Below are 72,089 nucleotides of genomic sequence, written 5' to 3' on the forward strand. Positions count from 1 at the left end.
CCCGCACCTCCGCTTATTTTATGTGAAAGTATATGAAAGGCCAAACTCGTAAAGCAGCAGAAATAACCCTGGACGCTGGAATCAGCAAACTCGCGGTCAGTCGTGTTGTGCGTCTCACAGTGCTAACTAGTGACATTAAACATGGTTCTGGACACAGAAGACTGGGTAGGTGAAATTTAAGATATTCCAAAAAAAAAAATATTTTTGGGAATAACTTAAAACATTTTTGGGATATACATTAATGGAACTCCATTTACATTCCACCTAAACATATTAGGTGTCTCAACGTTTTACACCAACTGCCTTTTACTGGTTTACTTTGTATAAGATATGTCATTATGAATGACCATTTTTAAAACATCAACAATTTTCAGTATGTATATATTTCGAATAAAAAGTAATTAAAATATCATCTAAAAAATATATTAGTTCATTTTAATTACCTTACTGCATCAGTTAGAAATGTAAATTATTTTTTTCAATATTTTATTAACATCAATCTTGAATAGAATTTAATTAATTTTTTTGGGGAAAGTTATTTAATATTATTTATAATAATATTATAAAAAATAATAAACTATAATATACAATTTTATTTTATTACTTTTAATACAAAAGGCATTGACTGACTTACTATCGAAGCTCAACTTGACCTACACAAAACCTTATAATTTAGAGTAGATATATATTACCATAGGTCAACTTTCATTTCTTAGTTCTATCTAGACAGGAACTTAAAAATGAAATACTTTTATTCATTCATCCAGTCATTCCTTTCATTCAACTTTATTCAATCGCACCATTCAAAGTTTTATTCATTTAAGAATAATTTAGTACAAACGAATGCTCATACGTTTTTGGGATTATCGTCTGATCGCAATAACATATTTTATAGTTTACGATCAGCGAAGTCACAAAGAGTGATTGTTATTAAATTTACTCTTTCAAATATACTTTTGTTGTATTTTGAAAACATACACTGCTGTAATAAAGTAATGAAACAGATAAAATCAACGTTTTATTGCTTCAAAAAAGATTTTATATACAACTTTTCTATTCGCTCCGAAACTTTTACAATTTTTTTTATTGGCGAATATATGGTAATAAATTTAATTCTAAATGCGTAATATTGTTATAGAACAGTCCGAGTTTAGCTAATCAAATTCAAATAAATCTAAATTTTATTAAATTCTTAACATTCCCTGATAATCATTATTATTAACGCTGATCAAATATTATTAGTAACCTTATATCTTATCTAAAACATGTGAATATGCTTATAGAAGTGGCCGACGCAAGACCAATGATTCTATTTTAGTTTCAATTGCACGTAAAATAAATTTATTACGCCCCACTTACGTTAGCGTCCACGAAAACTTGCCTTTATGACCTACATATTTGATACGAAAACATTAAAAAAAACATATTTAAAAATAATTTATATATATTTTGTAATACGATTAAGAAAACTAGATATTTTATGTATCATTTTTTTTTTAATAATTTCAGTCTTGGCATTCATAAAAACCATTCAAAATAGTTTATTGTCTCTGTTTTAAATTATTTAAGTAGATATGTAAAAGTGTGCTCTGTATCTCAATCAAACTCAATTACCTTTTATTTTTTCAACCGCCATTGCGATTATCATTTTTATCAAGTATTAAGCTAAATTCTTAAACATAGTGTCTTAGTTTATTTATAATAAAAAATATTCTTGGCAACAAAAACTTAAAATTAAATACAACGTGGAATGTACAATAACGCAAAAATTGAAAATCTAGAAACACTTTCTAAGAAAAAATCTAAATGACGATCTTGGCAGTATCGCAGCCGTTATCTTGCAAACTACACAGATATTGTCTTAATTACTACTTTATCCTTCGTTGAATTCGTACTAAAATATAAATTGCAACAAAAATAAACGACTGCTGACTTTATAAATTCTTTCATTTGTTTCAGGCTGATGAGCTCCCGCCGGAACAAATTGCCGGTAAGTTATTGACTAATAATAATAAAACTAAATCATCATAATAAAAAAGATAGTATAAAAATATTACATATCATAATGTTTACTTTGAAGAATAAAAAAAAACTAACTCAATATTGGCGATAAGCCAAAAACACAATAGAGGCCTGACTACATAAATTTAACGGACATGGGCTCTATCTTATATATTTATTCTTAAAAATGATGTGTGGGTTTTAATTAATGTTACAGAAATAACATTTGAAACAACTACAATGGGGCGTGACTCGTAAAAAGTTAAATTATTATGACTACTGACATGGATTATTATTTATCAAACACTTTACTTGGTGCATAATTATGCATTGATTCGTTTTGCGTTAACTTATTACCTACTTTTTTTTGACTATCGAGTATTCTTTTAAATAAATTATATTGTGTTTATTATTGTTTTATATTTGTTTATTAACATCAAATGATATTATTAAAATTAAATATACAAGGAATAAGTAAGACAGTCGGGTGACTTAATAGGTATGAAGAATTTAAAACAACTTGTCTAAAAGGTTTATCTGCATAAAATCAATAAGCATAAGAATGTGTTTATATATATATATATATTTGTCAGACAATTTAATAGATCACTTATACTAATATTACAATGTGGAAAGATAAGGATGTTTGTAATCGATAGACTCTGAAATCTACTGAACCGATTTTAATATTAGCTGAACTACTGCTTCGCCTTTGGTTTATAGTATGATGTATCAAACCCTGAAATAATATTTCATAAATGAGTTATCTTGAAAAAATATTATTTCAAATTGAACTGTTAGATCTTAACAATAGCGCGATCCAAAAAATCTTTACTTTTATATGGTATTTTAATGGTACAGAATATATAAAACATGGAAAGGTACAGAAATAGGTACTCAAGTATTGATCTGTTAAGATAATTATTTTAGTATTGGTTAGCTTATATGAGTTTGTATCCTCCGACAAACCAAAAACAGTTTGTTTATATCTTTCGAATAATTCTCATTCGCAGGCAAAAGTTCGGAAGCCCAATATAAAATTCAGTATCCTGTATGCATTTCCGCTTGATCTTTCACGTCACTTTTTGGAAACGTATCGTAGAATACACCTTGGAGATTATTATCAATAACCAAAAACAGTTAATGACTTTTATTTGGTCCTTAATAACCTTTAGCAGTTACGGGTATAAAAAATGTACTAAACCCCATCTAGGCATTCTAGGCCAGTAAAACGAGATTTTTAAGTGAACTGCTTAGTATTGACATGAAGATTTTATTGAATTAGAAGGAACTGTGCTGTGCTCTATGATGTTTATTTATAATTGTAATAACAGTATTACAGTACAGTACAGTACCTTTATTTATTTTTTAGAAATTCAATAGTTATATCTAGTTTACGTTGACAAAATTATTTAAGTATCCTTAATTTAGACAACTTATTTCTATTCGTTTTTCTAAACGTACTCGAAAGTGTATACTATACGAAAAACCGTAAGGGTAGCTACTTTCAGTATAGTAAAAAATCTAACAATAGTATTACAATTTTTTTATCATCACTAACGTCTTGTCAGCGTGATACGTAAAAACAGTGAAACTTAATTCCTTCGTTGAAAGCCGACTGTTCGTTGGAACAGCAATACCTACAGCTGTCCAATTGTTGAGTGACGGTTACCGTAGGAGATCTACTCTTAAAGAAAAATAGTAACTAATCTCATATAATATATAAAACATAATAATTATAATCGTATTTAAATGTAAATACAATATAATATAAATAAATGAATGATTACTTTGTATCTTAAGTGAAATCATTTAATACAAAATGTACAAGTTATTTTCTGCACTCAGCGATTTTGTTTAAATAAATAGCTACAAGGAAAATGTTATTATAACATTAATTTACATTAATAGTTACGCGCATTAGCTAATGTTTGTTATTATAAAAAGGGGCAAGTTCGGGCGGGCGGCAACCGTAGCGTGGTAACACGCTTGGAACGATGCCAATGGACCGTGGATCAGATAAAGCGTTCTATACTCAAACTTTGAAGAAATTCGATTACAACATTTAGGTAAATTTTATTAGCACCCTGTATTTATAAACTAGATTAAAAAAATTGTCAAATTTGTTAAAATGTAGAATAATATAGAAAGGATAGAATTTGTCTAAATTAGTTAGATATGTATGTACATATACATTGTTTAATGAAGAACTCTTTTTTGTGACTAATCCGATCATTTAAAAGACTGAGCAATATTTTTTGTAGTTAAATATGTGGGTGTAATACCAGCATTCATTAGTAAGTAAAGTTGGGGAAAGATCAGAAATGGGGTGAAAAGATCATACCGATTGAATTTCCGACTGATTTAAGTACCTTTTTATTGACCTTGTTCTCCAGGAGAAACGAGCTAATAAAACTAAAATAGACTAGCGACTGGAAAATATACAAAAAGTGGTCAAATTAACCGGAAGTAACCGGAATCCCAACTTGCTTTAAAGTATATTTATCATATATACATTCCTGATTCAATGCCGATGTAATTCGAATCTATTTCTCACAAAAATAAACCTCAGCTTAATCGTAACTGAGGATTAAATCTACTTATTTTCAACGGTTATGATACGAGTCTATTTTTATTCCGATTCAACTTCGACCGAACTGCAACTGGATCGTTGTGTTAGGAGAATAGAAAAACGGCTGAATGGCAACGACAACGATTCGATGGCGATAAAGTGACAATTAGTTAGATAAATTGGCGCCCAGTGCGGGCATTTATTATCTCCTCTCGTTTTGGTATTAAACACGTGGTAGAAGATAAATAAATTAAATTTTCGAATACTTAGTAGTATTTTCCTAGATTTCAACTCGCAGATCTTTGGTTGTGACCTACATGTTCTATGTACTAGGCCATCTCGGCTCATAAGTAAATATTTTTATAACAATTCCTTATCCCATTTATTTGGGGCCACGGCACTGTTTTCCTCAATATTGTATTTTATTTGTTATTCATGAAAACAATATTCCTTGCGGTTGAAATAACCATGATAAAAATATATTTAATGAGACATGAAATTATTTTTAAAATACAAAATTGTTTAGTCTGAGATCATGACTTTTGATTTTTGACAACAACTATAGCAGAATGTCCTCATTTTGAACGACCCTGGGAGGACAGTGGGTAGATAATAATTAATAAACTTGTAAAACCTAAAAAAAAAGCAATAAAGCGCATGGGGCTTTGAGACAACTGCCAAGATATCTTGATGATCAAAATTAACTACTCGTAGCTGGCGAAAATAAAAAATATGTTTTTAAAACTATATAGTTGCCAAATTACCAAAATATCATAGAACAGCTGCGTAATCGTAGCTTAATCTGGACCTTAGATTATCGTGCGTGTTAAATCATTTAATAGTAACGCGTTTTTATTTACGTTTTGATTAATTCTTGTCATATATTCTAATTAATAATGATTTAAGAACAACACTAAGATACAAGAATACCTAACAAAAGTCGTGATGGTCTAGTGAACATGGATGGATCATGGATCTTAAACGAGAGATTGCGTGTTTAGATCTGGTTAAGCACCAATGAGTTTTCGTGTGCTTAATGTGTTTCAAATTCACTTCGTATTCAACGGTTAAGGAAAACGTCGTGATGAAACCTACATGATGCGTATAAAAATCTACAACATAATATCTGAAGGCCTAGACCCTGCAGTATACTTTAAAAAAAATTGGAGTTGTAACAATGTTTGTAAGCTATTCTTAACATTCAAAACAGCTACATAGAAATAGCAGAACTATTTAAGCTTTGATAATAACCTGTGTTATGTAGTTCACAACTACTATTTCTGTTGCTTCTTGGTTCACATTAAAACAATGTTAAACATACTCCTAAGTTTGTATGATTTAATGTCCGTGCGTTAAACTTTTTACGTCATTATTTCAATGAGTCAAATGTTTAAAATTTGAAAAATGATCGAATCGATTTATCTTTCAACTCTGACGATAAAAATTTGAAACAGTTTATTTCTGAAAAAAAAAAAATAACATTTTGATATTATTCTATATCTTCATAAAATAATGACGCACGTTCCGAAATATACCGCAAGCAAGCAAATTATTATGAAATTTTATTACTGCCGTCAGTCGCCAGCGTATAGAAGTTGTCATGTAGCATTCATGGGTTAAACGATAACTCATTTTTCATACACAGTTTATGTTCCCTTCATATTATGAACTCGAATCCCACGAGTTTGTTAGATCTTTTTATATAAAAATACAACTTAACATCTGCAGACAGTATATCTTTGACAATTGACATATATCTTGATAATTTATTATAGCAGGTACGAGTGAATTTAATTCAAACAAAATATCAAATGCAATCTAATTTTTATTTAGTGCTATTAAGATAATTATTTGACAAATAAATAAATTCAAATATTTGAGGCTCTCTTTTCATGCCAAATATTTTAGACACATTTTACGTCTTTGTCTTTTTAAATGTACCTCTGCTGGGTTAAGGTCACCTCTCCCTTTTAAAAAGAAAGGTTTATTCCAAGACGCTGCTCAAATCAAATTGGTGAATACCCATGTGGCAGAATTTCATTGAAATTAGATACGTTATGCAGGTTTGCTAATGTTTTCCTTCATCGCCGAACACGAGAAGAATTACAAACACAAATTAAGCATATACAAATTCAGTAGTGCTTGCCTGAGTTGGAGCCTGCAGTCATCGGTTAAGATGCATGCGTTATATACCAATGAGCCATGGGTTTTCTCGCCATCTGTTTGGTTGTTTGAGTTTAATTTAAATTTGATGTCTCAATTTAAAACGTATTATTCAAATTATTTTAATTTGTTTATTTTAAAAATAGAAGTTACAATTTGTATTTATAACTATTTACCAGATTTTAAATAAATTTTATAGTATGAAATAAATCCATTTAACTTAGATTCATTTTCGATATATATATTTTTAATCGATTACATAAAATTCTTTCATATTTTGCTCTACTTAATCCAGAAACAGAACCGGTAGTTTCTTGCACTATTGTTATAAAAACATTTACAAAATATTCTTTAATACTCACTACATCGATTACATCAATGAAATAACAATAATCTTGATGTATTTGGTTTATCTTTTAAATTACTAACTGGCCTAAATACGCGTTGCCTCTCCACGCAACGCGCATCGACGATGCACCACACTGCTGCACCAAAATAACCGTATTGCACAACTTATTCGCACTACATCTAAGAGCATTGAACCGACATCCTAATCTTACCACAGCCGGTCTAACGTTCAGTGCGACTGTTTTAATTACCGGCGAAACACTGGGACACTAGAACTTTAGAACCAGGCATTTTTCAGTAATCAAGCATTTATTATTTATTGGTCGGAATTGTGCCATGAGTGCACTCAACGTTGAGGGTATGTTAGGTCATAATTAGTATATTAACCCTCTATTATATAACATGTAATCAGGTTTGATTGAATACGTGACTTGTTGCAGTCCTTCGCAAAGCGTTTGATGGCTTCGACCACAACCGCTCGGGCAGTATTCCATGTGACTTCGTAGCTGACATTCTTCGAATGATGGGACAGCCCTTCAATAAGAAGATCCTCGAAGAGCTCATCGAGGAGGTTGACGCTGACAGTGAGTATCTATTTCTGTAAGCTAACAAGTTCAGTTTAGGTGATTGTGAAATATAAAAGAAGACATTGAATAATTTTGTTAAAAACGATTTAATAACGGAAATCAAAAAAGTATTCTTATTGTTTTTACAAGGATATGTTTTATAGTACTTAGTATGTAATGCAATATTTCAGAGTCTGGTCGTTTAGAATTCCCTGAATTCGTAACCCTCGCTGCCAAGTTCATCGTTGAGGAAGACGCTGAGGCTATGCAAAAGGAACTTAGGGAAGCTTTCAGATTATATGACAAGGAAGGTAAGATGGCGATCCTTCTATTAATATATTGCTTACGTATGCGTTCAGGAGATACAAATTAACTAATTATGTGATCAGTTATTATTAGCACAATGTTCGATCGATAACGTTTATAATGAGCAACTTTGAAATTAACTTGTTTGATCTATTAAGTTAACTTTCTAGAATTACAACATATTTTTAATGTAATTTTAGATCGTATATTTTGTACGTCATGCTTAGTATTACTTATATTAGGAAAGTAAATATACTTTAATTACAGGCAACGGTTACATTCCCACATCGAGCTTGCGTGAAATCCTCCGTGAATTGGACGAGCAGCTGACGGACGATGAACTCGACGGCCTCATCCAAGAAATCGACACGGACGGCAGCGGCACTGTTGACTTCGATGGTATAACTATACAATTATACAATATGTACAATTTTACATTTATAGTAGTTATATAATGAAATACAATGATAATATCTATCAAATTATACATTTTTTTCTCTATTTAAAAAAAAATAATTATAGCAATTTATTTTCATGTTTAATTTTCGTTGTTTCAGAGTTTATGGAGATGATGACTGGGGAATAAACTAATTTATCTAAATGCTTTTATACTTTAATATGATTTAATTTTAAGTTAAATATATTTCATACATTTTGGTACTACAACCTTCGAGTCTTGGAATTATTGAACTAAACATACACTGTCATTGTAAGAAAACTAAAGAATAACGTATGTATGTATTGTAAAAAATGATCCCTTGTTCTCGTTCAACTGATGCGTGTGGCTGAGAAATGATTATATATACTTTATTAATAAATCTTTTACAACACTATTCTTATCTTTGATTGTTGAATATGAAAGTTTTTGGCACAAAGAAACGCGAGGGAAACGAGAGAAACTTCAAATGAAATGTTCGTCCAGAAATATCATTGTAGAAATGTTGCGTGATAAAAATAATAAAGTCACTGTTTTTATACCGGACGCCAAATTGTCCTAGATAATTTTGATGGCATAAAATGCAGAAGTTTGGCTCGTCGCCAGTCGAAAGTAATGGATCTATTTAAAATGCTATTCCGCTGATAATAAACTCTGGAGAATATTTCTATCTCCGTATTATATGATATTAAATAAAAACACCTATGAATATTACTTCTTTATTATTAGATAATTCTTTGATATTTGAATAATTTTCATGTTGACACATTAAATGTTCTAAATTACATTGGTGATATAAAAGATATTTTACAACTGGTCATATCCAAAAATACAGGTAGGTAGTCATATTAATGTAAACTATAAATTATAATATTCATATATTATATCGAAATGTGCTTTTAAGAGGCTATTTAATGAAACAAATATTACGTATTGAAATAATATAATCATAATGTCCAACTTATTTTATTAAGCATGTCTATTAGCATTCAAGGAAAAATTAAAGTTATCGTTTTCTGGTTGGAGTCTTTGCATAATGAGGATTAATAGATAGTATCATTATTCCACGAAACTTATTATTATATATCCTGTTTAAATTGAAAAATATCAGAGAGCAACTGATGCAGTATTTGTTTAAATGAATACTAAACGAAAAAATAATTAACCTTGCGTGGTAAATATAATAATAATATCCATGCAATAAAATATAAATGATATCATTAATATGGCGACAAAATATACATTATCAAATAATAAAACAATATTCAATCTCAAATAACTTACTTAGAAGCCTACATAAAACGTAGACCATTATTAAATAATGATAAGAAATAAAAATAATGGGAATGCAAATAAAAATGGTATTACGAATAGGAATTTAATAAAATCATTTAAAGTTTGTATGCAATAGGAAGTCTTGACTTAAAAGGAAATTCTAAGCCGCTTTTCATAATTCCATAGCCCAATTAAAATTTAAAAAATAAAATGAAACATTTCATCCAAATATTCAATGTTCACTTCAAGTCAAATTTCGCATAACCTCATCGAAAATTCTAGTATCCTTTTCTATTCTAGTATTTTATTATGTCATGTTTATAAACAATATATATATAGGTACCATTATAAAAGTACGTTTACATTTGAAATAAATATTATAAAAAAAGATAGCAAATTTGGGTACATATAGATAAATATATAAGTACATAATTATTATGTGCTTTTTGCCAAGTGATGCCTACAGGCATACATTTATCACAATCGTGGCGGCATGTGTCTACAACTATCGGATCCATCGAAGTGATTTTGAATACATGTGTCTAATAAGCATTTATTTCGGTTCAAATTAACCAAAAATAAATAGAGTTATAACAATTTTGTTGATTTTTATTTTTTTTCATTCATTCTTTAGTTCGTTCCGACAGTGTAGCTTCAGTCACCTTACACTACTGAAGATCCAATGGCACTAAGTACATTCACTTCTGTGAACTAACACATAATGACATACAAATGCGATAAGCATACAACGTGAAGCAAATCAACAGATCACGTTATATTTAACGTTAAAAATCAATGTCAATAATAAAATTCATTGGTAACGCATTTAAAAACTAAATTTTTAATAGTCTTAATTTAATATACTAAAGCTAATTATGTAATAATAGTTACATATTATGTTTAGTGGAATAGATCAAAATATGTACAATTATAACGTTTATAAATTATTTGTTCGTTAACACAAGGGTAACAGAGCCGCTCGTCTTAGCGTATACATTTCGACAGTAAATTGAACGAGCTCGTTTATATGAGACAACATTGAATTAGACTTCATTCAAAGTATATACACAAGATCCGTACAATCTCGTTAGCTTCTTGGCTTCGGCTAGATCTAAGATTTCGTAAACTAACTACAGATGAGATCTCATTTTGAACTATGTTAACCAAACGTCTCCTGTCTGAAGTCATATTCAAAGCTAATTATCACATATTGTTGATAGGTTTAGAATTATATTGTAATAAATTATAAAACATTTACCACATCTAGCTGAACAACGATCTAGGCGTCCACCAATACATAAAACCAGCACATTTTTATCTAATACAAACATTAACATCGACACAAATAATTTGTAAGTAAATCAATTATACTTATCGCTCTTTGTTATAAAAAAAAAGTATAAAAAGAGGAGCTTCAACCATAACCTCATTCATTAACCATTATACAGGAATGATTATACATTTATATAACTATGTTGATGCTGGTTGATTTGGCGAGGTACTAGTAAGCTACAGGTGGTCTACAAATCGTATAATATTATAACAGAGCTTGTTCACTTAACTATAAGTAGATTACGAATACTGTTTATGTAAATAGATCTTCGTTCCTAATATTGTCGCACCTTACTGACACAACTCAAATTCAATTCAACTCGACACTTTCTGTTTACATACTGAAAAGAAAATTAATATTAAATTACATTTATGTTATTATTGAGCTTATATTTAAACCAACGGAAAGATATGTTGGACTTACTAGAATTGAATTTCTTAAACCATTCGTATTCCATATAATAATTATAATTGGATGGATTTTTTTTTAAATCAACTGCTATCAGCGAATCAATACTTTGAAAATCAATTTTGATTGTATCTGCTATTGATTCGTCGGCTTTTTATTTATGTTTAATTTCCCAATCAAAGCTTGAACTAATTAAGTAATTTAATAAGAAAGCAATAATTACCTCATAATTGCCATAATGGCAGCTGGTTTGACTAGTAATTGTGTTGCCGATGCTAGTATATTAATGTAGAATTGGAGGTGGAGGCCGGGAACGGCTGTTATTTCGCTTAGGTATTGCACCCAAAGCTAATAAGTCGGTCTTTCTATGTTTGACTGAGCGACCGACACCCATACGACCGCGACTTAGCCATGGTGGGGGTGGGCCATCACACCAAGCGGCACGCAACCAATCTTGAGGCTCTGCACCAACACGTGTACATTCTCTTGCATATGCTCTATATGCTGCACAATGACATCGAAAACCTGAACAGCTACATGCATCCAGAACACATGCTTCTGCATAATTATGAGGGTTAACTTTACCCACACATTTTGAAAATGCCTCATTAGCTTCAAATGCACGGCACAGTCGTTGTACTTTCGTGTGCTTCGACTTACGACATCGTGAGATCCCATTAGGTCGCTCCGGACGTCTTGTGCAAGCACGATGCCCGCCTACACGCCACGAAGTTCCAAACCTCCAAGTATCATTTAAAAGTCTTCCGTCACGCGCTCTCATGTCGTCTCTAGCGACTGAATTAAAGTTCCCACACAACCCGCATAACTTTCCTTTATATGAACTCGAAACAGTCACTTCTAAGAATCCGTCACCGTCCCATAACATTTGTACCCCTATTTCAGATTTCAAAAGAACAGATCCATTACTTCGACTTATTTCAGCAACTCCTTTAATTATGTAAGGAAGGGCTATTCTCTGCCCGTTTACTTTGATGCGCATTTTCTTTCCCATATTGACCTTGGTGGATCCAATACGCAATGTTGCAGTACGAGTCCAAGATGAATGTGAAGTATTTCTGGCATCATTTGATATTCTTATAGAAAAAGTGTGATTTTTACAGTCAGAAACTAATTGGTACTTGCAAGAACCTTGAAAGCTGTAAAATTTTCCGTCAAATGTTTTGTAATGAGGATCACCGAAGACAGTACATATTCCATCGATATCTACACACTTAGGGCAACATTGCCCAGGCAACTGTCGGAGTGTCTGATCGGGCGCACAACTTGAGGTCGGGCATCGTTCCATAGCACATCGTGGTTCTCCTCCGTGGCACTCACAAGACTTGCAAGCATCTAACTGCCATATCTCTCCATCCTGAAATAAGTACAAATGACTATTTAGAATATTACTTTAAAACTCATATTAATAACAAGCTAAAATTTTAAACGCACCTGATAAGTTTTTCCAGCGATAACACAGGCTGTCTGTGCTTCTTCTATCTCTGGGCACTCTGGACAGCATTTACCAGGAAGAGGTGGTAGTGCACGAGCTCCACAAGTCAGCACTGGACACGTCTGTCGCGTGCATACTGCTGTGCCATTCATACAAGTACAATGTGTGCATGGATCCACTCGAAAAGGAATCAAATGATCATGATATTCCTTGCCAATTATGCATGGTTTCGGTAGAGAAAATCCTGAAACTGATAGAAAGTCTATTCAACTTTTGTATAATTTCTTATCATATATAATAAATATGCTTTAATGTATTAAATGTTTTTAACAAGATTAATACAAAATTTATTTGGGTTAAATGCCGAAATGAGCCAGTAAAAACAAATAATTAAATCTTTAACGAATATTATAAATTCAAAGCCGAGCAAGCACGACTGAGTTTTTGTTATTAAGAATTGGACCCTTATTTGAATGTGATTGAAAAAAACACAAACATCGGAAAACTGTATGACTGATGAAATTCTACCACATTTGTATCTACTATCCCGCATTGAAAAAGCTTATAGCATAAGCAGTAACTTGTAGCTTTCTACTCAAAAATAGGTACCTTTGTCCAGCAGTAACAATTATTAGCTTTTACTATATTTGTATTTCTTATTGAAAAAACATGAATGTTCTGTTTTGTAAGCATCGATAGTGATTAAATGTATATTCATCCTTAATAAAAACATACTTGGAAGAATTTTATCCGCAGTGGGATGGGTGCATTTGGGGCAGCATTCTCCAGGTGGTGTGTACTGCTGAGAGATGATACAGGGTAGAACAGGGCAGGCTCGCTTAATGCAGGACAATGTCCCCCGCATACATCGACACGACAAACAGGGTTCTTCTGGTATACGCACATCTCGACCTTCCCACACACGTTGTCCATTTATGACACATTCTGTAAAAATAGATAGATTCATAACATTAGTGTTGTATTAAGGACAAAATGTACGACCCATTCTTTGCTACTCTTCAAAGCCAAAGATCCTTAAGGTGGAATGTCAACGTTTCTTTTTTAAAAAAATCTTAATTGTTTTAAAATAAAAGTGCAAAACATTTTCGCCATTGTCTCAAAGGATCAGAAAGACAAAGCGACAAAGGGCACGCTCCATAAATTAATACAATCGGGCGATGAATCAATCAGGATTTAATGAATGGGAAAACTAGCCGCACACGAAGTACCCATCCTCAGAACACGACTCTCAGATCACGCGTCGAATCTCCACAATGACTATAAATACTTTTGCGTATTAGATTCATTTTATAAATGTTCAAGGACAACATATAAATGTTCTTCGTTCCGAACACAATACTTACACAAAGATAAGTGTTATTAATATACTCGAATCTTTATAAAAAGCTTTTATGGTAGGTTGTTTTGAAGTACTGTAAAGAGGTTTGAATATAATGGAATACGCTGGTCATAACCCTTTATATGTGTGTTTAAGTAGAATAGTCATACTCGTACACTTTATATTATGTGTGCTGTTCACAGAGCGCTCGATGCATAATGTAATTGTCACAATAAAGGCACTCAAGACTCCTAAGTAAAATAAAACCGATAAAACGAATAACATCGTCCTTTTTTAGACATGCAATTCAATATATATATCGTTTAACCAGCTCAATGTTTGAGCATTCAACACTTAATGTAAAAACCAGAATTATTTATCTCACGTACATACTGCTTGTTAATGGAGAAACAGAAATCATGAATGAAGCGAAAACTCAATATTTTTTGTCTGACATCGTACGCGACTGCAATTTAAAAGGCGCAGTAGTTAATTGAACACAATATGCAACCATAAATGAAATGACAATTGGTCGGTTATATAACGTACTGTAATGGAAAAATGTCGACAATAAAATTACGACGTCGAAACATATAGCGACGTTTTTAGTATAGTTATGTAACATCTATAAAATATTCATTACACGCAGAATGCGTATATCACAAGCTAATTATTTTAATTTCTCGGGCCGTCGCAGACATGGCCAATAATAACGATAGCACTCGAAACGTTAAAAGAATTTAGATGAGTAAGCTTTTGTTTATGTTTAAAAAGGTTTGTGGAGCTTTAGAATTTCCAACAAAGACATGAAACATACAATTCTGCTCGGAATTTTTATGTCTATCGATGACTAAGAACCTTAGTATTTTAAAATTAATGCAATCAAAAAGCAGACATATGTACATATAGTGTAAATGCACCAGCAAAAAGATGAAGAGGAACTTTGCAAAAACTTCAAGTATCAGTTTAATAAAACATACACAAACTGATTCGGACTGCCAGAAATAATGCCCGCAGACATTCTACATGTAGTTTTATTATTACAAATAATTAAATGTCTTGAGAGGTTTTGCATTTACGAGAAGAAATTGACTTCTTATAAATTGAAAAATCTTTCGAAACCACATGTGCGTTATTTTTTATTCTTTGCCAGAAAATACAATCATCTCAAGATTTCGCTTTGTCCCTAAACAAAAAGAAACACTTTAAGTCTGATAAGGTCGTAATCATAAAGGAATAAGACGTAAAAGAAGCAAAAAGCCTAATGCACCGTTGGGATCGTAAAACAAACAAACACAGGGCACACCTCGGCGTTCCCGCAGCCACGCAGACGTCGGCCGCTTTGAGCAACAGACAAAAACCCACCCGCCTCTACCTTTTAAGTAGGTTGTTAACTTTTTGATTTATGGTCAATAATAGAGACGCAAACGCCGTGGGAGACTTCCCGACCATTACAAATATATGTAATTTTAACGAACCCCCGTGAACATAATAAGATCTCATTTTGTTAAGACATAGGTAGAAATCATTCCCTTTGTCTTAAGTATTTACCATGCCAAATGACCGAATATTTTTTGGGTGGTCCACTTAGTAGTTAAATTCAAAATTCCTTCGCTAAAATACGCATAAAACGTAAGCAACATGTGAACCCTGTACCCTGTGAAAACGATTTCAAAATACCAGAATTATATTAATATAAATAATAACAACTTAGGTCACAATAAAGCAAGGCGAACATAATGGGAACAAATGGTCTTGACTTTTTATTGATAACATACAGATCAATAAGTCACTTTGTTGTCCGATAATAGTCATCGAAGCGTTATGTATGGAGCTGAGAGGAACGAGTTATTATGGCTGAGTAGTCCATTGTCTGAAGATACTCTGAGCTACTGCGCAACGTCTTGTGTGTTATGCCATTGTCAACCTCGGCGTGTGGGCGAATCGCGGCCACCTCAGAACAAAGCTATTATGGTGAGCGTAAACACAAGACAAAATGACAACTTGAAAATCGTAATTAAAAACCATCTTATGTATAACAATAACAGGTTTTAAGAACGTTCTTCGGAGTATATTGACCAATTGGCCATGTTTTATTTAGAAGAAAAAGACGCAAAATAATTTAATAATTCAAGAGAGCTAAGGTCCGAGAATCCTTCGTTATTCTTGACCAGCCAGCGGGTAATGAATAAAATATACAGGCAATAAAACGATAGGTCGGAATGTGTCGGCCATTTTCAAAAGCGATTCTGTGCCGTCATCTCGAAAATTACTATTATTTGATTTTGAATTAATAAACTTGTTAAAGTTTAGGAAGGGACGTAAACTGCCTGAGTTTTTGGTTTTATTAAGTTCGCATGTCGGTTTATATTTGTTTTTCAATGGGATTATAGTTTTTTTGTTGAGCGTGCGTCTGGGTGGGCGCACTTCGAGACAAGACTGCGCCAGCGTCGCTCGGCAATTATATTCGTTGAACATAACGTACCTCCGTACTCGTGGTGGGAAAACACAGCGTGAAATAGGGAGTGCATTCTTTTAAGTCATTATGTTTGTTTATTTCTTATTCATAAGGAATGTTATTGGTTGCCGTGAAACGACTCATAACAATAACATTTTCATATAGAAGAGTAATTAAGATTATTTTATTGACAGAATGAAAATAATTAAGTTTTGCAAAAAAATATAATGTAAGTCATTTATTAATACGAAAAATATTTCTTCTCTTTTATATGGATACGTAAATAAAGATATATAAGTATCTTCTTCTATAAGTAACGTATTTATCATTATCCTTATATTTGCAATATATGCAAAGAAATATTTGCTAGTCCAATAATTTACCTTCACAAACTGGACAATTATAATGCGTATGCCTCTGATGCTTAGGATTGTCACAAGGAGCGTAGCACTCGGGTCGTGACATAGTCACCACGCCAGCTTCGCAGCGGAACAGCCTCCCGTCTTCATTCCACTCGGTGTGAGAGGCATATTCCGTACCATTATACCAACATCCTTTGCATCGTGCACAACAGCCTTCTCGTGGCATTTCGACAGCGCAGTCTTTCATTATCCCGCACTCCTTTGCACCATTCCAACACTCCACAAAGCCGTTCTATAACAAAGAAAATAAAAAGAATAAGTCACATTATATATATGTATCATATAAAATAATAATAACCCAAGGCTCTGGTCATATTTTCTTGGAGGAATTTCTAACTTAAAGACTAAAGACTCTTTAAAGTGAATAAGAAACGAAAGTATTCGTTGTTAATCCAATGATGACGTCATTATGTCTAAATATTTAAAATTATATGTCTGATAATAATATGAACTAAAATACACCATGTCTAATTAAAATTTTATAGTCAATAAAATAGGTTATATTAATTACATTGATTATATATATCATTCCAATAATAACATTAAGTAGAGTGATATATTATATATTGATATTAAAAAAATGGATACATTAGAATCGAAACAGTTACTAAATAACTGCCTTAACATAGGACGATAGACCTAGATAATAACATTTGAATTAAACAAAAGATCGGACGAACACTATTGAAATTCGATAATTATTTTTTTCCGAAGTAAGGAAATTTTTGAATCAATGCAAATTGTGACGTCCCACAAAAAAAGTCTTCCTACATTTCTAATATCTATCAAATCGTTGCTAAAATGAAAGCCACGTATAGAGAAAATTTAACAAACAAATGAAGTTTTATGCTACTTTTTATTAATTTCATACGTTATCTTTGTAAAAAGTTTTAATCAGAACACTCTTCACAACTCTTTTCGTCAAAACAACTGCAAAGATAAACATGGTTAATTTTCAAATAACTCCAATGTTTATGACATTACTATAAAGAAATGATAAAAGACAGCCGTTCACGTATTCCAATTATGGACCGACCGTTCATGCGTTTTTATAAAAGAAATAACTCAACCTGCTTTAATGAACAATATCTTAAAACGCTTACATTGCCTTGATACATTGAATGCTTATCGAAATATTGTTTAATAATAAAATAGAATTCCGATTAAGAAGCCATTCACGTTGTAAGCTTTATAATTATTTAAGAGATTTCATATTTTGTAGAATACATAAGGTAAAATTACACTATCAATATTCAAAGATACACACAAAAAACGATCGCCCTAAACGGTCTAAAACTCTTAGTAGGCAATCAACAATTATCATAATACAACTGAATTCAAGGAGTTCTAAGCTGTTTTTATTATAAATATATCAAATGATTCACAGCTAACATTTTAGAAATATTTTGATAATGTAACACGTGTTATAAAAATTCCGAATAAAATTAAATAATATTTCGTCGATTACATTATTCTCACGGAAACGATTATTTAACTATATATATATGCGACGGAATTTAGTTATTAACATGTTGTTTGCCAGGCATGATCAATATTAACGTCTAATATTTACACAAATCTGTACACTATCAAACGTTTTAACACCAAACATTGTGTCCTAATTCGTATGTATCCGTGGCCCCGCGTCGGCGGAGCCACGACTGCGGCTAGTAACTATGTATGTACGTGACTATACGACCGTCTTCCTAAAACGTACCATAAACGGATAGTTTTGTCTGACCTCTATAAGTTCGCGTGTCTGGCCTTTCAAACGAGAGCTAGCATCGGGGTTAATAATTTTATTAGCTCATAGACACCAGTAATATGCATATATGTATTAATAGTAGCTAATAAAATTAGAGGATTCCGTGTCTGCTTTGGAACTAGAGATAAGAAATTAGTCGAATAAGGAGATTGTTAATAGTGTAATATGCAGATTATTGCGTTCCAAGTTTATTTTATTTATATTAATTTTTTATACAGTGCAATTAAATTAATCTTTGATGTATTTTTTTTTAAAAAAAAACAAGAAATAATTAATCGTATTATAATAATAATCTTTACAATCGTGGGACTCGATATTAAATAAGTGTACACTAATCATTATTTATACGATACGATTATTTGATAAGAAGGAAAGATACCAACACAACTTATGCAAATATTTGACAGTTACATTATAAAATAATTGCAATAAGATATTATGAACTCATAACGAAAATATAACCCAAATTGACTCTCACAGTTGGATAAATAAATAAAAAAAAATCCACTTTAAATAAAAGTCGACATAAGTCGCGATCATTAATTAAACTTTATATTATTAAGAGAATGATATTCTTTAAATGTTCGGTGTTTTCAAAAGCCGATTTTTCAACGTTCTTGATGAATTTGCAAATACATTATATATTAATTATATTAATTTTGTTAAAATCAATACACTTTAGGCTAATGTATATCATATGAATATTGTATATTAAGCATTCATAGACACACCTCTGCTTCTATTTTAATAAATGAGTGCAGGTTATCTGCTCTGTTTTATGTGCGGTACATTATAATAAATAATGACCAGTCGACAGATTTAAGTACATTTATTTTTAACCAACGTAAATATTCCTCTATTACAGGCTCACTTCAAAGAGCCGCTTCAGAAATTCGGTTAAAGCACTGAAATACAATAAACATAAAAGTGTAGTAAGTGACCTCGTGTACGTAATGTGTAGACAAATATATATCCAAGACGAAAACCTAAAGTTCAAACGAATTTAATTTCTTATTTCAAAATAAGTTGCTTGAAGGTTTTATTTTACAATACGCTGTTGTACCTCTTTGCGAAGATATGTAAGCATGTTACATTCAAAATATTTAACAGACAAAATTACTTTTGACTGGCAACACGGTCGAAATGATTTTGAATGACATCGTTTTAGTTACTTTTATATCTTTAAGAGCATCATCCGGGAAATGGGTATTATATGACTCTTGTATTTGGATACACTAAAATTACAATCAGATGGCATAAAATTAAATGAACTTCGTTTTTTATCTCGCTGGAAAAACGCATTACGCGTTTCCCCCACGTGGAAGTGGGGTTTACGTGGGAGTCGCCGGAGCCGGTACAGCTGGATACCTACTAAAAAACGAGTGATATCCTCTTCGTCTCTTCGGCGGTATCGCTTTCGCATGCTACCGTAATGAAAACAAACATAACCCAACTTACGACAAAAGCGGGTACTAATTTTGTCGGAAAAAGTTGTTTTGACCGGAATACGAATCTGACTGTAACATATATAAATCTACACATTGGTTAGGTTTCATATAGGTATGTATGTTACGTTCCGGTATATATTGCAATGGTTATTTCCAAAGATTGAACAATAATTTCACACATCTAAACGAAATCTATACTTTTCCTCAATATAAATATCTTAGGGAATGACAAATCAGCAAAATTTCTACCAGTAATAAGCAAACCGCGATGTGGTTTTATAGGTAATACGATTCCTTCAATTTATGTTATTATTTATTAATATTTTATCAGTTATTAATAGAATACGTCATTCTATTTATCGAATGAAATCTACGTTTGCATGTGAATCGATTATTATCTAAAAAAGACCAGCTGTAATATTGACAAACATTTGAAATGTTATCACTGTCTACGGAATTTTAGTTATCAACCGATACCACATCCAACTTGAGTCGTATTGATTTGTCATACGAATGCCTTTTGATAACATCAACTAGGCACAAAGGTGATCGAAGCCAATTGAAATTAATTAAATAATGTCATTATAAAGACAAAACAACGTTATTAATTAAAGTCATTATGACCTAATTAATTTAACATCTGCATAACATTGCAAAGTTATCGCAAAATAAGTCATTACACTGTTTCGATATTTTATTTCTAAAAACAATTTGTATTTACATTCAACGTAATCTTCTTATTCATAAAAGTCACTCAATGTTATTTTTGCAATTTAAATGACATAGGAATATTACATAAAACATTTAATTACCTTACGTATTAAGAATATCTAATTAATTATTGAAATAATTATTATTATTATCAAAGTTATATATTTTATTGAATAATACTAACCAATAATGTCTCGTGTATATAAATTCTGTTCCATGTTTGTTGATAAATAATTTTAATATATTGTATAATTATTTAAAAGATTAATAACATTTTAGGTTAGTTACAACGTCTGTAAACCGTATGTCTCTTCATAAATATTTTGTGTTAATACTAACAAAATATCACAAGAAAACAAAGTCCAGAGACATTATATAGATAAGCAAATTTAGATAATGAAAATATTTTGCAATTATCCGCATCGTAACTATGTTTTATCGCAAATTAACTTAACAAATTGACTCTGTAATTCTAGAAACGTTATATATTTTCGTTATTAAAAAATAATGAGTAATTATATATTTTTTTTCTTTTTATCAGGAGGTTAGACTAATTTTAAATCCTTTATTTATAAACATTACAAATGCCAGATCACATGGATAAGTTTTATTCGTATGTATCCAGTAATTTACTTCTGATAGGTGCTGATAGATAGATACCTGATAGGTTACTTCTGATAAGTAGGATACTTACTTAGAGCACATGAAAAACTGTACTTTTCATTTTGGACCACAGAACTAGTTTAACACTAATTTATATTTTCATAAATCAAATCTTAAAAAAACACAGAGTTGCTTGTTACCGCTTTATGTTATGATGTATTTATGTATAGGATGTTAATATTATAATGTAAATGTTATTCTATTATTCAATTGGTTTTGTGACCGTCACACCACATCCCGTAGTGCTGATAGTAGACCCGAAATTCCTCACTTCCTGGCTTTGCGCAATCTGCCATTTTGTAACATCTTCATTGCGCACTTATAACCTTTTATTGCGAAATTTATTGAATTAATAATTTTGTGCTATAATTTAAAATAACTTACTGACATACATCGCACAGGCCAAGCCGGAGGTTTAAACAGTATGACATTTTGAAAAAGAGTTTTGGAACGTACGTGAGAATTAAAAGAGAGTCTTTTCCAATTTCATCTCCTAAGAAGATTAAATGGGAAACGAAGGTTTGTATGAAAAATCCTCATTTTTGATATTGGAAACATAATAAAAGAATATAAAAAGAAATAAAACATGATTTCATGCAAATTAATCACCTAAGAGTGTGAAACTTGGGATAAAATTTCGTCATTCTTGAAGGATAGAAATATAGAAAATTTTATATATGCTTCTGTTTATGAAAATTCATCACTTTCATCACATCATGAAATTGAGGATGAAAGTTTATAGATTGCATTATTTGAGTGTTTGAAATATGGGAATCGGTCTTTCGGCTTCTATTTATAAGAAAGAGACCAATTTTACAGTGACTGCCGGAGGGATATCTCATTGGCTAGAAGGCTAGTTTAACAATATATTTAATTTGAAAAATGCTAATAAGTCAGTTCACATGGCTTTAAAAAAATACCAGCAGTATTTATTGTATATTAAGAAACATTACATTCCTTTTTTTCCTATATATCATATTATTCTAATGACAAATAATATAACCGATTAACATAGTCAAATTATATTTATTAGCAAAACAAACAATTAAGCAACCGTTTCACAATATATTTTTTCTAAAATATTCATATAAATTTAAAGCTATAAATAAATTTTCCAAATTTTTTATATGAAAACTAAAACATAAATACTTCTTATGCATATAAAAAACGTAATAAAAAAAAAATCTGTCGAACCTTAAATATTTAAATATTTGAGGCAGCGTTATAATTATTGTTATTTACGCGTCACCTGCGAAAAATATTCGATGCGTCGAATAAATTGTGAACGTTAACATAAAATTCGTTTTAAAACTTACTTTATCTCCCAATTAACATATTAGATTCGAGCGAGTCAGACTGCTGGGGGACGAGACGATACCGCGGACCGCCCGCCATATCTACGAGGATACCACTTAAATTATACTAACGCGTACCACTCTGCTGTTATCACGTTGACACTCGATTTTATTTTCTATTTTTCCATACAATAAAATTTTATATACTGTCATAGAATTTTATTATTAGGAATGCTTTTTCGCTTATTTGTCTTAGTTTCTTAAATTATTATTTAAAAAAATAAAAACATTTTAAACATATTTCTTGTGTTCTACTTTCTAGTTATATACATTTAACTAAATAATGCGCAAAGCATACAACGGGTGTGTCCACTGTCCATACTAAATCAGCTTCCCCTTAGAGGATATAAACTATTTGCAGAATAGCGACCATTGGCAAATTGTTAATTTTAGTTATTTTAGGAGATTTAAAAAAAAAAACAAAGCTATTTGATTAATGTTCTAATGCTTAATAGACAATATTCATATGATATACATTAGCTAAAGTGTATTGGTTTTAACAAAATTAATATACATATTATGGATTTGCAAATTCATCGAGAACGTTAACAAATCAGCTTTTGAAAACACCGAACATTTAAAGAATATCATTCTCTTAATAATATAAAGTTTAATTAATGATCGCGACTTATGTCGACTCTTATAGAATTCCCTGAGATATTTCCTTAAAAATTAAAAATATAAATAACAAGAAATGAAACGTATTGAGGGAAAATCGATATATGGCGCTTATATTATAACGACGCTCTTCAGAAATAAACAACTTCGGATAGAAAAATCGTTAAATAAAACATTCGAATTTATTTTCTCAATTCCAAACTTAACAAAAACAGAGGGTAGTCGTTATATTTACAAGTCATAGTTTAACAAAATGCCACTGTTCTATTCAACAAACAAGCATTATTGATAACTTTACGATATATAGTTATGGAATGCTACTCATGTTATTATAGATAATATAATATATATATAAACGATAAATAGAATCAATACGAACTTCGATTCTATTAACGTCGTAGGTGACTAGAGGTATAATTTTAGTGTAAATCTATCAGGTTACAAATGAAAACGCTTTGCTAATTATATACGATTGAACAGAAGTATGTACTAGTAATTGTATCTATTCGAGTAAATGATCCCGGAGTGGCGACAGCGCAAGGCCGAGTGTGGGCTGCGCGCGCAGGCTCCCGCACCGTAATGCTGCCGAGCGGCATGGCGCCTTCAAGCTTACTATTTTTTGCGCGGGACACGCGCTACATTCTATGTAATCCGCTTCATTTACTGAACGATGTAATTAGCAACAAGAATTTATCGTTAGGATGAACTGTTGCTACATGGAAGTTATAAAAATATTTTTTACTGAGCGTTAAAGTTTTTTCAATACTTGCGCATTTCTTAGTTCGTTCGAATAAGGCTGAGGACAGAATGTACAAACATCAGACAATTTGTAGAGCAATGTAATAGTAATATTAATTTATTTCTTATTTAATTAATTCTTTAAAAATATAATACATATATATAAAAAACGAAGGTATTATTTACCGGCTTTCAATTTTTATTAAATAAAAATGAAATCAATTTGATTTGATTTTTATTTTTATTTTTATTTATAGCATCATGTCTTTAAAAAAAAAAAAATTAAAATAAATTCGTAAAAGAGACATTTGTTATGAAAAGTCAGATTTTTCATCCAATGAGGTGCCAATATATTATTGGTGTGTGTACAAATTCTGGTGTTAGACCCCATTTTGAATATAAAGCTTTATAATATATGAGAAAAGTTTTTTAAACTGTGCAAAATTTTAATACGATAGTAACAGTAATGACTAGAAAAAAGGGTTGAATTAATAATTCCACTTCTTTAATTTAAAACTAACTTTCCGAATCTTTTCCTGAACAAAAAAAGGATTCCTAAAAATTGAAGTCCACTTAACTCTTTTTTTATTCACCAGTTGATAAAAAAAAATATTAATTAATTAATTATTTTTTGCGAAACATACACATAACTTCTTATAGCAACATTTTATAGCGTCATTTTATTTTAATTGTATTTATTACTTTCAATAAATATTCCCTATTTTTCTAGACTAGTACTAAAACTATTGATTATTATACTTCGGAATGAGAAATTGCTCTTGTCGAATATCCAATCAATAACAATTTCAATTGAAATTAATGAGATAGGGTCGAATTGTAACAAAGAAACGACAGATATAGACCGCAATGTTTTATAACATATATTGATTCTAAAGGTATAGAATCAAACCAAATAAGTTTAGACATAAATAAAATTAAGACGGTCTATGAGAAAAGGAATAAAACAATGTCAAGAGCACATCCGTGTTGAGATTATATTTGATTATTGCTATGCGGATATGAAAATAGTTTTTATGCATATTCTCTGCTTTGATTTCAATACTTGTTGACTTCCAGACAGGATATAGTACATAAATATATAATTGTATTTAACTGACATGACTGTATTTTTAAATGATGAAAAAGAGTAACTACTGAGTTTCTTGCTGGTTCTTCTCGATAGAAACTACATTTCGAACAGGTGGTAGCTTCACTTGTTATAGTTTGTTAAATGATTCAAAAGTGCTTGTAAAAGCCTACTAGAATAAACTATATTTTGATTTTTGATATTGACAAAGGTGTAAAATTGGGAAATGTCCTCATTGAAACTAAGTCAATCGTAATCTTTCAGAGATATTTAAAATTACTTATATCGGAATCAAACTTGATTTTTTGCATCATAGCAAAACATAACAACAATATCTTTGATGTGTGGTGTGTAAAAAAATACACGTTGCTAGAAGAACCGGTGCGACCGCATACCGCGCGCGCGCTCGCGGCAAGGCCTTGCTGGCACCTGCGCCCGCGCCGCTCGCGCGCTCTCCACTCACCCACTTTCACGTTTCGACTGACACCGACATCGCACATCGACACCACACTCACTGTTATCGTACTCGGTGACATCCCCTAGATGTGATAAAGATGTGTATGTTTAAAAAATAAAACAGTCGTTTCGTGATATATGTCGGACAATAGAATACAGAATACTGGTTTATTTTGAGCAATTATTCGGTTTACAAATAGCTCGAAGTATATCAGTTTGGTAAAATATCTGTATTTAATACGGTATGATAAATAGTCTTACATCCCTCAGTTGCTAGTCAAGAGAGTACGACCATTACTTGACCAAGCAATTTACTTGTGACTATAAAGTACAATTTATGGCATATTAATAGACCTAACATTGGAGATAAAAATAGCGTTTTTATCTCCAATGTTACTTTATTACAGTAAATTACACTTATTACACTTAATTCTTCTTTTAAGAATTTTATATGTAAATTTAGAAAAAAAAATTTTTTTTAATAAAGTTAAGACAATGTTAACAAAATTGCGGTGAATGAAAAAAGAATAACATGTAATGTTAACTGTTAATAGTACCTGCATAGCTATACCACAAACATGAAACATTTACAAGATATACACATTTTTTAAGAACTTAAATAAGAAACTTTAATCCGCGCTTCGATAATAATTGACATGACTCATTAAAGTAAGAGGTGCGCGGGAGCTACGAGATGCTATCAGCAGCTACTGGGCTACATAAAAAGGCTAATGGTACCCTCGGGTCAAAGCGTCGCCACCAATCTCCGCTGCGAGCTTCTGATATCTAATGACAGCCTCAATAAATAAAACTCGCAAATAAAACTACCATTGAGACACGCGATGTTACTTTGACATTGCTCTTGCGTTTTCTATCGAAACACGAGATGGATAAATCATAAAAATTCCATCAACGGGATAGCATCCCGTCGACGTTATGTGGCACGCGACAAAAAAGCCCATTAGGTAAGCAAATGTATATTTTAATACAGAATAAGCGATAAATCTCGCGATGGGCTTTCGAATTCCGCGCAAGTCATCCGACGAGGTGAGATCGGCTGGGAAATACCACACACATATGCGTACCAAGGTGTACAACCTTACTTACATACATACTGATGTCGTGTCTGTGCCAACTATGTAAAGATAACGTATTCATTATATATTTTTACGACTTACATTTTGTATGTCAATCGAATATCGATACTAAATTTGAGATATACCACGTATGCGCAATAATAATCATCTTTATATTAAAGATCTATGTCGCTAAGATAACGAATACTAATATAATGGGTAGGAGATAAATATAAATGGACTTTCTGTTAGAAACAGACGCTGTGAATTCCGACGCTTAAGATAATACCGAAGTGGTTCCGCGTCGAATGATTTCGCTCATAACAGCCGCCCTTTTCAGTGGTGGACCTGATCGTTTCGCACGTGCTTAGCACACTTCATTATTTACTATAAACTTAAGTACACTGTACACCTGCACCTGTTTATAATGCCGTTCATAATCGCTCACAGCTAAACAATCACTATCACGGGTATAGCTATCATTTCGTCATGTTTATGTCTTGCGGGCCATACTTTCACATCCGCACCCAGGTGCCGTTATTGCTGTCCGCAGGATTTATTTTAATCTTAATGCAATTATGTAATTGTGATATCACTCACTTTATAAACATACTTGAATTGAAGTAGATATTTAATAATGAGGATTGAATTAATATAAACCTATAATATTTTGCTATTAAATAAATTACTGGTTTCGGTGAATCTCGTTTTTTTTAAATTGTGATACATTTTTTTAACTATAGATTGGATATGTCGTATCATCATTATAAACTTATCAAACCCCTGTCAAATTAAAAAAAAAAAACAAAGTGTGAAATACTCATAAATACGATGTGTGAAAGAAGTTATATATTTATGTAACGGGAAATTCGACACAAGTATTTATAAGTTAATCGAATCGTGATCAAAGTATATTTTTATAACAAAACATTTATGGAATTAATGTTATTATTAACTAGACGACGTGGGACCTTTTAATATTAAGTGAATTCAGAACTGGTAAAAATATATTTGAAAATTGAATAATACAGTCATTTTCAAAGGTAAATCGTCTCGCATACACCGAGTTAAACGAGCAAGATACTCAACTATATACGTATATAAAATTGTAAGACGTTTTAAAGTTGTATACATATATACTTCTATGGAACTTAGAAGGTCACTAATCAAATTACTACTTATTGTCTAAGCGTTAGCATGTAGCACGTGTGAGTTAGAATTATTATTCTATACTAGGAGTGTAATAAATTTATTTAGTGACAGCAAACGTTGTGCAGGCATACTAACGGCCCTTAAACAAAACTTGAAAGACAATTATGAGCGAAGAGTATTCACAATAACACTTTTTAAACGCTGCTCAAACAACCTAAGCAATGTCGTTAAACTAAAAATATTTATTATAAAACAAGATATTTGTATTATTATTACAATGTCTGTGCCCTTTCTTAATTATACAACTAAAATGGAGCAGACTGTTTCGTACATACTTATAAAGTCTTACTATCCTTTTTTTACTCCTAACGTTAGATTGAGATAGCAATAATGACGTTGTCAAATAAGTTTAATTTTGAGATTGCTTGCAAGAGTATCTGTTTCGAATAAAATAACATGTTTTTATTATGCAAGTCAACTGTTACTTCCATCAATACATGTATACATACCCATTGTCGGCCTTGGTCGGAGAGTAAAAGAATCCAATGGCCACAATATTAATGACTATAATTTTACAATATAACAAATTTATTTCTAGATAAGTTTACAAAGGTAATTGATAAAGGTGATTGATAGGATCATGGCCTTAATACTGCGTGGAAACAATGACTGCAAAGCGAAGGACAATTTCGCTTTACACTTATAAACGCTAGAGCCGGCGTTATCTATACGATACTTAAATGCTATATTCGTTACGTGTATGTTATACTTTATGTATTAGTTTGAAGGATAACTGAGTCATTGTTAGTCCAGTGCTATATTAATACACTATATGCAGTGCATCGACAATGTCAGGGACTTCAGGAATGTGCCTCGAATTGTCAACTACCAACACGGACAACGAACATTTAATTTTTTTTCTACAACAGTATACAAATCGTTCGTATCATAGTATTTTAACGGAAATATGCTTAGATAATATATTTGATAAAATTACTAGGTTCTTCGCGCAGTTTTACACGCTTCAATCGTTGCTGTTCCGCCCCCTAAGCGGGTTATCCAAAGAAAAAATATTTTTGCGTTAGGACATTTTGCTCGTTTAAACAAACATACAATTCTTCAGCTTTATACAGACAAATTTACATTACTATGAAAATATAAAATCTCAATTTTTAATAATTTAAATAAATCACACATAACCAATTGATTTATTCTTCTGGTATTCATGTATGGAATTTTTAAAGCCAAGAAATATGTTATTATGTTGTGAAACAAAATATGTATGTATCTATAATCTATATCTCAATCCTAAGCAAACAAAGACGCGACACAGCTAGTGTTAAATATAAACTAAACAGCAAAATCACAACATTATACAATATTGCAAATATTATTTAAGTTCGCTAGATAGTATAAAGCAAAGTCGCTTCCCGCCGTCTGTAGGCTTAGATCTTTTAAACTATGCAACGGATTTTAATGAGGTTTTTATCAATAAATAGAGCGATTCAAGATTAATGTTTATATAATAGTATAGAAATGCCGAGAATTTCAAATATCCTAGCCGGAAAAAAACAAGATTTTTTTCTTTTTATGATTGTTGTTAAATTTTAAAGATGTACCCACTACTTATATAAAGCCGGGACGTGTAGCTAGTTAACAATCATTCAAAACAGAATCTAATATACTTGTTGGTTGCGTTAGTTATCGATAAAATTTAATACTATATACATTTCTCCGACGGTGTTTTTTCAATAAGACCTCGTTTAAGAGTATGGGTACTTTTGAATAAGCTATTGAGGTTTAATTTCATAATTTTTCACATATTTATGTAACAATGAATAGTAAAGTAAGATTCTGTTAATATCCTACCCGTGAGCAAAGAACTCACTCTCTTGAGGAAATGGATTGAGAACATATATCTACTACCACGTTACTTCGACACGGGCACCTTTCTTTGAGACAAATTATAAAAAAAATAAGCACATAAAAACTCAGTAGCATCGCCCGGCCAATCCGCGATTTTAAATACCATAGTTTACCTTCTAAGTCTTCTTATAAATAATAACGAACATTTGTAATAAGACGTCGTCACAAAAGCATAACTAATTTACTTTAATTTTTAATTACTTATTCACTTTGTTTTAATATGATTATACGATCTGTTTGTTTAAGGAGGTGACTTGGTCAATCCGGCGACTAAGCTCGTAGGTGAACTAAAGAGAATAAAAAAGGGCACATACTTTGCACATACAACGGAAGCAGCTGCTCCAGTCCTGCTCGAGTCTCTCATCCTGGAGACGAACGGTCTCGCCTTCATTTGAACACGGTGCTCGATGGCCTTCTGAAAAAATAAAACATTACGTTATTACTGGAAAAATATCGTTACTTTTTGCTACAATGCAGTAATAATTATAGTATTTGTGTCATTAATTGTATTTTTTTTTTATCTTTAGAATTGTAATGATAAGAAATTTTGCAGATCTAATAAAACTTACTATATTATAAAAAACACTTAAGATGGTCATAATATTTCTTCATTGTCATCCTATTAAGCCTTAAAGATATTTTAATAAATGTAATAAATAAGTATTATTGTATTTTTATATGAATCAGGAAATACGTATACAGGTTTTTAACGTATTTATATAAAACTGGTTACACGTTAAATAGTCTATCAAGTGATTTAGTCATTACTTCCAATACGTTTCGCGCGATATTCGGTCGGAGATGATACCGGCATGATGGTTGCTGTCGTAGCCGGTTGATTTACCTTGATTAAAGTCACGGATCCGCATTCTTACTACGTACCGAAAATTCGGCGCCACCGGTTACTAAGATATACGTAAATATTTTGGTAATTAATGTGTGCTCGACTCAAACACTACGAAATTATTCACCAGACGATAAATATGCGAAATATTTGCCAAGTATTATTAATGGTTTGGCTTTTAATGCAAAAGATATACAACGATTTTAAACGGATATCTTCTTATTATGCAATGACATCGTTGATTAAAATAAATACAAATTATTAATTGTGTAATGTACTTCATTGATCATAAGATATATTTTTATTTCGTTAAAGTATTTTCGTTTCGTGATCAAGTTTTATTTACTTTTAGAGTTGCGGCTCATAGCAACAGGTGACTGTCAAGGTTAACGAATATTTTAACGAAATTGCTAAATTTCAGTATATCAAGGAAATAGAAGCTCGTCTGTTCTAAAATATCACAAATTAAATAGAGGTTTTTTAAGCGGAAATCCTTAATAATTGCTTAATGTCATTAGGAAAACTTTTATGTAGATTGCCTCTGAAGGCTCTAAGAAAATAAGATTTTATATTTTACTTGTACTTAATATGTACAATTAGAAAACTTCTCTTCCATTGTAATTTTATTATTAATTCAATTATCTACTACTTCCTGGAATATAAAATTAAGTAAATCAATTTTTCTACAAAAATTATGTCCCATTTGCAACAGCATATTTTTAATATTCTGATATTAAAAAATAAACTGTTGCATATTATTATAGTATTATTATTGTTGTTGTATCAATTATTGTATATTTATTAAATAACCTGCCTTTGTTAAACAACCTAACTTTAGTAATTATTTCGCTGTAGTTTATTGATGGAGCTTTTAATTTACTGTTAAATAAAATTAAATATAAATATACTTTTACCAAAAATACTAAAATATTTATATTTTGTCTAAAACAAGTTGGTCTAATTTGGCAAGGAATAAAAAGGACATATTTTATGAACAGAGAAAACAGACTATGTAAATTAAAAAAAAAAAAACTCGTTATATCAATCTTGTCTTATCTGTGTGTATTATATATTTAATCACTGGCAAGTGATTGTATAACTTTCGAACGACTTGACTGATTGTTATTTTAGGATCTAATAGTTGGTATAGTGAAGTTAATATCAAATTAAAAATATACATTACTTTTGTGGCAAAGGTGAAATTTGTATGGATATAAGTTGCGCCATTGGTCGACGTACTATTAATTTTGATATTAATTATTGGCGTTAAATTTCGTCATATGTTTAACAGATACAAATTAAGCTAAACAAGCATTGAGTTTGCTGTCAAAATTCAATCAATTCTGACCTCCTTACATGATTTACTATATCTATTATCATATGTGTAAGTTTACAGCTACATCATTAAAGCCTAACAACACTTACATTCATAAAAATATGCAGATTTGACGTTACACGTTACCTTTAAAAAATACTTCAATGTTACACCAATAAACTACACAATCAGCCTATTTTGTTTTATTTATAACTAAGAATTTTGATTTTGTAGAAATAATATATTTAATATAAAAAATATACAAAATAATATGTCTCAGTAAAAGTACCTACACATCTATGAAAAAGTACGAACGTTGATATTAAATATTATATTAATTTAAATTAAAAACGGTGGCACAAAAAAAAACATTAATTATTTTTATTATTTGTTAATAATATAAATTATTATTAAATGTAGTCAAGTTTTTTTTTCTATAAATTGTTGGTTCGTTGTGCCATAAATTAGACATTACGCAACACTAGGATTGTCACAGAATCCACCTTGCTCTCAAACAACCGGTATACGAGTATTGCAGAGACCGCCTGGACCAAGCCAAGCGTTTCTATCTTTAAATTGTTAATACGCATCAAATTATTATCACACATTTATAAAGTAGATGACACCATATAAAACAGGTAACATATTTGTTTTTTTTTTATATTTATAGAATTTAATAAATTTATAGGAAGTTAAGGTTTTACTAAAAGTATCATACTATTGAAATGAAGGTTAATAAAAATCATTTTTTTGTGAGAAGACATTTATTAGCACTTTTGAATTGCCAATTGACAAGATTCAATTAAACGTAGAGCTCGACATGTTCGGAGTTTAGATTTTAACCAGAATAAAAGAAATTTTATTTAAATTCTTTTATTACCCATCCAACTTACATATATACGAATGATATTCTCGTACAATTAAATAAATAAATCCTGCATAATAAAACGAATACTAACTTCACGCTTTTTATCATCTACCTTTATCTCGTATAGAAAAATATGACTTGACTATTGATGCTTTTTTAATTCTATATTATTGGAAATGTATCTTTTCATCGTGGTTTAATGAAAATATGAACAAATATTTCCTCTCGATTGTGAGTTCGTGACCTAACCATTAAGTCATTCGCGAGTCATTGCACTATCTGAATAGTCGCTATAAGACCTAAGTTTAATATATTATTTCTGCACAACAAACATTTATATATACTGTAGCTGATTATACAACTATATATTAAAATATCGTTGTGATATGTTAATGTAGATTAATTGTAAAAATAATATATTGTTTTATTAATTAATTATTGGAAGGCAAATTACCAAACTACCTATGTTATGGTAAGTCACATTTACCTACAGACACTGAAACTGCTAGAAGTTAAAACTAAGCTTGACACTGGTAATACTCCACAAACCATGTTCAGAATTAAATTAAATATAAGAACGATGTCCTTTTTGTCTAGCTGTTGTAACTGCGGTAGTATGAACTCCTAAAACTTGGACGTTTTGCTAGGATTCAAACATTATTTACCCGTTGATAATTGCAATTCCGTAAAATTGAGCAAATAAATAACAGCCCTTGTTATCTTGTAAGTAGTAGACGTGTAGCGTCTACTATATAAAATATATGGACTGGCTGTTATCTGCCTTCGTCAAGGGGTGATGGTCAAAAATCAAATCTTCAAGTTTCGGTCGATTTTGCTATTTTTTAGTACATTACATTTTAAGGCTTAAATTTTCAAACTGTTCTTTTATTGGGTAGGGCTGATATGCTTTAAATAAGGTTGAGGAGAGCACTTTGAATAGAAGATGTATTCAAATTATAAAAGCTGATTAACAAAACGAAAAAGCAATGGATAATACGCGGATACTGTTTTTCACTATTACGATAGAAAAAAAAAACAAATGAAAAAGTATTGAAAATATTGTATAAACAACTTATAAAATAAAATATCAATGTACTAATACTAAAACGATAGAATTAAGGTAACCTGCAACTTCACAATCAACACGAATGCACAAGAGTAAGAAAAAAGTTAAAAAAATAAGTTAAACCAAGCCTAATTTATTACATTAATTAAAATTATACTAGAATGTTCTGCCACAATACGCAAGAGTATTTGCAAAGTTTTATATAAGTCACTTGCTTCGAGCTAGCTCCTTCTAACTAGTTAGCTTAAATTTCATTTGCCTATTAGGTGTATGTGTGCTTAGAGAATATAATTATTTATGAAATTTACCAAAAAGTAACATAACCGTCTAGAAATAGGATAATACTATCACCCACTATTCAGAAAATAAGTAAACAAATTGATTTTCTCTTACTTTTTCTCTTAACGACTACTAATTAAATTAATAGAATATTCGTAGCAATGTTTTAGTCAGACTATTTTATAATAATATTGTTTATATACTTCTATTTCTTAGTATTTGATTTAATTAATACTATTATTAATATTTTATTATCTGTGATTAAGATACAAAAGTGCCTAATTAATTAAATTATTGTACCATAGCTTTATCCAATTGATTTTATCTCACAGATATTTTATATAATTACGTCATCAGTGCGTAAATTAATCTATATGATTGTTTTCAATTATACATACATTATATGTATATAAATTGCAACAAAATTCAAATTCGTATTACTGTTCTTTACAAGAATCATTCGAGCGTAATTTCATATAGGTTTCTTTACCAATACTGCGTGTCGCATATCGAATTCACGAATCACTGAAATCAAATAATCTCTCTCTGGTTATTGCATTAGCAGCTGCCTGCTTTGGAATCGAAATAGCAACTTGGTGTTGCTTACAAAACGATATCAGTCCGATATCTGTACAATTATCACTACAAGTTGCAGTTACATTTACATTGCCACTGGAGTTGTTTCAATTAAACGTCGACGTAGATATAAATAATGGATGCAATACACGTGCCCACTAGTCAGCGCTAGTGTTCATTATCCAGCTGTTCACCTGATGGTTTTTTTTTATTCTATAAATATTCTGCCCTGTTTTATAACCATATTAAATTGTAAAATAAACTTTTATTGTTATAATCTATCTGGAATTTACGCATTTATTAGGTATATAAATCTGAAAGCTACTAACTGATAACGCCGTAAATGGAGCCATCGGCAACGATGTAGTCGGAGAACATCGCAAGCAGCAGAAGACAGGCAACGGCATGTGTGGAGCGCGGGCCGGGCATGGTCGCGGCTACTCGCGGCGCCGGCGCACGCCGCTGCGCGCCCCTCGCATCACACCCTCGCGCCACGCGACTCGTGCGCAACACCTGCAACGTCACACACACGTAACTCCTCGAATCACCTCCTACGTATAATTAGCTCATGACCACACTCACGACGGCATGCATGCTCTCGGAATGCCAAATCACCCTCGTAGATCGATAGCGAACACTGGTTTACATTATTCTTAATCTATTTATTTATATGGTAACAAATGAATGGTAGTAATCTGCTGTATTTCTTGAATCGTTTGTATTTAAAAATATGTACAGTATAAATAGTATTCGTTAAATATTTTGCACGGTTTATTTTAACCTATTTATGTATACGTATATAATATAAATATATATTGACTTTATGTAAGTTTATTAAGTAGGTAGATTTAGAAATAATAATTCATTAGCAAATTGGATTAGAGAAACTTGATTCGTAATATTATTAGGTATATGTACCACAGCACCCCACGACTTAACGATTGAACTGTGTAATCTATTGCATATTACGTTACGAGCCGTTAAAACAATGTTATCCTCGTATTATTATTATAATCTTACACCTAAACATTTGTATGGAACAATAATTTGCTTATTAAATTCTAACAAAGGATACCGTATCAAACAAATGGTAATTTTTGTCATATTTTTAAAATTTACTCAATATAACAATTGACCAAATTTGATTTATAAAAATTGAAATTAAATTACATCACAGTAAAACTTACCGATCCCAGAGTAAGGAAGGTAAAACTTAAACTACACATTACTAAAGCTTTTAATAAAAGTAGAATCTTTAATGCTTCGCTTTGATGTAATCCAATAGAATGTAATTTGGCAAAATAACAAATCATCGGAATGTACAGTGACGTCACGACGTGGACAAGTCAATGGACTTCAAATTATCAAGTGATAAGTATATTATTTAGCACGATTTCTTACAAAGCCGCCCTATAGATATACCGATAGACAGCGGTGATTGATCGAGAATAGGATTGGAAAGCCTAAATGTATGTGGAATGAAAAATCTTCTCGTAGAAAAATCTAGTTTTTTTTTTAATGACATTTGGCTTACGCTCTATTTTATTCATACTTGATGGTAAGTGATTAGTCTAACATGAAAAGTGTTTGCCTAGATGTATATATACATATGTTATTGTAATACAAAATTAGTTACCGTATACATATATAAACATTCGATTTCATATTTTTAAGCTATTTATTAATAGCATTTGATGTATATTTTAGTATAAACAAAGGAAACATAATGATAAAATTAAGATTAACATTATAATATTAACAGTTTAAACAACCTTCTCCGATGACGCAAGTGTCTGTATGCATTACGGTATTACGGTATAAAGAGAACCACTGACGTCTGAACCTTTGTTGGAAATTAGAATACGATTTACAATTTACATAATTACGAGATATCTGCAAGTACTAGCTTCCTTTTATGGTTAAACATCCACTTTTGTGTAACTATGTCTCAATGGGATTGTTTAAAAAGTACTGTAACAATATTTACAATACTCGTAAAAACTATTTATATTCGTATTATTGCATAATTCGTTACTGTTTAGTTTAGCTTAAATTATTTTTATTACTATTTAAACTACGATAAAGACATCGAGATATTTGAAAAACGAACGTCCAAACATTTAATTTTTCAGTAATTTAAGACTTTCGTAACGATAATACTCGTGCTTAAAATATCTCTGTGTGTGTAAGACGACTAAAAGTAACGATAGCAAAAAAATTTGATTATTTTTGTTATGTTTATTTCACTAAAAATGAATGAATATAACCTGGATGGAATAATTCTATAACGAAAACGTTGCTAATTAATTAAAATATTATTGAGTTTTAATTTTTCAATATCTCACTGTCGAACTAAAGCCGGAATCTCCTTTTGAGGTATGATAATCAAAAAAAATAAAAATCGATATTGTATGATTATTAAATTGAATGGTTGTTTACATTTTCTAACGTCATTTTCGAACATCAACACTCAGCGTGATACGTATTTATGACATAATGGTTTGTAATAAAGATACAGAGATTACTGAACTAAATTCATTTCAATAAACATTACATACTAATATTTTACAGAATTCTTCGGTACATGTATTAGTCACTGGGCTTCACCTGAGCTGGGTCGGATTTTGATAATTAAATTTGTGTGTGCGAGTACATCTTGGCTTCGATCCGATCTAATCGAGATCGTGTTCTTATTTACCCGTACGATTTAGGAGACCGGCAAGGAGCTATTCCATAACCTTTTGAAAAATTTAGTGATAATTACTAAAAAGTAAGCTGATATATTACTTCGTTAATTTTATCTACATGTGCAAATATGTGGTGCAAATTTGCTATTATTATGATGACATTTGACGATTCTATTGGGAAAAATCCTCTGAGAGCATTTATCGCACGCAATCCGTATAAATCGTTAAAGCTTCACTAAAATATATGGTACTTGGTAAAGCTTTAAGGATTTGAGTCGATTATGCATTATTTTGTCTGGAAAATTCCAATTCTGTTCTCTAAAATGCCAGAGCTACATAAATATAAAACCAAGTAAGATTGTAAGCTTAAGTATTGATTGTATAAGTAATTACTCTATTTGTATCAACAATAAATCTAAATTAAAAAAAAAAAAAAACTATCCAAAACAACCGACTAAAACTGACATTACATTGAACATTGCTTCATACATAGAACACTCGTAGGTAAGTAGACACATACCGAACAAACGTCCTTACCATTTTTTACAACATTCCACACGAACATTGACCTCAAATAGGTACCTAGTCGGACTTATAGAATTTATTTATTAATAACAGAGTCTCGCAAAAAGTGTTTCATATTAAATGCGTTTAACCTTCTTAACTAAAAACACGAAATATTACAAAAATACTTTGAAATTAATCTATATATCTATATTATAGATCGTACCCGTTATCCGTGAAATCTAAAACGTAATAAAGAAATCAAATAACTTAAAAATAAAAATACTGCAATTGGTACGTTATCCTTCAGGTCTTTTATTAAACATTTTTTCGCTTTTTTTGATCGCGCTAATCTCTGGAACTATAGATAGTAAGTTATAACATTTAATAGCCCAATTTTTGGGGAGGTTATGGGACTTATGGGCTTTTTAATAACATACAATCGAGCAGAAGTATCGTTTGACGCGGATGAAACCACTTGTAGCGTATAAGGTATATAATTAAATATCTCGACTATGAGATATTTGTCAATTACGTTAGTTCCGGTTTCATATCCTCCTTTGTAATGCGTTTTTAGACGCCGCAAAAAAAAAACTCGTTATGAATTCGCTCAACTTAGTCTTTTTGCTAAATACGAGCAAAGCATTGCTATTTATATTATTAGTACTTGCGTGGCTCGAGTTCATTAAATAACGCAAATAAACATCAAATAAATCAAACGCAACACCCAGGATATGAAATCTGACGTTAGATTTTTATTTCTTTTGCGATATCGTGAAAACTATATTTATTGTACTTAATAATAACTAAGTACATAATAAAATTATTATTTAATTAAAGCGAAAAATAGTCTATTTAATTAAAACGATGATATGTTTAAAATAAGTATTAGTGAGTTTTAAATTTATATATAAATATCTATCAGTTTAATAAATGATCATATGATTCTCTTTTTTTTTTAATTTGTTATCGTTTCATAAATGGAAGGCGTTTAATAAATAATTAGTTTTTATTACACGATACGATACAAGATGCCACTTAAATTAAAGACGGTAGCCACATCCGGTAACGAGTATTGTTACTTTTTTTTTGTACCACATGTCAATCAGTTAATTGTCATTAAAAATGCTGAGCACACAATACGTTACATAAAAACTTGTAGTGATATGAAATGAGGAAAAAATATTATATTACTACTCTTGTTGATACATAACACACAACACGGGCTGTCAAAAATATTTAATATGAAACTAACAGATTAAAAAAATCTAATAAAAGTATATTTAAAAATATTAATTGTTATATTTTGGTAAGTTAAGTACCTGATAATAGGCACAGAGTAAATATGGAATTAAAAAAGAACAGTTTTTTTATAGACAATAGGTATAAAATAAAAATTGTAATTTGGAAAAGAAATTAATAGTAATCAGATGCCAATTACTTTTATTATTAAAAATAAAACTTTTTCCAAGAAATATTATACTTAAAAAATCGTGTAAGTTCAACTTGTATATCTTTATTAATTATTTTTATCGATTGATTGTTTGACAGCCCTGGTTGATACACATTGTGTTGATGATTTGTTATGACTAGGGACAAATGAATTCACATCACCAAATATTTCGTTCCATAGTGAAGTAATATCTAAACACGTATAACTAATATAATAAACTAATACATGAAGCTTTATCCAAAAATAGTCGATATATATATATTAAAACAGCACATATCTAATAAATTTAAAAAGGGAGATGAATTTTAAAATTCGTTTAACCGGTAAGAAACAAATTACTCGATGTAATTTATAAATCGAAGGAGAAATATGTAGCTAATGTAAACCTTAAAGATATTGTTGTTTTATAAGATTTAAATATCGAGATAAAATTATAATTAATATTAAAAAAAAACACACACACACAAAATTATTCCAATGAGTACCTGAATAATATAAAAACACAGAACAAACTGAGTCTGTAAATTGAGTTTAAGTTAAATTTAGTTGGCTGCTCATTATTTCAAGTAATTAAATGAATAAATATCATTATTATAATATAACATTATATTCATTAAAATAAGTAGTAAAAATCATACTAACATTTTCTGCCATTGAGCGTATTATTAGACACAAAACAACCTCACTCAAAACGAACCGAAACACTAAAAAGTCGTCAGATTATACAAAGTCTAAAGACCACCATGCTGGTCTCCTGGAAAGCAGCGCTAAGCATTCAAAAGAATGTGCTTTGTTTCCACATGGGAACATTTTAGCGCCCACGGCATAACTTCCGCGAAGGCATTTAGCAAGCCATTGATAAAATTAACTACACGACAAATTACCGGCTATTGAATAAAACATAATCCGTTTCAAATGAGACACACATGAACTATTGCGGGCGGTCAATGCTAAGACGTTTAATGTTCAGTTAATAGTAGTTTAAACTTATTTATACGTATCTGTTAAATAAATTACTTGATCAATTTATCTTAGAAACTAATGCTGATTACTTTACTATTTCAATGATAACTCCTTTTCTAGTGAATTATTGTCTATTACAAATTAAAATAACTTTATTTTTCGTTTAACGTATTGGTATAAGATTATAGTTTATGTTTTTCAAAAGTTAAATTAAATGCTTAAAAAATTCATTAACAATCGTAATTAACAAAGTCAATTACATAATTAATACACAAACAGTGCATCAATTAACTTGTTGAATTATATTAATAGATATTAGTACTAATTACAATTTCAAAGGTCAATGATAAACAAACCATAGATAATTGGGTCATGTGTTATAGCTATTATTATTTGCACTTTATAAGTCCAAGTTATTACTTTAAAATACTTAATATATACTTAATAATGTATAACAAATGTATCACCATAACTAAGATTTTGGCAGTATATTCTGAGATATGAGCTAATGTGTATTTATTAAAAAAAAAGTAAAGTTAACTTTCACTTTTTTAGTTTTAAAATTGTAAAATATAGGTAATTATTCTTTTTTCTTCATGTTTTAAGTTATTCCTGCATTAACGTGCAGGTTAAAAAAATGTATTTAGTATCAAATTTAAAATATTATATGTGTGTCCACATCAACCATTTTGTTAATTTCGAGTTTGAATATAGAAATCTGCTGCTTGTACAATTTAACATGCCTAACCGAAGCCTGGACTTTTGGCTGCTGATCCTTTCCAATATACATATTTAATTAAGCGATCGACTAGTTATAGTTTTATCAAGTATATAAATCAATATTTAAGTCATATGATGGTGGAGGAATCAAATCAATATCTGTTTCAGGCTATAATGCTATATTAACTTCATTTTACGATGCGGTAAAAGTTTTTTAATTTTTTAATTTTCATTATGATTTTATAACTTTTTTTACGACAACTATTTAGTATGCTTTACTGTTCGTGGTACTTGACCTCGATCTCCAATTAAAAGTTGATATTTCTATATAAATATTATTGTATGGCACCCATAAATTTCAATAAGAAAGTTGATATTAATGGTCATAATAATATCAGTATTAATTATAACGTAATGTTAAAAATATGTATTTGGTTACATACATAAAATTTTATGGACAAATAACTTCAAATGACAATTATTACAGCTTATTAAATTACAAAAGAAATAATGGTCGGATATGTCAAAGTACGTTTAATTAATTATAACTAGGCGTTATGGGCAAGTTCTTCGTTGTTAGTTGTTTGATCAATAAACCTACTTGGGAAGTAAATATTAACTGTGAGAACCTTAAGCAATTGCAGGTGGCTCGCCGGCATTTATTAGATTAATAAATGTAAACAAATTATTCATGTAAACCTGCTGAGCTAGCGTGAGATAACCGTTAATAATTTTATTAGCCATCATCTCCATATGCATCCCGGATCGAAGATTACGAGATTTAGAAAGTCGATTTATCTATGGGGCTTGGGTGAGAAGACGGTTGACACGGCGTAACGTCAATCGTCACCTACTTTCTCAGAAGCATCGGAGGTCGGGAGGAGCGGTGGCAGCACAAGGTCGCGGTAAGGCAAACCACTCGCCGTCAGAATCTTCGTATTGACACGCGCATACCAGTCCCAGAACGGAACGCGGTCGCAATAAAAACTCTCGTATATATTTCACGCGTGCGCAACATTATCTCGATGCTCTCGGCTCCGATTACTTAATGCTCCACCTAACTGTACACGAGCAGCGAAACAAGATCGGGTTTTTTCTCGGCAAGTTCGACGATCCGCAAGGGCGAGATCACCTCGGGGTGTAGTTCCGTGTTGCGGGCTGTTTCCTTGTTTTTGATAACTTAAATGTATGGTATTAAGTATGCAATTACCATTTATACTGACACATTAAATAAAAAATAAATACAAACTAAACAAGACACTTTGATTTTACCTTTTCATTGTCTTTTAACATTTCGTGCAATGAAATTAAATTATCGTAATAACAAATTCATTTAATTCTTTATTTAAATTACATTTCGTATTTTATCGCTCAGATTAGTCTTATGATAGCTAAATAAATCTTAGTTATCAGAGTCTCATTAACATAGCGATTATCCTACGCTACCGTGCAACGAATTATCTTGTACAAATATTGAAGGAAAACCCGTAATTACCCTTTGTTAGCTGAGATATATTTGGAACTATGTAATCTAGGTGCAAATGGGTAATTCCTACTGAACATAAATTGCTGTTTAATATTTTTTACCCGTGAAAATTTATAATTGCTACAAACAGTTTTTATTGAGGTGTATAGTTATTTTTTTTATGGTACATGTATTCCTATTCCTTTCAAATCGCCGATAAATAATTAAAGAAGCATTCTGAAATTAAATTAATATATTTAAATTTCCCACCTCTATATCAACTATGTTTGGATGGATGGATTAGCAACTCGGTTCTTTTAATGTGTTTAAAATATTTATATATAGTCTGTGGTGTATACAAATATGTAAATTATATAATCTAATAACTCTGGGAAAAGTAAGTATTTTTGCTTCATTCATCTCCTCACACCATTAAGTTATTTTATTAAATATATCAGAAATTAAACAAATGGGAATAATTTTACACATTTAAACCTTCTCACAGTTAAATCAATGTGTAAAAAATTTAGCAGTGGTGTTAAACAATGAATACCGTTTCTTAAAGGCGACTGGTAACAGGTAATTGAATTAACAGTCCCGAACATAACATGTCCATTAAGCCTCTACAAACACGAGAAAAAATATTGACTTCAAAGTCACTGTACTATGGAACTAATTTTAATAAACCGTGTCCATATTGCCAATAATAATTATATGCTTAAGTATTAAAGTAAAAGCAACATTCTGGAATAACTAGACTTAGACCTTCTCTTTAAGCGACTTAAAAAAAGAAGGAAATTATCAATTCGATAGTATATAATATGTATGTACATCTTTTTTTTGTGTTTATAACCTCAGAACTCTGTCATATATGAACCGTTTTTATTTTCTTTTGTTAAGAAGAATATACTTCCCGATTGGTCCAATTTTAAATTTGAAGAAAAAGTTTAGTTCGATTATTTTGTTAATATTTTATGAGAACAAAGTTTCGAGCATATTATAATCCACCACGAAGTTCCTTTACAGTTTGGTAGATTCCCTTATGACAGATTTTTATCAGACACATGCAGCTTCACGATGTTTCAGATCGCTGCCGAGCACGAGCTGAATTATAAACACAAATTAAGCTCATGAAAATTCAGCAGGACTTACCCTGTTTGAAACTGCAATCTTCGGTTAACATTCATGAGCTCTATCTCAAAAGTACGTTAGAAAATGTCGTAGTTCTGCTATGCTATTAATATCATATCACAGTTTATTAAATGTCATGAACTGTAAAAGTAAGGCCGTGCGCGATTAACACAACAAAAACCAGCAACTAGCTATTGACCAAGTGTCAAATGGGCATTATGATATTTATCTTTATACTACGTTTAATGATAAGGTTTTCGTAAATACAGAACCCTTAAATTGTACGTAAAAATGCGTCTTAATCACGCTTAGTAGTCATAGTACTTGTGTCGGTGCATACAAATACTTTGTGTTACGAGGAAAATAAAAAATGCTAATAATGTAGGACTTGTTGACAGTTAAATGATTATTATTTATAATTGCAGTAACTATAATGTCTTGATCTTAAAAAAAATGTCCCTGTGTGAGTTTCCTTGAACGAAGTTTGAATGTAGTTTGTATTTAGTCGTAGGTTAGATTTATTAATATAATTATTATGAATCAGTATGGTAAGCGATTAATCTTTGGTATCTAGTTAGATACTCGCACAAAACCATACCATCAGTGGGCTAATTAATATAAAAGTTAGGCTGTAACTCGCTTTAATATGATCTAACTACCACGTTTTGATTCAGATTCAAAGTCTGCAATATGATTCTTACATTTGAAATGTTACATCTATTTTATTTAAAATTTTAATCCTTTTTTATATATTGTATGCGCCCTTTTAGATACTAAATTGCATTTCATTTCATAATAGTTATATATATGTCCTACATTAAATCATATATGAAATATCATAAAAGAATTCATTACAATCAGTTCAATGATTAAGTTTCGATTAGGTTAGGAACAGACAGACAAAGTCGCTTTCGCAATTATAATATTAAGTATAGAGGCATAGATAAAGTCACCTGCTGTACCAGCAACGATATTAGCATAGTGGCATTATTAATTGAATGGCTTATCATGAGTTAGACACTAGTAACTGTGTAAATTAGGCGTGGCACAGGATGTATTGTATAAGGCGTAGTTCCTAGAATAATTCTAATCCTTTTAAGGTCCCTACAAATTAATATAAACATAGTACATATTATTAGACAACTAATTTGGAATTAAATTAAATATCGTTAAACATTTTTGACAAAAGGTTGCCCTGTGATTTGGATGTAATGATGTACCAGGCTAATTAGGGATCTACGCTCTATATTTAGGTATGTATATATTATGTACATGTCTAAAGTTAAACACACATTTAAAAATAATAATTAAGTAAGGTAAGAATATTTTGGTTATTTGTCTGTAGTGTGTTTTTTTACACGTTTTTGTTTTATTTCTCTATCCTTCTATTTTCATTTGACGAGTCGTTGTATTTTAAAAAACGTATTTAGTTAACATTAAAATCGATTCAGATGGGATGTTGATATTGTGATCAAACTAGACCGTTGCCATATAAATTGATACAAAAATATATATTTGTTATTTATGAAGTCTTCGCCTATGGATTTGCCTTTTTCGAATTAGATCCTTGGGCTAAGTTTGCATTCTAAATTCAAATTAATGTAAAAAACAGGTAAGCTCTTTTGTCATGACTTTTATGTTATAAAGTATTAACAATTATTACGTATGTTCAATCAAAAACCTTCTTTGAAACACAGTGAATATAATGGTACAAATTGAATGTCAAAATATACAGCGTTTTTTACGTACGAATTCAAAAAAGCAGCGATCTTTTTATTGATATAAGATAGATTACGAACTGCAATCGATCGTGAAATCAGGTTTAGCTCAAACCACGCCTGATATTCAATGACAGTAACAAAATGACAGTGATAAATTTGCATCAAATTGTACAACAATAAAGAAGCTCACAAAGAAGTTGGGTTAACATACTGAATGACAGCGAAAATTAGAAAAATTAAGGCATTCCGATATTTTAAAATTGTCAGACATGAAGAAATTATAAATAAATCATCATCGTCGTCGTGGTGAAAAGTAATAAATCAAAATTATAGGCCACGTTTGTTAAAATACATCGTTGTGACCAGGAAAAGTAGCTACAAAAAATATTGGTACAAATTGAATGAAAAAACACTAGTTTTGTAGGGTTTTTGATGCCGGTAGTATTCATTGAAGTTTCTAAAATTTTTCTGTCAGCGCTCTCACCAGGCCAAGACCTTAGAAGCAATTTAACAAGGTTTTTGTTTTCGAATTTCGTACATATTTTTTTTTAGGGCAAGATAAATTTTGATGATTCGATGAAAAACCTTAAACAGCCAAATTCGGTATCAGTACCTTCATACCAGAGGTTCAATGAACTCTCATTAAAACGGCAGTGACAATACAACGTTCATTAATGCCACATAATTCGAATAATAAAATATACGATCTAAAAAATCTTAAAAGATTTAAAAAAAGTCAAAAATTAAATTTCATAAGTTAGGACGCCGAAAGCATAAGCACACTAAGATCCTAATATTTATGCTATAAAGAAGTTTTATGGCAACATAATACGTTCCGTTGATAACTTTATTGTTTCAATCTCATCGCTTATTAATAGCATGTATGAAATACAATATGTCTTGATTAAAACTATAAAAAGAAAAAATCCACTCTGCAAGCGCGTTAATACGCAACATGTGGTTGCATCCATGCATGTGGGTATTACATACAAATAATAGAGATTATTATCAATTCTTTGTATCTGCGAATATCTGCAGTTGATATATACACGTGATATTGAAAAAAAAAACAATTCATTTATCTGTTATATTTTTTTGGAATTTTTAAGTTACACCTAAATATAAACTGATACAAAATACCCACTCCCTTGAAACGTAAAGGTCAATGACCTGGCATAATTTAGTAATCAAATCTCATAAAGAGCAAATTTTGTATTACAATGATCGTTTAAGGATAAGTGCGAAACACAAACAGTATGTTTACAGGGTCATCGAGTTACAATCATCTATTTGCAGGAAGTTCACAGTTATATAACACTGGCTTAATCTAATTATTAACCTATTTAAACTCTTATCTCCTTTGAAAATAATAAATGTACAAATCGTACCCTCGTGGAACATGAATAAAAATTATAAAATTAATCACACGCTTAACGCTGTACTTAACCTTATAATAAGAAAATACTAGTAAAAATAGGTCAAAAATCGATAGGTGTTTATTATCTTTAAATAAATTTAGCACTTTTTAGATATGAGATGAATTATTAATAGATCGAATGAGGCGCACGAAGCGTGGCCGCGATAGCAGGGTGAGCGGCGCGACCTCGCCGCAACCGATAGTGCCCACGCAGCCTGATTGTCGCCAACAAGTCGAAACCAACACTTTTTTACATTCACCCGTGATGAACACTGACTCCAAATACCGACACATAAGGCTGATTCTTCTACAGCAAAAATCTACAAAATTAAGTTTTCTGAAAATCCTTAATAAATGAAATTCCGGAACTTAATTGGGGCGTTCGATTTATTTTCTTTCCGCGAGTTACGTTTTTATTTATTTTAAATCAAATGTTATTCTATATCTATGGAACTGTGAGATATGTATTACACTAATTACTTTTAGCACATTTAATGAGTCTTCAAAACTGCACATATCATAGAGGCAGTGACACAATTTTAACACGTTTACGTGACAGATATAATTCGCTTCACTAAACTTCAAGACCGTCACACGTCGATGCCTAAAGTACGTTGAATACTTCATTCCGCACCTATGGTGCGTGTCAACATAATTTGTACACATAAAAATAAAATATAATGAAACCTTTGACACAGTTACTTTAAGTAATTAACTTTATATTATTAATTAATACAAGATATTAAAAAATAAATGTTTATTCATTGGCATTTACGTTCAATATGAAATTGCGTTAATACAAAATTTATTATGTTTTCATAGAATATTTAAATAGCCTGTGAACTTCCCAATGCTGGGCCAATGTGCCAGCAGTTGAGTAAAAGTTTTAGAGCAAATTCAACGCATATGATACAATCTCATTTAACATATGTAGAAATCATCACGATATTTTCTTCCATTTAAGAGCATGAGATGAACTATATATACAGATTAATCACATGAAAAATATCTACGGTTAAAATCTATATTTGCAAATATAACAATAGCATTACATCTGTATGTCTACGTAATTTAACATAACTGAAAGATTATGTGTATACATATAATAATTTTAGCATAATATTGGAATATGAAAATTTAATTAAAATAATTATGTTATTAATACTGTTTAAAAAAAAAGTCGCAAGAATAAAATAAATAGGGTATTCATTATTTAATAAATTCTTATTAAACACTTGAAGATTATAATAAATATTAACGTAAATAAAGTTGCGTTTTCAAGTAATCCCAAAATTAAAAAAAAAAAACAAAATGGACTTAAAACTTTCTGGGACAGCAAAGGCATATGACAAATTCTTAGCTATTGTGTAGTGTACTGTTCCTCAAAGCATGAATTCAGCCAAACTTTTAAATGCGCTATATGCGAACCTTTTGGGTAAATTTAGGTTTTCGTGCAGATAATATGCTTTCTTTTACTGATAAAAATACCTGAATTGCACGTATATGTTTATAATACATATGTGTTCTAATGCATGATATAAATATATCCCAAGAGTCATGGGCCATTTTATCGTTACCGAAAATGTGTTATGGCAAACAAATACCGTTAACTTATAATACATTACAGTTTATCGTTAAGCTACGAATAGTCACATGTATGTGACTTGTCGAATGAAATTCTGTGGAATTTCATTCGACACGTGCGGGTACGATATTTTCTTCACTATCGATTAGATGACAAAGTCGAATTAAGCACATGAAAACTTGTCCCGGTTTGAATCACAAATCTTCGGTTAAGATTAATTATTATTATTAAATTACTAGCTGCCCGTCCGGATTTCGTCCGGTCAAAATAATTTTTAATAACACTCCAATCCAATCTCTAACAACCAATAATCCATATTATATTTTAAATTTATTAACTGTTTGTGAAAAATAAAAATATTTTAGTGTAGGTATTAAAAAGCAGACATTGCACGATGACATTGCACAACTCCGTGTGCATAGTTTGAGAGCTTGCGCGTCTTGATAACAGGGTCGGAGGCTACTCATTCTCATTATAATTAAATAAAATGAATGGATTTACGTCTCAGCAATTCACAATACTTGAATCATTATTCTCTGAAGGCTCGTTTCGACTATGAATAGTTTTCTGCGGTCATTGAAAACCTAACATGTATTTAAGGATATGTCTCATTATATTATAATATGTACTTATTTATTTACTATGTTGCGTTTTCAATTAAATGTAATTATTTATGCAATCATTAATAATAATTTTCAATGTTAATTAATATATTAATATAATAGTTTATATTTTCCTACGCATTAATTATGGCGGAAATTGATTTCCCTGCAGATTAGTTTGTTTAATTAGTTCATTTTTTTTTATTTTGATAAAACATGCATCACAGTTTAAATGTATAAATCCAGCTTCGTCACAAAGAAGAAAAAATATTATAATTATTTAAAAAAATATACGCATAAAAATAAGAAAATGCCATATAAAACTTACGGACGTTCATATAGTCCATTTGATGGTAAGTGATCATTCCTTATATTTCAAACGCTACTAACCTTGGGAACTAAGATGTTATCCATTGTGCCCCTAGTAACACTGACTCAGTCTCGCTTAAAATTGGAACCTTACAATACCATGTATTGTTTCTTGTTTTCGGGTAGAATGACTGATGGGTGGTACCTTACCAGACAGGCTCACACAAAGCCCTTCCACCAAGTATTTGAATATTTTTAAGTACATTTAATTGTTAGCCGATGTGACATTTTCTGTAAGCTTAAACAAAGTTAAAATTAACTTAAATGTTTTGTTATTGCAGTGCAGCACGTAATAACAACTGGATAATAACAATACAGTGATATTGAACCGAGTTTAATATAATAATAGTAACTATATTGTCGTGTAAATATTCCGCTCTGACGGACAGAAAATGATAAATATATAAATGAGATAAGAACACTAATTAGAATATGTGCTAATTAGATTTGTCTAAATTAGTCAAATAATAATTATTTATTAATTGAAAATACTTTATTATTACAAATATTATATTAAATAAATATATTATTTTTTTTGAGGTTAATTTAGTTTATAACCAATGACAACAGTAAAATATTACAAAATGTCTAATTAATAGCAAACAATATATTTATCTGTTATCTTCCCAAAGTTTAGCGAACAACATTATGATTTTGATCAATAATATGAAGTTACGTCACTATAGTTCGAGAAACTAATAAGTAGGCCATCATACTCATATTGGCATCACGGCGCGGCGTCTCCCTGCAGGAACACATTATTTTTATGCCTCAAATACTTATAACATATAACTTGTATCTACGTCGTAATTAATTCGATATAAGTACATACATTTTAAATTACATCATAGGTAATTGAGCGAAATTGATACATTTCACACTATTGAGTAATATTATAGGAATGTCGCGATAATAGGAGCAATCGAGATGATAACACAGACGCAGTCATTTCCGTAAAGAAGGATCCGATAAAATTCAAATTCTTTAAATTATTACCTACATAGATAAGGCGATTGTGATATCTACGTCATGCATATTGATGAAGCTTTTCGATAAGCGGTATTTGATTGTTGCTAATTTACATTTTCGCAATAACACAGACATTATAGGATGTGGGAGTTCACCTGTTTCGTATTTCGAGCTCAGTTATTTTTTAAATGTATATATTTACGGAAGTTGTCCAGTTCAAAACATAATTCGAGAGTGTATTTAATATTTTTTGAGTTATGAATGAATTATTTCTTTAATTGACGTGTAACTTCTTGTTATGTTTTTAAATATAAATAAGTTTTCAGGCAATGCAAATATTAATATGACGTTCTTGTTGACTTTAAAATACGACACGTGTAGGTATATATTTATATTCCTAAACTAATGCATCCGGCTCATGCATAATGATGTAATTATTTGAGAATGAAACTTTCGTTAACGTTAAATATTAAATAACATTTCAGTTGAATCTGTAGACTAACACTTGAAAAACATTTATACAAGAAGTCCGTTTATAAAATAATGCATATTCATGACTGAATTTGACGAAGTTTAATACTATTTTAGATACGGCAATTTGGATACTTTATTTTACTACTTTTCTACAATTTTGAATCTCATTAGAAGAACAAATTAAATCATAAGTTACCACGACTTTGTATATTCTGCCGAGAAATACCAGTAAGAAAGTTCAGTAGTTACTCTTTTCCGACCAATTAGTTACATAGATATGATTGAATTATATGATAAATACAATTAAAAATTAAAATATTATTTGTCCTTCGGCTGTATTGTAATTTAGACTTTAATTATCGGCGTTGAATGATCAAAATCAAAATCCATTCGGTAATTTTCAAATTTATCGCGTTCCGACAGACAGACAGACACAGTGGGGAGAACATTGTAAAAGATCAACTGATTACGAGTAGCTACGTACATCATCCGTGGTAGGGCTTTTTGCAAACCTGGCCCGATTTTCTAACGCTAAACAGCAATAGGCTTTGGTCGGGTTGGCTATTTTCTATGGAAGGAATAGTTATAATATTTTCTTACATTGCCAATATATTAAAAAAGTTGAGCCACCCAAAATTTCATAACTTTTCCTCGCTTTCAACTTTCTTTTTCTTGTCCTTAGATACTAGTGCAGTGTTTAAATTGATAAGAGCTATATCGACTGTTCAGTTATGCGATAGTGCTTCAAATATGGTAAAATTAGACGTATTAATATCTGTATTGTAATTGATATGGAAGTCTTTGGCAGGAGTTATTGTAATTTAATACGCATTAGAACACTTACCATAAATTGGTGCATCTTGTTGAATGACTGTTTCTGGTTAATTTTACTCAAAGATCTGTATTTCGCTAATTGAAATGATAACTGATCAATTTTATAAAAACAAATATGATACTAAAATTATTAACATTATCGATTGAATTAAATACGAAAGGTTAAAATTCATCATATTAATGAAATGTACATTATAAACGAATGAGTAAATTGGAACCATTGCTGAAGCAAAAACTTATAGAGCTTGAAATAGCTATTAAGAATTCCGGATGTAGTTTGCGATACGTAGGTGTATTATTAATATTTTATATGAGTAAGGGTGCGTCTGTCTGAACAACTGCTATGACTCATATTTCGCTGAAAACGATGAATATTCAGCAAGTAAGAGATATCGGGCCTAAGAATAAATCGATTTTGTCACTATATATAAATCCTATTATTCATACAACTATCGTCGGAAACAACATCTTGACATTATGCTGTCAAAGAATTAAAATTTATTGAATTTATTATCATTGAAAGTACACTTCATTATAACAAAAGATTATGCAAAAAAAATGTCTTCCGTTGGTTAACTACAATACTGAAAGGTTCATTTTGAACCTTTGAATACTTCGTAATTGTATTTTTAGACTATAGTAAAAACTTTTTTTTATTTTTTTACCGTAACAAACCAAGTCTATCAAACTGTAATTAATTTATAACTCCATATTCACATTTGAATAATTATTTTGAGTGCAAATTAATTTTAGTAAGACTTCGTCGGGGTATTTTTTTCAATTTGACTCACTCACAATGTGGGCGAGTGTAATTACAGATTTAAAGTACATTTTAGTTCCCATGATTGGACGCGCATTGACGATATAAAAAATAGTTAATATTTCCTAAAGCAACAATGTAAGAGCGGTGGTATTTACCAATCCGCATACCTTAAGAATAAAAATTAAAATATTGACATTTATAGGCGGTGGTGACTGCTTACTGTAGCCCAATTACCGCCTTAATATGTATTCAAAGAAAAAACGATATATTTTTTTCAAAACAAAAATCTTAGAAATTTTAGTCGAGTATTTATTTAAGTTACAGTAACTTAGTATTATGACTTTCTGATTTAGTCTTATATAATTCATGAATAAAAATATCGTGCTATCAATACCTTGTTTTTTATTGATACGCGAATGTAATCTATGAATCATTTAAATAGTAAATTGGCTAAATACAATAGATTTGATGTAAGTTGTTTTTCGTTTGAGTGTTCTATATCTTATCCCATAGTTATTGTTATGAATCATAAATTATTTAACGATTCTTTTCTTGGTAATATAGAAGATTTGTTTGTGAATCATACGTTACTTAAGCTATCATTTCATTGAATGTTCTCCATAATTTTATATGTGTGGATGATTCATTAGTTAGTTCATTGTACCATTTAAAATTATCTGTAGGGCAACTTACCTACATACTTTTTAATGATTTCTGACATGTAGGTGCAGTGCCCTCACTAAAATTTGTAAGTTTAGTAATGTTTAACCTTAGTTATTTCAATATGTATTTTACTTTGAGCAAAATTATTTAAAGAGTTTTTTTATTGTTTACCAAAAAATTTAACGCGCATACATAAAAGTATTATTAAAAAACAAATCACAACATTATAAATCATAACATACAAAAGAACTTTAAAGTAATTTTGTTAGGTTTTTTAATATAATTACTTAGTATTGTGATTACTACTGTAGCCTTAAATATTGACAAAGTTTTTTTTTTTACAATATATTTTTAATCTAAAATGGCAAGACTGCGTGAATGATTGATAAAGACCGTATTTGCTACGAGTGTTTACGGGGATCAGGTGATGAATCACAACACTAGTAATTTACTTAGCTATTCAGTTTGTAATGTATCAATTGTTAATGTTCATTGACACTCGATGAATACTTGGTTGATTAATTTATATCTATATTCTACTACCTGAGTATACATATAAGAGATTGCGCGTTCTTTGTTCAGCTCAATAAAGGCAATGAAATCTGGTCATTTTTAACGCTTTTTTGTCTCTTAAAATTATCGTCTTACACATACGTCGTATGTCGCCGAACATGCTGGTTTTAATTGAAGGTACGAGTCTTTTTTTTTAAATCATTAGTTGAATTGCGACTAAGATATATTTTATCTAATTACATTTATCGTTCTGAAATTAAATTCATGTTCACGTAGTTGTAGGTACGCCCTTTTAATTTTATCGTTATTTTATAGTTTTGAACTTTCCGATACTATAAAATATTTAATTTTAATTTCGTACCCATCCTTTTGGGACTTGTATTAATTATATGATCATTTTAATTATAAAAATGTTAATCAACTCAACCTTTTTGTGGTAAGTAATTTATAATAATTATTATTATAAATAAAACCTCTTCGGTTTAATTTGACATTATATAACTGAAAATACTACTACATTTATACAGGTACATAAAACTTAAAATAGAAGATACAGCGCGTTACAGTGAAGGTTTAAGTTTTAAATACATGACAGACACAGTTTGCCGACGGTTTTGCTTGTGTTGAAAAAATTAAGATAGCGTTTTATCTTTGATATAGTAATTATTACTACGCTAGTTAGTAGATGTATCGGTAAATTTAATAATTTTATGTTATTCTAATAAAATTAAAACAATTTTTTATCTGTTCAGTTCGAACGTCAGTGATATCTATTAACATTTATATTCTGTAGAAGGTTTGTTTTAAAACTGTTTACGTATATGTCTTACTTCCTTATTTCCTATATTTATTACATTTAAATAACTGCCAGTTCTAAATGAGACTTAAGCAATATAATTATGAACTTAATTAATTGATAAAATATTTTTAAATTTATATTCTACGAGTTAATTTTATCTAAATATTATGTTAAAGCGAGATTTATGAAAATCATGTAAAAATTACTTAATCATTGACAGCTTTATTGGTATTAGCGCAGAAGTGATACTCGCACTACGAGATGAGATAGCGTGGTTATGAATAAAATACACACTATTTACGCACATTAAGATAAAATATGCAAAATCAATTAGCAAATCTTCGAGCAAAACTTCCTCGAATTTTACGTATATATAAAAGTTTGTCCTTTATATATAAGCGATTGGTTTTACCTCGACGTTTTAGTACCACGTTTGTAGAATCTGGTGTTATTTACTTACTCTATTGCTATGAAGTAACGTCAACTTAAATAAGTAGGTACTTACATACTCATAAATACCGACGTGTACGAGAAGTCAACTTGTCGGTTGGTCATATGCAACTTTCTAATATAAAATTACAAGACAAGCATCCATATAAAATTAAAAAATATATACACAATATAATTTGCAAATTATCGATTACAATAATTAAAAAGTTACCTTATAAATCAGTTCGCAGTTTTCCTTCAGTTATGCTATACAATTATACACTTCACTTTCAGTACACTTGGAAAAGCCCGTTAAGATCAGCGAAAATGGCACATATGCAAATGTAAACAAAGGCAGAGTTGACAAATACACACGCTAGTAAAATCGTATTCGTAAATAAAAAAAATATCTTTTAGTAATATAAAGTTAGATTTCGATCGAGTAACGGACGAATATGACAGGGATCTGCGGCGTACGAGTGCGTGGTAACGAGAGCCACGCAGGCTGGCGGCGGCGAGGCAGCGCGTGCACTGAGTGTGAGTGGTGAGCCGTGGCCGGTGGGTCTCCGCTGCCGGCCGCCGCGCGACTCTGCCCCGCGCGTGCGCCGGACCTGTTCCGAGCACCACTATCTCAACTCTCAAACCAGCATGCACTGCACACCGACACCGTCACTCGCCACTCGCCTTCCTTGCACCGAGTATCGCACAGACCACACACCAATTCAATATATTTTAGGTCCCACTATCGACTACACTTTTGACACTCATAAATATATGCATTCGAGATAATGTTAGACTACTTTATTGGGATCGTTGTCGAGAATGTGCATTGTGGAGGTCGTGCACTGATAAGTGTAAGAGAGGGCTAGCAAAAATAAGAAACAGGACCTCCGCATAGCATTTGCTGACATAAAACATTTTTAGTTTTGTTTTTAATTAATTTATTATACTTGAAAGCTTGTTTTCGTGTTTATATAAGGATAATTGATCTTGCAGTAAAAAATGAGACAGTTTTAAATATAGAAATAAACTCACGTACAATATTTGTTAATCATTTGTATCTGTCGTTATAAAAAGTATCAAACGAAACCATCCTAAAATAATTTAAGGCTTTTTTTATATTGCACAATATGTATATTAAGTATTATATTATTAGTATTTTATTTTTATGCAATAACTTGTAATAAATAACAAATTCTAATTACTTATTAAATATAAACGGTTTTGTAAAAAAAAACTTGAATTAATATATAAACAATAAAAAAGAAATAATAGTCACATTCTTTAGTTTGGTAATTAGGCCAACGAAACCGTGGTATTGTATGACGATTTTAAATTTGAACTAATCTTGGCTTATAGCTCATTGTCTTTAAAGACATTCTCGTCTTACTTTGGGACTCTTTCGCCGTTCTTTTATCTCTCGACGTTTCCGGCGTAATCCAGGAATTTGATGAAGTTTAATTGTATTAGTCTGAATTCAAGCCAATTAATTCCCGAATTCCCTATGAGTCTTATTTCAGTCGAACTAAAATTATACATACGTTGGCATAGATTATTTAGTTCTTCAGTTGAACTAATGCAATGATTTTTAAACTCGCTTGTATTTTATTCCATGGAAAATAATTATTTTTATTTTTCTTACGTACATTACTAGTGAATGTACCTAACATTCACCAAAAAATAAAAATAGTGTTTTCACGTGATTTCATCTATTTTAGCCTTACAGCAATAAACATTCGTACGTGCTAAAATTAAAAAATATTATCGTATATTCACAACTCATTTGCAAATGTGCGAATTGGTTAGTTATGACCCATATTCTTTCGTCTTCTCAATAGCAGACGATTTGACGCTAACCTAAGAAAATTACAGTTGAGAGCAGTAAAAATGGACGACTGCGTGGCCGGTTAACGAGTGACCTTAAGATCTTCACTCCTTTGTCTGACGATATCTTCATTAAACTATGCTGTTAATTTTATCAATGCCGAATGCTGTTATATTCTTATGTTGTTAAAAGCCGAGATGGCCCAGTGGTTAGAACACGTGCATCTTAATCGATGAATTCGGATTCAAACCCAGGCAGGCACAACTGAATTTTCATGGGCTTAATTTGTGTTTATAATTCATCTCGTTCTCGGCGGTGAAGGAAAACATCGTGAGGAAACCTGCATGTGTCTTATTTCAACGAAATTCTACCACATGTGTATTCCATCAACCCGCATTTTAGCAGCGTGGTAGAATATGCTCCAAACCTTCTCCTCAAAGGGAGAGGAGGCCTTAGCTCAGCAGTGGGAAATTTACAGGCTGCTAATATTAAAATGTAATAAATGTTGTTAAAAAATATAACAACCTATTGAAATCTCACTGCAGGGCTAAAGCGTTAACCTTTTGAGGAGAAACTTAATGTTTTTTCGACAACGCTGCTCCAATACGCTTTGATAGATACTGTACAAGTATACATATGTTTAATTCTACTAGTTCTTAGTAGAATTAAACAAATGTATACTATTCTATCGACCATTTTCTTAAGCAAAAGCATCATAATAAATATGCTGCATTATTTTGATGACTAATAAATTTTAACACATACTGATTCGTACGTAAAAAATACGTCGCTGCTCAAAATCTACGTTGCTTTGTTTAAAGATAAAAATAGCTTATACTTATTAACGAAAACGAAGAAACTTTGTAAAGCTATGAGTAATGACACGGACCATTAATCAACTAGAATAACAAACATCTTGTTTATGTGACGTTTGTAAAAAAATAACATCAAATGTTGCTTTATTTATTCTACTACTCTCATAGGCCTGCAGGAATTTAAGATATATTTAGGTCAAAAGATAATATTTAGTTTTAAATTGTTAAAGATTAGCCAACCATTATACGTTTATTTAGATTACAGTTAAATAAATTAAATGAAGGATGGAAAGAAAATTGTAGCTTAAATTTGTATTACATTTAATAAGATTATGTATCTTTAATCTTATTTCATTTACGTAATCCTTATATTTTTACATAAACAATTGACAAAAAGTACATCGTCTACAGACAAGTTTGATAACAAGTTTCAATTATTGTAATTAAGAACAATCTTGTTACATTATTATATTTTCGTTTATAATATAAAAGGATATTTTTTATTAATTACTATGAATATTTCAATCTAAAAATTCCGTGAACTTTTTCTATTTTTGAATTCATTCGATTTTTTTTAATCAGTTAAAAATCGAATCAGATTAATACCGTATCAAATTGTTCTTTGTTTAAAAAACAAACCATAAAGTTTTAAATAAAGAGTATTTGTTTATCAATTTCTGTAAGTTTCCCAAATTGTAAATCAATCACAAAAACAGCTGAAACGATGTAGCAAGAAGATTTAATGTTCACATTATCTGATAATTCTTTTGATTAACTAGGGTACAGCGTGATAATATGTATGAAAACAACAAAGTCTAGACATTAATATGCACGTGCATTCATTATTACATGCACGTGCTGGATCGCTTTTTGCAATTTTCGCAAATATATTTGACCGATATGCCTACAGGACAATTTCTTAATTTGCGTTTATAATGCAAACAGAACATTGAGGTGATTTTATTATTTCTATCATGAGTGCTTTGAGTTAATGTATTTTTGGGATGATTGTGTTCAATCGAATACTTTAACAGAAATTGGTTTCTCCGGAAATACAATACACACAAATTAAATAAATGTGTGCTGTTGACTGAATTCCATTATAATGTCACTAGTGTTTAAAATTATATTTTCATGGTATTGGTGCTGATCAATACTTGGCGGTAGGAAGGGCCTTGTGAAGACCCATCTGGGTAGGTACGACACGTCCATCACTTATTCTAGCGCTACACAGCATTACTTAGGAATGTAATATTTCGATTTTAAGGACGAGCGATCAAGTGTAATTACAGGTACAAGGGACATAACTTCTCATTTCCCAAGGTTGGTGGTTCAATGGCAAGGAATTGTTAATTCCCATTCGCTTCCTATCGAGTGGTCAGTCTGCCTAATTATTATAAATATAAAACAATAATACTCTTGCCACAATTAAAAACAACTTGGAGTTGTAATTTTACAACACTACTTGAAGTTTTTTTTTATTACTTTTCTATTTCTATTTCATTTGAAAATGCCTATAAAAGTTTTCCCAGTACCAGTATAACTTTTCCGCGGTCGATTGCCCAAAAATACTTTTGTATACAGTTCAAATAGGTTAAATCCTGTTAAGGTTTCTGTTGTAATTGATGTCTAGAAAATTGTTTTGTATTTTATATTGAGCATTCGCCAAATAGGACATAGTCGTTTGGCAAGATACTTAGCCTACTCGTTTTTGTGACGATTTATTATAACTTGAGAACCATTTCTATGAGGCTAAGTCGAGAATGAGGTAATCATTGTGCATTGCTGTAATAGAATAATGCTGCCAACATTTCCGAAGCTGTATCAATTACATTCTATAATTAATATTCTTTGCAATTTCTGTCTGGTATAAATTATTATTATTAATTAGTCTGTCTTGCTTAAACTAACCCTGAAGTTAACTTGGAAAATGCACGTATATTATGTGTATTGTAAACGTATTTGAATTGTTAAATATTTTATTAGGGGATACATATTCTTGGTGAAAAAGTTACCGAATTTCATGCTGGTCCATATCGGTAGAATCAACGTTAAGAAATCGTTGTTGTTTTATATTTAAGCTTGTACAATTAATAATGCTGAAAAAATGCTGCATACAAGTTATTTTACATAAGCGTTAAAGATAAATTGAAAGAAAAATTAATTGAAGTTTACAAATAAACTACTCAGTACGTTTAGAAATGTGTTCATATGTACATCAGAAAACAGTTCCTAAAATTAAAACCCTAAGATATAAATTATCACAAAAACTTGTATGAATACTTTTTGGGCGCATTCGAATAACCCAGATTTAACTTATGTTTCTTCACTCACAAACACACAACTAACCGTGAATAGTGCACCGTCATTCACAATCAATCGACTTAGGTAACACTAAAAAACTTATGTTTGCGTTATATTATACGTAGTCTAGTACAATTATGTGGCAAATAATTATTTATTCGCAAGTATCTAGACAAGGTATGTAATTTCCCGTGTTCAATCTAATGTGACCGGCGCGACACGGCGCCAGGCCCGTCGGCATCGCATAAAGGCCGTTTATGCTAATACATCACCAACTACCGATCACAGAACAAGACATTTCTCGATCGCACGACAACTTTATAAATTATTGAATATGCCGTAATTACTGATATCGATACTAAAGTAATAAAATTAATCCACTATGAAAAATACTACGTAATTATAGGCTGCCGTCAAAGGTGCGTTTGACCAATGTCATTTAAATTTTACGGCTGTAATTAACTTTACAGGTGGGAATCGGATTACGCATGTAACTTTGTACCAGAGTGCCACATTTCGTATCCACTGTAAAGTTACCTAATTTTCTTACGAACGATGTTATACATGATACTTGATGTTTACATGCAAGCACTTGTCTCTACTTAAATTTGCGCGGACTGGACCAAAGATAAGGAAAGATATAAAGAAGACCGAGCAATGTTATTTTTTATTGTACATATTTTTTTTTTTATGGTGAGGGAAACATTGGAAGGTAACCTGCACGTGTCGGATTATAAAATGTGCATGGGTCATCCACCAATCCGTATTGGAGCAGCGAAGAAGGCTTTTGAGTGTATATCTCTTTTAAGTAAAATACTAACTGCACGCTTTTCATAATTTATATTAATATATTAATTATAAAAATTTTCCCTATTTGACAATTTATTGTATTAATCTATTTAACGTAAACCAAATAAAGTAGAATCGAGCTCCGACTTTGACATCGCTAGACAGTTAGAATGCAGTTTAAATTATTATCTTATTTATAAAAAATAAAATACACGTTTTAATATCTTATAATTGATATTTTTTAAGTACTAGTGTCAGTATTCATTGATTATGAAGGTCAATGCCTATTCTTAAATTGTACGAACATGCGGAACATGATAAGAACATCTGAACTTTCGCAAATTTAAAAAGACTCGCCGTTTATGTAGGCAAATGACTAACAGATTGTCTGGTCACGATACAGCATTCATACGCGGTTTCGTTATTGTGGGTGTAGCAGTTTAGCGTGTGTCTCACATACAAAATGCCTAATAATTGTGAGTAAGCGTGAGCCGCAGATGGTATATTAGCCAGAGACTTTCAGGCGTGATGACAGGAGTTAGAATAAACAGAGCTCAGATATCTTTAAGTACATACGTATTCATCTTAGTAATGCAAATCCTCGAGCATTTCACTTGCTATTATGCAAATGAACTGATTTCCGTTTGAGTCAATTTAATAATTAGGTAATGGCTAAATAAGGACTCGACCCGGTTCAAACTTTGTTGAGAAACATGTGCAAAGTATAAATGCAGAATATTTTAAATGTTTACTTATCATACAAGATATTATTTTATAATGTCTGTAAAGCTTTTTCCTTGCAATGGTTAAAGAACGGTTGTTAAAAAATCATTTCTAATATAAGCATTTAGCATATGATGTCAAGGTTTCTTTAGAGCTATTCAATTAGGATCTCACTGAGTCATTAACTCAAGTATTAATGAACGCTGGCAATTATTCCTAATATTAAATGTAAAATGGAAAATTCCACGCAGATTAAGTAACTAAACATCGAGGTTATCATCATAACGTTCTCTAGTATATAGAATAGTAAGTATTCTGTCTGCAGACCTGACCCAAATAATAAATTGCGGGCCGAAATAAACCGCGATCACATTAGTAAATAGTTACAACTTTCGTCAATTGATCTATTTCTTTTAACGACACTACTAACTGTTATTAATAACGGTGATACATATACATTTAACAGTACGGATATGTAATTGTCTTAATGCAATATTATGTAACTGTAACTTATTACAAATATAAGCAATATAACAAAATCAAGGTGCGTGTACTTTTATGTACGCCCATGAAAAGTCCGAGATGGCACAGTGGTTAGATCGCGTGCATCTTAATCGATCATTGCGGGTTCTAACCCAGGCAAGCACCACTGAATTTGCATGTGCTTATAATTGATTTCGTGCTCGGCGGTGAAGGAAAATATCGTGAGGAAACCTGCATGTGTCTAATTTTAACGAAATTATGCCACATGTTTATGCTCCAAACGTTCTTCTCAAAGGGAGAGCAAGCCTTAGCCCAGCAGTGGGAAATTTACAGGCTGTTAATGTAATGAGAAGTTCTACTTCATCGGCATAATTAAAAATAGTTTTTCATTGCATGAAAATCGTTATTTACTTCAATTTCAATAATCTACTTACTAAGATATACCTTATTGGTAGTTTAGCAAGCAATTTCATCACGTAGTTTTCATGTCACCTGTGCGCGCGGATCATTAAAATCCATTATTTCTTTAATAACGTGTCAAAAGTCGTATAAGTTAAAAAAAAAAAACCAATTTTACAATTTTATTAAAAATATTCGATTCGAGCAGGATATTTAAAAGAAAACCGGGCAAATGCGAGTCGCAGCCTGTGTTTTGCGTACCACCAAACAGATAGGCAAACACTGATGTTACAAACTTACTACAAACAAAAACTAAACAACTAGATATTATTTTCATGATTCTAGGTCAACGGGAAGTATCCTAAGGCTACCTAAGGTTTTGATTCCCTTTGCGAATGTGGGGGAAAAATAAACGGCGATATCTTTTGATTGCGTAGATTTGTTTAATTTTTCAAAGCTCCAAGGATAGCACAGTATTTGGTAATTATTTTAACTTCATACCTCTACACTTTACGAAAAACTCCTGACGAATAGATACACAGACAGTCACACGATTAACGAAATAAGCTTATGAGGTTTTCTTTTTTACTATCGAGGTACGGAACCCTAGAAATGTCATGACCAGTGATGTGGATTTCCTTTTATTTAAATTACCGTTGTTTCTTATGACTAAAAAAATATATAATTCAAAATAAGTTGTCTGTACACATAAAAAAGATAATCAATTCGTCCAAAATATTTATTTTCGATACAAAAGCGAGTTGTCGATCTATCCTTATACGGGGTATGACTAAGACACTCACTGCTCTGTTTGATGCCTTTTTATAGGACCTCAATTACGTGTAATTAACATAAACAAGTTCACTTAAAATAACACATCTAACCAAAAAGTATACGTACCGTCACATTTTTTATATAAATAATAAGTAAAGGTTCATTTATACGATTCATACATACTGACTTTAATCGCTAAAGAATTATAGCGGTCTCTTGAAGTCGAGGTAGTTAAGAGAAATTTGTTTTTTTTTCTGTCAAACATTCGTGTCACATACAAGAAAGACGAACTCACGCACAGCGCTGATAGCGCGGACGTGCGAGTTCGCGACACCCGCCGGCCAAAGAAACAATTCAATAAGTACACTAATTAACTTCAACATAGCGTAAACTAAATACTTATACTTCAAATAAGGCAATGTAACGGGTCACGGGTGTCAGAATTAATGGTGTCTACGTAACAGTAAAACAGCAAGGGTAAGGTGAGATAAAAATATTGCCTCATATTTTAATTATATGAATGTCTCATGTAAAGAAATTTTTAGGTCAACCCCAATATTTTACATAGATTTTATATAGGATTCATAAAAAATGTATGTTAAGTTTTATAAGACTAGTCTTCGCATTGTACGTCAAGTATGAAACTAAATTAAACATCGAATAGGTATCTTTATATTAACATCGCAGAATATATCAAATTCACTGTAAATCACTCCCGAGCTTCATTATCTCTTTGTCCATAAACAGTCGTATTTTATTATGTATTTACTTAATTTCCGGATATAAATGTGCAATTTATTATCTTTTGAACTGACGTACCTCTTTATAGTGACAATGCCATAATGGATATGAAGTATGTACCACAGTTTTAAGAGCTTTGTTTCATTGTGTGCGACGAGCGTGGGCGTCCCTCTGTTTTATTCATTTGTTTGATACGTCTTCTATAATGATGGAGGCTTCGCGACAGAGCGGCGTCAGCAATAGGGAGATATTAATCCCTGAATAAATTCAACTGTAACCCAAGATATAAATCTCGGCTTCGTCCATGTATGATTTCATTTTTCTACTACATAAAGTAACAGACTGTAAATCTATGAGTAACTATAGACCCGCTTCTTTTTTTCCCTACTTTAACTGACGTAAAGTATCCTCTTTGTCCGATGGTGGGAAGTCACGAATTCCCTTACCTATTTATTGGAGAATCATACATCACAGCGTACTGTGGAAACTGTCAGGCGTCAAACAACTTGCTCGTCCCGACTTTGTCCGGGTGAAATAAGAATTCATCGAAAATCGGTCTACCATTTAGAAGTTAAATTACATACACACGAATAGAAAATGTATATACGTAAAGATATACAAGTAACAAAGCCGTCCTCGAAAATCAGCCTATCTATTAGTGACAAAAGTTTCTGAGATTGATGCGAACATACATACTGAAACCCGGCAGGAGACTTTTATTTATAATATAGTTATATATATATATATATATATATATATATATATATATATATATATATATATATATATATATATATATACATATATATATAAATATATGGGAGCGCATTTCAAACAAGGAAGAGACGTAATTACCAGCCTAATAACTCTGTTCCTAATGTAGGTATGTGTCGTCACACATCGACAAATACAAAGTCTATATATCAACGTTTTTATACTCAGCGGATCGAGAAAAATGCCGCAGATGACTTCGAGTCGTACCAATACATGTCTTAGGATAACGGATACTTGTAATTGGTACTCATTCACACTTTTATATACTAGCTTTGACTGCCGGCTTTGCCCGCGTCGAATTCAGTTAATGGCAATAGGAGTACATGAATACATTCGGATATGCATATAAATAATCTCGGCGGCGCTTTTTTTTTCTAACTCGATTTACGAAAACCATTTCAAACTTAAATCTTATTATTAAAATAAAATATACCTTATGATATTTATGAATGCTTGAAAGAATAGTATTTTTTGTAGCTTCAGTTTTAATCGATTAGAAACAAACTTTATAATAACTGTTATATATTATAAATGGTTTATCTAGTAGGTTATACGGTATTTACCAAACTATTTCGTTTATATCTGTACTTTGAAAAATAATATTGCCTATTATCATTTTGTCTATGACATAAAGTAAGAACAATTTAAAAATACTGTCACTGACATAGAGGAAATATGTTTTCAAAAATTGATCAAAATATCCTTAAAGTTCAATTGACATTATAAAGCTATCATAGGCCAATGTCAAGACACCAATCAACCAATTGAACCAGCCAAGGACTATTAAGAAGTACCTACAAAAAACTGAGTAGTGTTTAGCTTTAAATTAAATTTATTTAAATAAAAAAGTACTCCATCCATTCATCGTCTACATAATATTGAAGAATTTGACTTATTATTTAAAATAACATTTCGATTTATTAATGGACAAAATTAAAAGGATCAGCGGAGATTTTTTAAAAAAAAAATTACCTTGGCCTGTGGAGGAAATGAAAGACTTTGCGGAATAGGAACTTGGTATTATAAGTTTATCTTTACTTCTCGTTTACTACAATGATTATCACTGATAATAATAATCAACATTATTATCAGTATTATTGTGCATATACATAATATTATTGTTACTATATTATGACACAACTGGAATATTCCAACTATGTATTCTGCAATTCTTCTAAAAGTTAATAAGTACTACACTGAACCTTGTCGAAAACTAAATATCCCAAAAACAAATTTGAATGATATTCCATTTACAAATATAAATCTATATTTATATATTGCTTAGACTGTGCGATGAAAATCATCAATCATTCAGGATTATTGTTTTAAATATAGATCTGTTCACTTACGAACGGCACGCACCTCCACGTTAAATTATCGGAGTGATTTAACAAATCAGATTTGTATTTTTATTGTGTCTTTATTTTTTTCATTAGTTATCTCACGAAATCTTTTAAGCACTCATACTAATACAACCCGAAAATTTAGCGTGGAGGGGCACGCCCTTGTGAGTAATTAGATCTATATACAATATGTATATACAGAAGTACTGTTGCTGTACTTAGTTGTCTGATAGTTGTATCTTGCAATTTTGCTATTATCTCTAGACTTTTCAGTAACATCACAATCTAACTTATCAAATAACCTTCCAAGTATTTAAAAAAAAGGGTTTATTCGCGATTATCAGCCAAGTGGCTAGAACACGCTAATCTTAAACAAAGTCTGCGGGTTCATATCTAGACAAGCACCACTGAATTTTCTTGTGCTAAATTAGAAGCTTAATTTTTGTTTGTCATCTCTTACTTCGTGCATGTTTTAGATTAAATCGTACCATGTTACATATCCACCAATCGACCTTGACTAACTCGATAGATATAAATTCCAAAAACATTATCCCTAAGAGGGAGAATGCCTTTGTCGCGCACTGGGAACTGTACAGGCTGTTACTTACTATCTATATATATATAAATAAAAATATCTAAGAAAACTTTATTCGTCTGAAGATAAATAATATAAAACACTCTTTATAATTTTTTCTTAGCGAGCACATTAGAAAATTTCACTTTAACAATATTTTTTCCATGAATCAATTCATAAGTATATATTATGATAAAATTATCAAATAAAACTAATAGTAAAAATTTTTCTTTGCCAATGTGCCCATTCAAAATAATTTATATACTACAAAATACTTGTATCTACTGAATTAACAAGCTTAACTAAAATCGCAAATATTAGCAAGTCCTTGTGAGCGAATGTTAAGAACTAAGACAATTTCTTATTAGTAATCAACGCACCAAACTAAAGGGCTGATTGGTCTTATTAACCCCTTGATCTTGTCAGTCTGCCTATAATAATTGAGGAGAAGCCTTGATACATTTCAATTGTCTGGCACTTTACGTCGCTTCATAATGTTACAGTTACGGCATGTCCCAGACACAATAGATTTAATAAGTATTGTATTTTAACGCATTCGGTTCGTAGAGATTTGATACAGACAATCTTGTTGTAACTAGGTCACTGTAAGGAGATTTCCAAGACTTATAGAATTCCTACGGATTACTTTCATTCATTTCATTCATTTAGTGATGTATACTGTTCATTACGTACGCCCGAAACTCTCTCTTACGATCTAAATTGAGTTGAAGAAAAAAAAAACAGTACACCTGCTAACCGAGTCAAAACTAAATTGGCTAATGTCCATCAGTACATTGTGGTAGGGCTTTTTGAAAGCTCGTCTGGGTAGATACCACCCACTCATCAGGTATTCTGCTTCCAAACAGCAATACTTCCTATTATGGTGTTCCAGTTTAAAAAGTAAGTGAGGCAAAGGCACAAGGGATGTAACATATTAGTTCCCAAGGTTGGTAGCGCATTTGAAATATAAGAAATGATTATATATTTCTTACAGCACCAATGTCTATATGCGTTGGTAAAAAAAATCCTAAGCAATCTGCAAATACATACACATATCCTCTCACATCAATATAAATATAATTTCTATTATATATAAGATCTAAAACTAAAACTCATACCTTACATTATAGTGTGAATTTTTTTCTTAATAGTATAATAGTAACTTAATAAGTAACTAAATTTAAAGTATAAAGATGGTCGTCCGGTGTTAGGTATAAAAAAGCAGCCTATGTAGTTCCAGCTGGCTGCTTAACAAATTTCATCAAATTTAGTATAGTGGCTTGTCTCGGAAAAACGGACAATCAGACACAGTAATGTCTCCATACTCGAGTACTATAGTAGAACTACATACTAGTAAACTACAAGACTGGCCGCAATATCATTATAGGACTTGATAATATATTAAACTTAATTTATAATTTGTATTTACTTATTAGTTATTAAGTAACTCTTGCTTCTGATAAAACTAATGTTCAATTCGTAATTAAATTTGACGTACAAAAAGCCTTTTGTCAAGCCTGAAACCTGAATCAGGATAGACGTATAAATTATCGAATAAACTGGAAATATAAATTTGACGCACGTGGCTTCACAGGAAACAGCTAGTCACTAAATGAAATTAAAAACGTAGACAATTATATTGAATGTTTGATCTTTATTTACTTTTCAAGGTAAACTTGTTATTTTATTTGACTCAAAAACATTTATACCGACACCCCAGTGATATTATACGTAATCAAGCTGTCGCCACTCGCTTAGAGTAAAATATTAATGAATATTAATATGATAGTTAAAACGTTAAATGTAGAAAATGTAATAGTTCAATGAATATGTCAACCTTACTAAATCACACTGCTTTCAAAATTAAAACTTAATTCGGAGCTGTAAATAACAAGTCTGATGGAAGTTGCTCGATAAACATAAAGATTAATAAAGTATTTTTCATAAATTTAAGGCGAGGATATAGGAAAATAGCAAAATATGAGTTACGTTGTTTTCTTTTTCTCAAAACGTTACCGAAAAAAATCTACTAATTAACCTACCTACATGACACTCATACTTTCCTCTTCGTTTAAAAAGAAATTGAAATAATTAGATACAATAGAAATAAATATGCAAAGATGATTGATTTAATTTACACATCTTTATTTCCTAACACATTTATCATTTTATTCAATTTATATCGGAATAATAAGTAGCACAAGACTAAGGGACTTTTGACCTATTTTTGCATAATACAAAAACATAAAATAAAACTTTTTATCGCGCTAACCGCGATGAAACCCCTTCGTACCTTATAAATAATTACGGAACGAGACCTTATAAATTAGCTGAACAGTTTTCTCTACAATTACAGGGCACAGGATGTGTGAGGTTTCTGAACAGCAAAATCGGAATCAAGCACTGTAATATACATATAAAAATATGTATATATTAAATTGTTACACCAAATTATTAACGATTCAGTTAGTAATAAATCTAATTTACGTAAACAAACTACGATTTATAGCCTATCACTATTCGTCTTTGTATTTATACGAAACCTTAAGCCGCTGAGGGCTATGACGAAGGTTTGCAAAGCGGATTGACGCACGATCGGGCCCACGCACTTTTATTACACACTCCAAAAGCATTATCTGTAATACAAATAACCCATTTTAGACAATATTCGATCATATTTTGGCGATATTAGGATAATGTCGTATTTAAAAGTAAGCTGATGATGAGTATGGGGAATTTTCATTATAAATAATTAAATTATATTATATATACACCCTTACCACCGAGTAAAGTAATCATGACAGTCACAAATTTTAACTAAGTCCAGAGTTCGATTATATTTAAGTTAAGTTACGAATTACATGAGTCTCGGGATCCAGGGATTAAAGCTAAATGCCGCACTCTTTTTAAGTATTGCATAATTAAAGCCGAGATGGTCCAGTTGTGTTTATAATTCATCTCGTGCTCAGCATGTAACGTCGTGGGATAACCTGCATGTATCAAAATTCAACGAAATTCTGCCACATATGTACCCGCATTGGAGCAGCGTGCTCGACTAAGCTCCAAGCCTTCTCCTCAAAAGTAAAGGAGGCCTAGGAGCCCAGCAGTGGGTATTTTACAGGGTGCTAATTTATTTGTACATAAACTAACATTGATAGTATTCAAAAATGAATACTCTACATTTTATAATGAATTGATATAAATATTATCCGCTTAGAAACTGTAAAAAAAACATCAACGATCAATTTTTACGAGCGATTTTATTGTTTAATTAATATTTGAATGAACAAATAAAGATACAGAGGCCAAATGTTAGAAGATATGTCACATTGACTTTTCTGTCACCGCTCGGTGACTCGATAAGAAGTCAGTTAAGTATCATTCACTTCCTTTAGATCCGTTTCGTGGTACAAAGGCCATCGAACTTACTATACGTAATTACATAGTGATATTATTCAATCTAGTAATTTTATCTGCCATTAAATTTCACACAAGGTCACTGCAGATCCAATGAAATATCGACCCAGGCAACATGTGTTACTAGTATTGAATATTGCTCGAATAATAATTGGTCTGTAAAGTCTAGAAATCATCATTTATATAATTGACGCTATTTTATAAATCCAGCTAGTATTTCCTGTAAGCTGGATTGACGTACTGATGATACCATATTATTATGTCCTATTAAATAATTTAATTTAATTTTATAATATAATATTCTGCTATTAAACGTGATAAAGTAAACTATTATAAAATAATACGTATAAAAACATGACCTCAGTATCAAGTCGTAATATCAGCGTTCGTTTTAATGGACTGATATATTATTTGGAATGTGTGACGTATTTTTATGAATGACTATTACATTAATTGGTACGGAGCGTTACGATGAACTAATTCGTATAATATTTCGCAAATTAGTACATATTATCTTGACACATCCGGCAAATTACAAAAGCTATCGGCAGATACAGCGGCTTATCGGAACCTTTGCCACCGTTACGATCTTTACTTCAAAACACTAAATGAAAGTAGGCCTAACATTATTTATTAGATACAGCGACAAAACAATCATAAATTGTTTTATGACATGTTCATAACAAGTATACTTTATAAAGGTGCAATAACATTACCATCAATAAAAATGGGTATATATTAATATTAAACTTCTAACAAAAGCATCGTTTTTAAATTAAAAATAATCCTATACGAGGTTAGCTTGAAATGGTGTTTCTGAACGTATCTACGATCTAGAACGTACGAACAAGTACACTTATAATAAGTGAGTTATGGTTTTAACAAAACAGTACTTTGATTAGGTAGGTATGTCATTTTTGGTTTCAATGTTATAATTGATAACAAATTTAAAATCTTTCTTCAACACAGAAGCATAACGCTTATTCACTTCTTAACTATCCAAATTCTGCAAGCAGTTCAGAATAAAAAAATAACCTCAAACCGGAAAAGACCATTGGAATTTTTTTTTTCTTAAGAATTACCTTACCTTACCTTTACCTTCTTTCCCAAGGTATGTTATCGTCCGGAAAAACAAGTAATGAGGCCTCTTATGCAGGTATTTTTTGTATTTGTTGACATTTAGTACCTAAGTGTAACTGTTTGTATTCCTAGTAAATCATGATATAAAATTAATAACCTCATAGTTACAAAACTCGTTCCAAAGTGGTACTTACAGGTATTTGACGTGATTACTACACCGTGCCTACCCCTTACCTTATTACCCCATAGCAATAATAATAATTAGACTGTCCAATAAAGTAGAACTTGAAAAATAACTAAGAAATACTCTATTTTTTTGGACGCAACTGTACTTGTATATCAATCATTCGACCGTGTATAATAAAACGCATTAATGTAAATTAATTGAAGAAACATAGCTCATTCTTTATTAAAATAACCATAAATTGCAATTATGTTGTGTTAACGCGTACGATAATTACATAAATTGTTATATTCAACGTCAAAATTATAATATATTAATAAAATATTGATAATTTATTAAGATTTTGTGACCGTCTTTTCTCATTGATTTCTTTAATGTAATTTGACTTTAATCGAATCGAATTAAAATATCCTTTATTCAAGGGCAAGGATTACAGGTTTTAATTTAATAAAAATTTAGATTCTATTAAGAAGATCAGGCAAGAAAATCAAAAGTTAGTCTCTCTCACTTTTTCTAGAATAGTTTTAATTTTAAACTTTACAATATTGACTCTGCGAAGCTAATTTCTGGTATATTTATCTATCGATATCGATATTCCAATAAAATCACTTAAGATACTGAAGCTGAAACGTGACGGTCGTTAAATGAGTTTATAAATATTGTGTCTTAACATTATAAAGAAGCAGTCACCTCTACCTAATATTTTGTGATTGTATTTTCCGACCAGAAATTGCTTTCAAAACTTAAACTAACTCCTAAATTTATAAATATTAAATATTC

The 72,089-nt window shown here is 30.8% G+C and overlaps 2 protein-coding genes across 4 annotated transcripts; one reads left to right on the forward strand and one right to left on the reverse strand.

Moving 5' to 3' along the window:
* Nucleotides 1–44: 44 nt before the first annotated feature.
* Nucleotides 45–8,789, forward strand: LOC125064506 (troponin C, isoallergen Bla g 6.0301). 2 transcript variants are annotated; one of them, XM_047671588.1, is made up of 6 exons: nt 45–165; nt 1,960–1,990; nt 7,525–7,668; nt 7,842–7,961; nt 8,224–8,355; nt 8,514–8,789. In XM_047671588.1, the coding sequence occupies exons 1-6, from the start codon at nt 142–144 to the stop codon at nt 8,540–8,542; spliced, it is 480 nt and encodes a 159-aa protein (XP_047527544.1). In that variant the 5' UTR covers nt 45–141; the 3' UTR covers nt 8,543–8,789. The 2 variants fall into 2 exon arrangements, with proteins under 2 accessions (XP_047527544.1, XP_047527545.1); XM_047671589.1 differs by lacking the exon at nt 45–165 and adding an exon at nt 1,587–1,591.
* A 967-nt stretch (nt 8,790–9,756) lies between these two features.
* LOC125064597 (BMP-binding endothelial regulator protein) lies at nt 9,757–55,683 on the reverse strand. 2 transcript variants are annotated; one of them, XM_047671727.1, is made up of 8 exons: nt 55,317–55,683; nt 35,353–35,536; nt 30,390–30,490; nt 17,042–17,312; nt 13,597–13,806; nt 12,861–13,111; nt 11,632–12,783; nt 9,757–11,340 (listed from the first exon to the last, which is right to left on the reverse strand). In XM_047671727.1, exons 2-7 carry the CDS (start codon nt 35,450–35,452, stop codon nt 11,692–11,694), a joined length of 2,025 nt encoding a protein of 674 aa, XP_047527683.1. In that variant the 5' UTR covers nt 35,453–35,536; nt 55,317–55,683; the 3' UTR covers nt 9,757–11,340; nt 11,632–11,691. The 2 variants fall into 2 exon arrangements, with proteins under 2 accessions (XP_047527683.1, XP_047527686.1); XM_047671730.1 differs by lacking the exon at nt 55,317–55,683 and having other exon boundaries at nt 30,390–30,412; nt 35,412–35,432.
* Between the last annotated feature and the right edge of the window lie 16,406 nt (nt 55,684–72,089).

This window comes from Vanessa atalanta, chromosome 6 (assembly GCF_905147765.1).
Source record: "Vanessa atalanta chromosome 6, ilVanAtal1.2, whole genome shotgun sequence".
NCBI lineage: Eukaryota > Metazoa > Arthropoda > Insecta > Lepidoptera > Nymphalidae > Vanessa > Vanessa atalanta.

Bases quoted from the DNA above. Each gene is read 5' to 3' on its own strand.
- LOC125064506 (XM_047671588.1), top strand. From the start codon at position 142: ATGGTTCTGGACACAGAAGACTGG. The intron at 1,991-7,524 runs GTAAGTTATTGA...GACTTGTTGCAG, and splicing joins CCCGCCGGAACAAATTGCCG to TCCTTCGCAAAGCGTTTGAT. The intron at 8,356-8,513 runs GTATAACTATAC...TCGTTGTTTCAG, and splicing joins CGGCACTGTTGACTTCGATG to AGTTTATGGAGATGATGACT.
- LOC125064597 (XM_047671727.1), bottom strand. From the start codon at position 35,452: ATGCCCGGCCCGCGCTCCACACATGCCGTTGCCTGTCTTCTGCTGCTT. The intron at 17,313-30,389 runs GTATGTGCCCTT...TCTTTGTTATAG, and splicing joins GCTTCCGTTGTATGTGCAAA to AACGGCTTTGTGGAGTGTTG. The intron at 13,807-17,041 runs GTAAATTATTGG...CTATTTTTACAG, and splicing joins TAATTGTCCAGTTTGTGAAG to AATGTGTCATAAATGGACAA.